Raw genomic sequence first — 72089 nt, forward strand, 5'->3', positions numbered from 1 at the left:
ACCGACTCGATGGACAAGAGTTTGAGTAAGCTCCGGGAGTTGGTGATGGACAGGGAGGCCTGGCGTGCTTCAGTCCATGGGATCACAGAGTTGGACACGACTGAGCTACTGAATTGCACTGAATTGATTCAATCAGAGTAAAGCTCAGGAATGAAGCTGCAACCCAAAAAAGGGGCTATTTCTTTTCCCTGGGACTGAGTCTGGCTCCTGGCCCAGCCAGACATCAATGCAGAGGAATCATATGAGAGATGAAAAATGAGCTCTGATGGCTGAGTACCTGTGTCAGACCTGCCTGTCTGAGTCAATACTCCAAACTGACTGAGAAAGATCAGTTCTTTCCTTTGTACTTTCCACTGCCAAGATTTTATTCATTAATCAACTCTTTAGTGTAAAACATTTCTTTATTACAGCTTTTGTCATTGGAAAGTATGGGTGTTTGCGCAGATCAGTTCAGTCAGTTCAGTCGCTCAGTCGTGCCTGACTCTTTACGACTCCATGGACTGCAGCACATCAGGCTTACCTGTCCATCACCAACTCCCAGAGCTTGCTCCAACTCATGTCCGTTGAGTTGGTGATGTCATCCAACCAGCTCATCCTCTGTCACTTCCTTCTCCTCCTGCCTTCAATCTTTCCCAGCATCAGGGCCTTTTCTAAGGACTCAGTTTCTCACATCAGGTGGTCAAGTATTGGAGCTTCAGCTTCAGCATCTGTCCTTCCAATGAATATTCAGGACTGATTTCCTTTAGGGTTGACTGGTTGTCTCTCCTTGCAGTCCAAGAGACTCTCAAGAGTCTTCTCCAACACCACAGTGCAAAAGCATCAATTATTCAGTGCTCAGCCTTCTATATGGTCCAACTCTCACATCCATACATGACTACTGGAAAAACCATAGCCTTGACTAGACCGACCTTTGTTGACAAAGTAATGTCTCTGCTTTTTAATATGCTGTCTAGGTTGGCCATAACTTTCCTTCCAAGGAGTAAGCATCTTTTAATTTCATGGCTGCAGTCACTATCTGCAGTGATTTTGGAGGCCAAGAAAATAAAGTCTCTCACTGTTTTCATTGTTTCCCCATCTATTTGCCATGAAGTGATGGGACTGGATGCCAGTCTTAGGTTTTTGAATGTTGAGTTTTAAGCCAGCTTTTTCACTCTCCTCTTTTACTTTATTCAAGAGACTTTTCAGTTCCTCTTTGCTTTCTGCCATAAGGGTGGTGTCATCTGCATATCTGGGCTTCCCTGATAGCTCAGTTGGTAAAGAATCTGCCTGCAATGCAGGAGACTTGGGTTCTGTCCCAGGGTTGGGAAGATCCTCTGGAGAAGGGAAAGGCTACCCACTCCAGTATTCTGGCCTGGAGAATTTCATGGACTGTATAGTCCACGGGGTTGCAAAGAGTTGGACACTATTAAGTGAAAGGACACTTTCACTTTCATCTGCATGTCTGAGGTAACTGATATTTCTCCTGGCAATCTTGATTCCAGCTTGTGCTTCATCTAGCCCAGCGTTTTGCATGATGTACTCTGCATAGAAATTAAATAAGCAGGGTGACAATATATAGCCTTATTGTACTCCTTTTACAATTTGGAACCAGTCCATTGTTCTGTGTCTGGTTCTAAGTGTTGCTTCTTGACCTGCATACAGATTTTTCCGGAGGCAGGTAAGGTGGTCTGGTATGTCCATCTCTTTAAGAATTTTCCACAGTTTGTAGTGATCCACATAGTCAAAGGTTTTGGCTTAGTCAATAAAGCAGAAGTAGATGTTTTTCTGGAATTCTCTTGCTTTTTCTATGATCCAGTGGATGTTGGCAATTTGATCTCTGGTTCCTCTGCCTTTTTGAAAGTATGTGTAAATAATTTTTATTCGATGCAGTTTCTCCAGGCTGATTTTGCCTATCTAAAGTCTGTTAAGATTTGATGTTTTCATCAGTTTTTGAAATAAGAGCAAATTTTGTAGTATTCACTTTTAGAAAGTTAATTTTATGTTAATGATTCTTTTTCCCAAACCTAATTTTCCCGGGTAATTTTTTTTTTTTTTGCTGTTACTAACCAGGTATAACTTTTCAGTTTTTAAAATTTGTAACAAATCTTACCATGTGTAGTTTAGATTTTTTATTATATGTTAATTATTTCTAAGAATAATAAGCCTAAGTTGATCAAGCATACGTCATTCATACTTATTGTTTGCAATTAAGAGGGCCAATGAATAGTGCAAATCAGTTTCTCGAGGCATAGTGGGGTCAAGATGAGAAAGTCACACACAGCCTTTCAACTTGAAAGCAGCCTTATCACCACTTCAGAGGCAGGAAAACTGAGTCTTCGAGAGGTAGTCTTTCTGTTCTGGTAACCTAAAACAATAAGACCATCAGTTATTTTACCAGCAAAATGGGTTTATTTCCAAGCAGCAAAGAATTTCTACTTGCAACATGCAAATATGGCAAACTACAAACAAGTCTGGTAAAACAAAAGAAAGAAAACTCTTATAGAGGAGAAGAGGCACTTGGGAGGGGTTATTGTGAACAAAAAGTCCATGGGAAGAAACTAAATTTGAAATACAGTGGCTTTCACTGACTGAATTGTGCTGGTCTCTCATTGACTGAGTTGTTGCCAGGCCAGGAGAAAAAACTTTCTCTTGCTGGCGGTAGTAATGTCACTTCCCATGGGAGATGCAAGGTACCATCTCTTCCTGCTGGGATCTGTATTGACATTGAGTGAGAGCTCCCCCTCTGGCCTCTTGACTCCATTTTAGTGATGTCTCCCTTTATATATCTTCACAGTCCAAAGTCACACATAGTAAATAGCAGAACTGGGATTCAAAGCCAGGTCTCGACATCTTTTATTACTATTATTTTACTGAAGTATAGTTTATTTACAATGTTGTGTTAATTTCTAACACATAGAAAAGTGGTTCAGTTATATACACATGCACACACACATTCTTTTTCATATTCTTTTGCATTATCATGGGATATTGAATATAGTTCCCTGTGCCATACAGGAGATCCCTGTTGTTTATCCATTCTATATAATGGTTTGCATCTGCTAATTCCAAATTCCCAAGCCATCCCTCTCTCAACCCCTCCCCCTTGGCAACCACAAGTTTGTTCTCTATGTGAGTCTATTTCTGATGTGTAGGTAAGTTCACTTGTGTCATTTTAGATTCCACACATAAGCTATGTCATTTGGTATTTGTCTTTCTTTTTCTGATTTACTTCACTTAGTATGATAGTCTCCAGGTCCATCCATGTTGCTGCAAATGGCATTATTTCATTCTTTTTTATGACTGAGTAGTATTCCATTGCATACATGTATCACACCTTCTTTATCCATTCATCTGTTGTTGGACATTTAGGTTGTTTCCATGTCTTCACTATTGTAAATAGTGCTGCTATGAGTATTGAGGTACATGTGTCTTTTTGAATTATATTTTTTGGACATCTGTTATTTTATTTTACAAATGCTGGGCTGGAGGAAGCACAAGCTGGAAACAAGATTTCTGGGAGAAATATCAATAACCTCAGATATGCAGATGACACCACCCTTATGGCAGAAAGTGAGGAAGAACTAAACAGCCTCTTGATGAAAGTGAAAGAGGAGAGTGAAAAAGTTGGCTTAAAGCTCAACATTCAGAAAACTAAGATCATGGCATGTGGTCCTATCACTTCATGGCAGATAGATGGGGAAACAGTGGAAACAGTGGCAGACTTTATTTTTCTGGGCTCCAAAGTCACTGCAGATGGTGACTGCAGCCATGGAATTAAAAGATGCTTACTCCTTGGAAGGAAAGTTATGACCAACCTAGACAGCATATTAAAAAGCAGAGACATTACTTTGCCAACAAAGGTCCGTCTAGTCAAGGCTATGGTTTTTCCAGTAGTCATGTATGGATGTGAGAGTTGGACTGTGAAGAAAGCTGAATGCCGAAGAATTGATGCTTTTGAACTGTGGTGTTGGAGAAGACTCTTTGAGAGTCCCTTGGACTGCAAGGAGATCCATCCAGTCCATCCTAAAGGAGATCAGTCCTGGGTGTTCATTGGAAGGACTGATGTTGAAGCTGAAACTCCAATACTTTGGCCACCTGATGCAAAGAGCTGACTCACTGGAAAAGGCCCTGATGCTGGGAAAGATTGAGGGCAGGAGGAGAAAGGGACGACAGAAGATGAGATGGTTGGGTGGCATCATTGACTCGATGGACATGGGTTTGGGTGGACTCCGGGAGTTGGTGATGGATAGGGAGGTCTGGCGTGCTGCAGTTCATGGGGTCGCAAGGAGTCGGACACAACTGAGCAACTATACTGAACAAATTATGTATTGAGTGCCTACAACTTGCCAGAAATGTTGTAGGGATTGGAGCCACAAGACAGTGGTGAACAAGACAGACTAAAGTCCCTATTCCCGAAGACTTTGTATTTTAAAAGTAACCTAGGTCCTAGCCTGTAATCTATTTTAATTCTCCTAGCAATATATTAGGGCTTTTTTATTCTAAGTGAAGAAACTGAAAAAGATTTCATTGGCTCATGAAAGTCCTGGAGTGTGCTTGTTTCCGGTACTGCGTGACAGAGGAGCTCAAATGCTGTGTACAGGACCAAGTGGTTTTTGTCTAGCCTCTCTTAATTTTACCTCCTTTATATTAACCTCATTCTTAGAAAATCTCTGCACAATTGCCCACTCTTCCCCTGCCAACACCTTGTTTTAATTGCTTAATCAAAATGGAAAATTTTTGTTCAATCCATATCCATCAATTTACTGATTTTGATTTAACTTATGAAAAACATATCAAAGTCATAAATTCAGATGAGTTTGCTTCTAGTCCACCCAAGTTTGAAAAGTGAAGTAGCTCAGTCATGTCCAACTCTGTGTGACCCCCTAGACTGTAGCCCTCCAGGTGCCTCTGTCCATGGAATTTTTCAGGCAAGACTACTGGAGTGAGTTGCCATTTTCTACTCCTGGGATCACCCCACTTCATAGGTACCAGCTAATCTGGAGTCTTAGATCAACCAGGAGGGCAATTAATCAATCAAGCTTGTGCAATGGAGCCCCAATAAAAACTCAGAATTTGGTGGCCTGGGTGAACTTTCTTTGTTGGCAACTTCATGTATTCTGACACCCATCAATGCTGTGTAAGTAACGTGTCTGGACTGCCCAAGGAGAAGACAACAGAAGCTTCATATGTGGTACAACCAGGATGTCCTCCCTGCCCCTCCCCTCCTGTCCCCCCTCCCCCCTTCGCTGATGTTAATCTGTACCCATCCCCTGTGTTAAACCCTAACTGTGAGCATTGCAGTTTTCAGTGAATTCTGTAAGTCCCTCCAGTGAGTTACTGAACTTGTAGTTGGTGTCAGAAGTCAGAGGGGTCTTGGAGACTGTTCCCTCTGACTTTGTTAGCCTAAACTCTGGTGTCTCCCACGACCACTATCTGATGTAGCCACCTCTCTCTCAGCCCTCCTCCAAGTCCATGCCCCATTTTCTTATTTATTTGTCCGCTTCTGTCTTGTCTGTTTCTCACACTAGAACTGCATCCTAAGGCCTGAGTCTCTGCATATTACCACTTCATGCCATTTTAAATTACATTCTTTAGGTTATGTTAATTAGTCATTACGGGCCTTCAGTTCAGTTCAGTCAGCTCAGTCGTGTCCAACTCTTTTCGACCACCAGGCTTCCCTGTCCATCACCAACTCCCAGAGCTTGCTCAAACTCATGTCCGTCGAGTCAGTGATGTCATCCAACCACCTCATCCTTTGTCTTCCCCTTCTCCTTCTGCCTTCAATCTTGCCCAGCGTCAGAGTCTTTTCCAATGAGTCAGTTCTTCACATCAGGTGGCCAAAGTATTGGAGCTTCAACTTCAGCATTAGTCCTTGGAATGAATAATCAGGACTGATTTCCTTTGGGATTGACTAGGCCTTAGTCACACAGAAAAGGATAAGAATCCATAAAAGTGTGTTAGTCACTCACTCCTGTCTGACTCTTTGCAACCTCATGGACTGTAGCTCCTCAGGCTCCTCTGTCCAAGGAATTCTCCAGGCAAGAATAGTGGAGTGTGTTGCCATTCCCTCCTCCAGGGGATCTTCCGACCCAGGGATTGATGCTCTCCTGCAGGGCAGGCAGGAGCCACCGGGGAAACCCCAAGAATCCTTGAAGAGATGGTCTTTGTTCGGAATATGCGTATACAAAGCTGCACCTAACCCATCTCCATACACTTGCTAAATTCGTCACCAAATTTTCCACGAATTTTTAAAGTAAATCAAATGAATGTGAAAGCACAAAACCAAAAGCAGATCAAAAAGAGCAAAAGTCGTATTTCACCGACCAGGATAAGACGCCGCTAGAACACAACTCAGTTGAGCCCCGCCCCTTCGCGGCCAACCCCGCCTCTCTTCAGCAGGCCCCGCCCCTCCCCTTTCGGTCAGGCTCCGCTCCTTCCCCCACCAGATCGCGTCTGTTCCTCTGCCGCGCCTTTTGGGCGGGCCCCTTCCCTCCCCGATAGTCCCCGCCTACCCAAGTCAGGCCCCGCCCCAAGGCGGACCCCGCCCCTTGGGTCGCGGCATTCCCTCAGGAAGGCTCCTGCTGTCTGCGTGGGTCTGGGCGCGGCGCGGGCCGGGCATGCGCAGACCGCGAGGGCGCGGTTGCCGTGGCAGCGCCGGCCGAGGGGAGGGCGACCCGCGGGCTGAGGCGGCGGCGGGTACACTGAGAGCCCGCGGCCGGCCGGAGGCGGCGCCGGCCAGGCCTGAGCGGCGGGGCGCGGCGCCCGGCCCGTGGGGATGCGGGACCGGCTGCCGGACCTGACGGCGGTGAGCCGCGGGCGGGCGAGCTGGAGAGTAGCGGTTCGGGCCGGGAGCCCGGGGGGCGCGGGGATGGGCGGGGGCGGGGAGGTGCGGGGCTGGGCTGGGCATTCAGGGTGCGGGGTCACAGGGTGGGCGGGGAAGGGGCGTCCGGGTTCCGGGGCTCAGGAGGGGCGGGGCGGCCCCTGTGCGGGGTCGGAGGGGGTGCACGGCTTCCCCAGCCCGCAGCACCACCGTCCCACCATCTCCCCGACTCCCCGAAGGCATTCTTCTGCCCTCGCTTCTGCACTGGGCGATGGGAAAGGGAATTGCTTTTGAGCCGGCGTCTCAGGGTCCGGCCGGGCCTCGAACCTCCTTTTCTGAGCTGGGCTCTGCTGCTGCTTCAGGTGACTTCCTTCCCTGGAGGCGTCCATTCCTTCGCCTGGTTTAACTCCTCGCAGAGCACTTATCATGACCAAAAGTTACTTGTTGAATTATGGTCGGTTCCATCCTAGTATGCGTCAGCTCCCTGAGAGCAGGGACAAGTCCCCTTGCTCCCTGTCTGATATCTGAGGTTTCGGGTGGGACCCCGCGCGCAGTAGGAGCTCAGTGGAACGGTGGGAACGGATGCATGTGATGCCAGGTGCCAGTGGGCGCCTTGCAGGGCTGGATGCTGGAAGGGAGCGGTGAGGCAGGTACAGAGGGGCGCGTTTTGTTTCTCCTGTAAATAGTTTGCCTTGTTTGTTTACTCCCAGTAAACCCCGCTGGTGGAGTACATAGGTGCTCAGCAAATTACCAATGACTTTAGTAAGGGAACAGTGTTTTGTTAACCCTTAGGAATTGGAGTCGTGTTTGATGCATTCCACGGACAGTACTGTGAATGAGATGATGACATTGAAACGGTAGTGGATGTTTATAGAATGTAGAAGAGTTGAAACATTTTAGGTGAACAGAATTAATTCTGACTTTTTTCATGAAAAATACAAGTACTAAAGTAGTGTTGAATGTTTATATTTCGTTCCCTAGTACTCTGAACAGCCTCAGAACGGAGCAAGGCCCACTGCACTAAAGCATCCATTGAATGTAGTGAATTAACTCTCTCCTTGGCTTCTAGACTGGATCCAGCCCTGTCCAAAAGGTTTAGGAAGTAGAATAGTCCCTCAGATTATTAACTGTGTTCTGTTGGCCAGATGAGGAATCTTAGTTCAGAGAAGCAATGAATTATTCATTCTTCAGATTATGGAAATTACATGCTTTTACAGTCTTTCCCAGAAAGTTTCTTCGTAGTGATTTTTCTTTCCTTCTCTTTTTATTAATGGTCAGGTATTTTGACGTTTGTGTTCACAGGTTAGCAACATGTTAAATGGCAAATTGCTCTTCTGTTATTGCACTCAATGGTGTATCTTTCTTTGTTAGAAGCTCAGATATTTGCTAAGTGAAGAAATGAAGACTGTATCATGAAAGAATAGACAAATTTATGAATGTTGGAGAACAGTAGAAAATATGTGTTAGTGGAATATGTGAGAAACTTTTCTTGGCTTGTTGAGCAAAAAAAAAAGCAAAAAACAAAAACGAAGAAGGCAGTTCTCTATCACTCTTAATTAAGTGTATGTGTATTTCAGCTCTTATGGCAACAGTGTTGGTAAGAACATGTTTTAATCTAGAATTCTAGAGGAAGAAGTGATCTTTTCTGATCCATTCCCATGTTGCTGTAGATGGAAATTTGAGCAGTTGTAGGGCAAATTAGTGGACGTTTCTATGTCTGCAGTTGTTAAATCTTGGGCAGAAAATTTCTGAACCTCTCAAAACCTCAGTTTTCCTGTGTATAAAATGATGATAATAAGATTTTTTTGTGTACTCTTATGGAAGAAGCGCTGAATCATAAAATTATCTCCTGTGTGTGACACTCTGGGAGAGGGTGGGAGAGAGAATAATGCTTTGTAATTACAAGTGCTATTAATATGTATTAATTTTTAAAATATTTTCAAGCAGTTATAAAAAGCAACCTTCTCCCTGGCATATTAACTTAAAATTGAATCTGACATACTTAAAGTTTAACTTTTAATATTTAGAAACTCATCTGAAGATTATCAGCTATCAAAGCTAATTTTTTTTTTTTTTCAGGAAATGTGTCTTTTCCAGGTAGCTCTTGGAGTAGTAAAATGACCTTTCACAACCATGTTTCTAAGTGGCTGGTGTTTTTTCCTAGGTAAATTTGAATATTCAATTTTACTAGTTAAAATGCCTGTGTTGTCCACATTGACAAAATATTCTTGATGCCTTCTAGAAGTTTGCTTTATTAGCTGTTAGTGATTCCTCCTGAGAAAAAGATTCCCACTGATAACTTCTCAGAAAGGACTTAAAAGTTAGTTTGTCCAATACAGTTTGTCAAATACAGATTTAGCTGCTTCTAAGCAAGAATTCTCTTTTTGAGCAGCCAGTTAGTACATTTGGGTGCAGAAAGTTTGAGTGACTTGCCCAAGATTTCCTAAATTCTAAATCCAGAAGGATGTTTCTGGTTTTTAAAAAAATAAAAGGACCATCCATTCAGTAGATTCTGAGCACTGGATCTCTGTGAGGTTACGTGCTAAGTGCAGAGGGCACAGAAATGAACTGGGTGTGTGCTGTGGATGTGCACAACCGGGTAAGGAAGAGTGAAGAAGCAGAAGGAAATACGTTTAGGAAGGTTTAGGAAGTAAGTCAAAGTGGAATTGCTGTCCTTCGAGATGACCCCAAGTATATTTTGATTACCTTTTAAAAAAAGTTTGTGAATGCAAATGACTGTATTTACGGTAGTTAAAAACAGAAAAATTGCAAATTTCAGCTGTGGGAATTTGCAGAGTAATAGACTTAAACACACATACTTAGATGGTATTCACTAGTAGACATACGAGAAAATTAAATTGTTTAAAGAAAATTATATTGAAATGTAGTTGATTTACAATGTTCTATTTCTGCTGGATAACAAAGTGATTCAGTTATACATATTTTTTTTAAATAATCTTTTCTATTAGGGTTTTCACAGGATATTGAATATAGTTCCCTGTCTATACAGTAGGACTTTGTTTATTGAGAAAATTACTATTTTTAATACTTGGGTTCATGGTGATAAATTGCACGTAAAATTTTTTAAAGGGCAAGAAAGCTGCCCACATATTTTTAAGATTCTGTTTTGGCAGCTCAGATGGGACACAGAGTGCAGATTGTTACGTGGTAAAGGTTCAGGTTCCAACTTAGAAAGTAAAAACATTTTTTTTTTTAAGTATGTCACTGAAGTTTAAAATACTGAGAATTTCATAATACATGTATACTTTAATACATGAATTGTACATAATATTTGAATATGTTTATAGTTGAGGATTTCATAATTTACTGAATCCTGTGTCATTCAACAGACAGTTGGAATCCCACAGTTGGGATCTTTGCAACCCAGATCTGTAGTTTCTCTGTGTGTAGGCAAGATGGGTTGCATTTCCTCCTCCAGGGAATCTTCACGACCCCAGGGATCGAACCCATGTCGCTTGCATCTCCTGCATTGGCAGGCAGATTCTTGACCACTGCGCCTCCTGGGGAGCCCTTGTTATTTCTCTGGGAACCACAATAAATACTGTTTGTATGCAGAATAAAAAAGCAAAGTCTCTACATTTCCACAGGTTAATTACTTCTTGTTTTTAATTTCAAGTCTGTTCATTATGAATATAAGGGATGGAGAACCCAAGAGAGAACCAGCACCTCACTGTGGCAGGTCCCCTGGTCCAGTCTGCTGTTCCCATGTGCCCTCCTCTCTGGGTCCTCGTGAGCTATTCACTTTGTATGTCTCTTGACCCCTCCCTTTTGCTGGCCCCACATTTTCTTTTGGCCTCAGTGCAAGCATCGCTACCAGGAAGTCTTCCCTCTTGTGTCCCCAGAGATCTCCCGTCTCTGCCCATCTGAACACACACGTGGTCCTGTTTTCTGCGCTGTCCCGTAAACTCTGCACCCTTTCCAGGGCAGATGTGTGCAGTCAGATTTGCTCTGAGGCCTCAGGACTCTGCCTGGAGCACCTGCTAGGTGTGGTTTGAGTGTTTGCTTCTGAACACGCCCACGGTTAGTTAGGAAAATGCAGATGACAATGGACTCTGCTGTCTTCAGGCTCTCTGGGTTGCCAGGGACAGAAACCCCTTTGCTAAAACAGAAAAGGGAGATTGATGCAATGGTAGAATGGGGCTTCAGATTCAACAGCGGGATGTGCTGTCAGACCTCATGAGGGGATGGAACCAGGAGCTAGCGAGCAACCAAGACTGCCTCTGTCCTCCAGTCCTGCCCATTGTGCCGCTTCGTGCTGTGTGTGTCTGTGTCTTTGTTTCCTGGCTTCCCTGTCCTTCTGTATGTGCTTTCTCTCCGCTCCATCCCCATCCCCATCTCATCTCTCTGCCCTTCATTCATTCCTTTAGCTGGTCTCAACTGAGTGACTGCCACGTGCCAGGCACTGTTTCAGGCGTAAGTTGCAACAAGACCCTTGAAGTCCTTGCTCCCCTGAAATGTGTCCTGGGGGGAGGGGACAAGGAACAGTTAAGTCAGTGAGCAGTAACTGCTGGGGAAGATATAAAACGGTGAGTGGGTGTGGGTTGGCTGCTTTGTGCTGGGTGATCAGGGGTCTTGATCAGGGATATCTCTGAGCTGAGATGTGATGAGAAGAAGGAGCCAGCTGGGTATAGGCTGGGCAGGGGGCACGGCCAGCCACGGCTCTGCTGTGAAGGACAGAAGGATGATGAGTTTGATAGTGGGGAGTGAAAATGAGAGATGAGGGAAAATCTTTAAACATATCTTTGAGAGGGAAAAACCAGAAGCATTTATGCAGTACAATGTTATTTATGTAAAGTGTAAGGACCTGTAGTATTTATAATATTAATAATGGAGATAAATATGAAGTGAAAATGTAAAACATGAAACAGTAACATTCTACCTAGGGCATAAAACTATAACTGATTATATAAAAATATGGGAAAGAAATACTTATATCTGGCAACATGATTACCAACTGGCCAGCAGTCAGCTTTTGCCTATTTTTATTACAAGTATTCTTTTTTTTTTACCTGAAGTAATGTAATTTTGAAAAATTATCATATTCTAGCAACCATTGGACATATTTCAAGATAATTGTTTCCCCACAATTAGCATTTGCGTGGAAGGCCCTAGTGTACATGTATGTGGAGAATAACATGGAGAAAAATTCAGTATCTTATCCAACTTTGGATTCTTTTAGTTTGCAATAATTCAGCTTCTGAATTATCTCAACAGAGAGCATTCCAGTGACAGATAATTCATCTTTGTTAAATAGTTTCTAAACAGGGAAGCTCCTTACTGTCTTCCTTACAACACTTTTCACAGAGAGAATTGTATTTTAATATAATGCTGTTTTTAAGGGGAATTCTTTTAAAATTTAACAGAAATGGAATGTTGATATTTGGGTGCTTATCTTGTACTTTGACACTTTGGAGATCAAGTTGGAGGCTATTCCCACTGCTGTTAGTGAATGCCATGAATCATTTTGTTATTTACGATAAGTACACTGTTGTAAACAACAGCTGTTGTACAGGGGTTACACCATCTCAGCTGGAAAGGTGGAACATGAGCTTCATGGACGTGGGGGGCGATTATGTAGCTTGAATAGCATAGTTAGGTAGTCATTTTTTGTTTCTTTTTTAATGAATGGAAAAGCTGAGATAGTATTACTGGGTCTGTTTTCTCAAGTCTAATAGTTTTGAGAATTCTAGATAGAACTAAGAAATATAAATAGGAAATAGGCTTTACTCCAATATAAAATAAAAAGTTAAAAAAGAAAAAAAGTCTTCACAACTGATTTTACATGTTTTATCCATTTATGACATAAGAATACCATGCTGTAACGAATAGAAATAAATTTAATAATCTCTCTAATCTGCAAAAATTGTGTTAAAATTGCACACAGTGTCATTGTTTTGCTGATTTTTCTCTAAGGCACTAAAACATAATAGAAAAACCAGTAGCAAAAAAGGAAAAAAGGCAGTAGAGGAAACAGATTCCAGTCATTGGCTCCCTCTTGGTCTGCAGGTAGAGAAATGCACGATTTACCAGCAAGCGAATGACTGAATAAAGATCACGCGTGGTGACACGTGGGTCTCAGCTTCCAGGAAGAGTTGAGTTTTTTGGTGGTCAGTTGTTTATTCACTGCCTCCTGCAAAGAGAGTGGTCCATGTATAATGTAATGGTAAAATGACTGACTTCCCTCAGGGAGAGGGTTACGTTGGACACCGTCTCCCCTGAGCCAGAAATAACTAAGTCTCTGCCCTGGAGCAGGTGGAGTAGGGAGCGTAGGTTCTTGGTTGTGTCACACGTGGCAGACATCCTTGTGTGGGCTTTGCCACGAGATGGTGTAGTGCTGCCGGGCCCGGGGGCGGGGAGCGTGCAGGTGAAGCAGGACAGGCTGTGGATTGACCACTGTGGAAGCCATGCAGTGGATCCATCGAGGGCTCCCTATATTGTTCCTTCTACTTCTGTATGTGTTTTGTCATTTTCACAACAAAATGTAAGACAGACAAAACACTGAGGCCTCTGAGAACCCTGAGTAGCTGTCAGAGGGGTGAGATGGGTGCCCTTCGCCCCAGGAAAGCCACGGTGGGGGCAGATGTGTTGTCAGACTCACTCGTCCTCTGAGCCACAGGGGAATCTCAGCCCTGCTCAGCCACGTTCAAGGTCATTCTCTACCCTTCCCCCATTCTCATTTGATGAATTCACGGGGACTTAATTTAGTTCACTCCAGTGTTCCTGGCCTCCGGAACGTCCCCTGCCCGCATCTGCGAAGAGAAGTCAGCCATAGGGGGACAGTGATATGCAGGGTCATTCAAAGAGGACATGATTGTGAAGGCCAGGGAAGTTGCCCCGGAAGCTCAGAAGGGAGCCTGGGAGCCAGGCTGTGCCTGGAGGACCCACGTGAAATCCCCTCCTCTGGGGGAGGTCCATGGTGTGTGGTCAAGAGTGAGGACTTCTGGAGTCAGATGGATAAGGTGGTCTCAGCTCTGAGCGTCCAGGGCAGCCGCTCACCCCTCCTGCCTTAGCTGCTTCTCGCAGAGTTGGGGGAGCGGGTGTGGAAGGCATTTTAAGTTTCCCGGTGCTCCTGCTATTGGTGAGTCAGCACAGTCGTGGGTTTGTGAGGTCGAACCCTCCTGGTTCCCAGAGAGGCCTGAGGCTGTGAGCATGGTGCTCAGCTGTCCCAGGGTGTTCTCTGTGTGTGAAACGGGGGTGCTCGCAGGCCTCAGGTGGTGCTGGAGGACCAACACAACAGTAAGTCCTCCTGCTGCCCCAGTGCCCTGGCCCATGATGTGATGCCAGTTAGCAGCCCTCTTTCACTCCAAATGACGCGGGAGCCTGGAGAAGAGCTCTACGCTATTGGCGGGTTTGCCTGAACGTCACTTTTGTTGCTGTTAGCCGATTGCTGATGTGCCTTTAAGTGCTCTTTTTCTGGGAATTAAGAGCATGGACCTGAAATGATTTTAAAAGCGTTTATTGGTGTATGCACACCCTGTGAAAATCATGTGCCTTATGAAGCCCTGAGTGGGCAGTTTTCCTGCAGCCCACCTTTGGAGGAGGAAACGGGTGTCATCTTCACTTTATAGACCAGGAGACAGACTAGGAGAAGTTGGTGGGGCCCAGCTGGTAAGCAGGTTAGAAGCCAGACCTGTGACTCCCAAGACGGTATTCTTCTCGCTAGACGAGCCTGTCTGCTTGGGTCCAGATCAGTGTCTTGGTTAGTTGGCATGGTTGGTTAAAGAAAGGGTCGGGTTGGCACACTTCAGTCCTTGGTGTGTGTGTGTGTCCTTGGGCTCTCATGACACAAGACCACAGATGGGGTCACAGAGGTGCTGTCATGTCTGGCCCTGGAGGCCAGAAGCCTGAAGTCAGGATGTTGCAGGGCCATGCTCCCCTGAACCTCGGGGGAGTCCTGCCTTGCTGCTCATGTCTTCCGGGGGTGGTGGCAGTCCTAGGCGCTCCTTGGCTCATAGACCCTTCACTACCGTCTCTGCCTTGCTCGCCACATGACTGCCTCCGCTGTGTCTCTGTCTCTTATAAGGACAGAGTCCTGTGGGGTTAAGGGCCCATCCTGCTCCAGCATGACCTCATCTTAACTAATTATGTCTTCCCAGACCCTTTCTCCAAGCACGCGTCCTGGGGGTTTGCAACATTTATTTTTAGGGGGACAGTTCAACCCATAATACCTGCCCTGTTAGCAGAGCACAAATGAAACATTCTCAGTAGCAGCGCTGCCTAATTGCGGGCATCTTCCTCCACGACTGGAGTCACGTGAGAGCAGGGTGGTTGCTCAAAGTAAGGGCGGGCCTTGCTGGGGAAACCACTCCAGGCAACTGCCCTGGGGAGTCTGTGAACAGAAGCAACGGTGTGGAGAGAGTTCAGTCCACAGTCCTGAGAGGCGCCCTCTGACCCCCGCCTGCAGCTCCGTGAGCTGCTCCCAGAATCCTGTGGAGTGGGGGGGGGGTCTGCTTTTCCCTCTAGACCACCCCACTGTCCAGTGTGTGTGTCACCTGGAGATAAAATACTCTTCACGGCTCTCATAAAAACCCCTTGTCTGAGGGAGCTGTGCCTCTCTATCTTGGAGAAGCACATTTCTTCTCCCTTTGCCCTCTGTAGATTATCTTATCTACACCCAGAAGTGGCCCCAGGGCAAGGGAGGTGCGGAAGCATTCCGCGGGGTGGTGAGAGATTCTTGTTGAAGTTTAGGCCAGAGCGATTTGCCTCAGCGTGGGCCCTGGAAGGTGCAGAGGGAGGCTGCATTGTGTTTTCTTACCACCTTTATTACAGTTGGCAGATTTTTCTTAACTAAATTTAGTGGAATTTTGTTTCCACATTATTCCAAGTTGCAGATCAGTAAAGCTACACTTTTAGTGCTTCAAGATTCTGATTTTCCTGAGGACACAGAATTCCTGAAATCTGGGGCCACCTCAGCTTTCGCAGAGTTAGAGCTGAACTGACCGCCTAGCGTGCCCTCAGGGAGATGGTTTCAAACAGTTCCCTCCTCTATATGCTGTCAGGTGTCTTTCCTTTCTCGTCTCGAATCCACATCTCTCACTGGTAGATGCTCTGTCACATGTCCTTGATAAATTTTGTTTGACTCAGATGCCAGGTTCTAGGGTCTGACATTGTCTCCTCTCCCCTGTACTGTAGACAGAGATTGCTTTCTTCCCAATATAAGACCCATACGTAAAAACGAGTTCCGTTCTGAGAGCATGTTCACACGTCCAGTTTAAACAAGTCCAACAAAGTCAGCTTAGGTACCCAACTAACACAATCGGCTATATAGTACTGTAGCGTGAAGGGAAGTTAAGTAAAAGCCGCTCAGTCAGGTCCGACTCTTGGTGACCCCATGGACTATACAGTCCATGGAATTTTCCAGGCCAGAATACCGGAGTGGGTAGCCATTCCCTTCTCCAGGAGATCTTCGCAACCCAGGGATCGAACCCAGGTCTCCCACATTGCAGGCGGATTCTTTACCAGCTGAGCCACAAGGGAAGCCCATACTGTAGTGTAATAGGTTTATAATACTTTTTACACAAATGGGTTGGTTGAAAGTCACTCAGTCATATCCGACTCTTCGCGAGACAGTGGACTATACAGTCCATGGAATTCTCCAGGCCAGAATATTGGAGTGGGTAGCCTTTCCCTTTCCCAGGGGATCTTCCCAACCCAGGGATCGAACTCCAGTCTCCCGCATTGCAGGCAGATTCTTTACGAACTGAGCCATAAGAGAAGTATTCACACAAATAATACATAAAAAACAAACATAGAAAACTAAACATTTAAAATCTTATGGTACCTTGAGAAGTATAGTAGTACAATACAACAGCTGGTGAACAGGGCTGGCATCGAGTGAACAGGCAAGAAGAGTTACTGACTGGAGCGGGGAGTGGAGGTGGAGGTGGTAGGGCTGAAGGATCGTCAGCAATAGGAGATGGAGGGCAAGCTGCAATTTCGCTCATGCCTGACGTTGATGACACAGATTCTGGTTTCTTGCTGGCTTTTTTTTAACTACCCTCTCGAAAAAACAGGCCAGTGATGTCTGGGTAGTACTTTTTTTTTGTCATCCCAGTTACCAGCTACATCATTGCTGCTTTTGCACGTGCTTCCAGACATCCTGGGCTTGAAATAAAACTGCACTACTATACAGTAAAGTATACAGAAGCACATGTGTAGAGGATGTACACATGTGACAGTGTACACAAGACGTGTGAACTTATGTGATTGGACATGGGAATGCACGTTCATGTCTTTGAAAGCTTGCAACTTGAAGGTTCATGTGTAGGGGACTTATTGCAAAGTCTTTTCACTGTTTCGTTCTTTTGTGTCCCTTGAGGGGTGGGTTAAGGTTACAATGTGGTGAGGTTCTGGATGTTCTAGGGTAGTCTCGAGTCATGGAATGCTCCACTCAGCCAGAGACCTAGCCCTCCAGGCGGTCCTGATGTCCGTCAAGTGTGAGAACACCTGGCCTAGAACATCTCTTCAATGTTATTTTAAACTGATGGACCTGATTTGTAAAGTAGTGTCATCCTGGCCTTTCCCCGTGGTGGGTTGCTTTCTTCCTCAGTGTTCCCTTGTTCATTCGTGAAGTTGTGTCCAACTCTGTAATCCCCTGGACTGCAGCACGTGCGTCACCATCTCCCAGAGTTTGCTCAAACTTGTGTCCGTTGAGTCAGTGATGCCATCCAGACATCTCATCCTCTGTTGTCCCTTCTCCTCCTGCCCCCAATCTTTCCCAACATCAGGGTCTTTTCCAGTGAGTTGGCTCTTCATATCAGGTGGCCAAAGTATTGGAACTTCAGCTTCAGTATCAGTCCTTCCAAAGAATATTCAGGGTTGTTTTCCTTTAGGATTGACTGGTTTGATCTCCTTGTTGTCCAAGGGTCTCTCAAGAATCTCCTCCAGTTCCACAGTTCACTCAGGTCTTCTTCACCGAGTCTTTCTTTAGTAAAATGTTTATTGATTATACAATTGTGGTCATAATTGGAAATTACTTACTTAGGGAAAAATGATCAACACTAGCTAACATATGTGAAAGTTCTTTGGAAATTATTACCTAATCTAGAAAAGTTGGGCACAAAAGTCTGGAAAAGAGGGTTACAGAGGATGAGATGGCTGGAAGACGTCACTGATTCTGTGGACAAGAACTTGGGCAAATTCTGGGAGATGGTAGGGACAGAGAAGCTTGGCATTCTGCAGTCCATGCAGTCACAAAGGGTCGGACATGACTGAGCGACTGAACAACAACTAGAAAAGTTGACTAGTGGTGTCAGTATTTCTGATCTGTATAGACTGTGCAATGTAAGCAGATTCACTTGTGGAAAATAAACCTGGTCTGTGTCACATGGATGCACTCAGTGAGAATGAATGATCGATCCTGTGGCGTGCTCAGTTCTCGAAGATCCAGCCATTGTTTCCCCCTGACGTGGCTGCTTCTCAGGGCTGATTGGCTGTGTGCGCCCGCCCCGACTGTGGCCTGGTGGATGTCACAGCCTTGGTGGGTGGTGGGCTTCTTACACTTTGGTGCTCTTAGTGAGCTGAGATTGTGTAGGTACCCAGCTGCTCTTGTCTTTCAATTCACCGTTGGTGCCTCTGTGAAAACTTTTAAAACCAGAATTTTACATTTCATATTTTTCCGTTTCAGTGTAGGAAAAATGATGATGGGGACACAACTGTTGTTGTTGAAAAGGACCATTTTATGGATGATTTCTTCCATCAGGTAAGAGTCATTTTGTGAGACCCAGTCTGTCATTTTTCTTTAAACATAGTTAAATTAATGTAACTGTGCATTTGTCGTATTTGAAATAATGCCAAAACTAAATATTTTAAAAAGTTGACGTTTGAAAAGTGCTGTAGAATTTTTAGTGCTATTAGCACATTTATTACTGTTGAGCCCTTCTTCCCGGTGACTGACTTGGCGGGGGAGGGCGGGTGAGAATGGTGACTGTGGGTGCTGGGGGCCTCTGAGGAGACTGAAGCCTGCGGGCTGGGGGTGGTCAGCAAGGTGGACCTGCTGCTCACGGGCTCGTGCTGGGAGAAGGTACCTCCTCCAAGCACAGGGTCCCCCGGGGAGGTCCTGCCGCACCCATGGCCAGCAGGGTCCTCCAAACAAAGGGAGACTGGGTCCTAGGAGTGGAAGGCCTGGTGGTGGTGATGTCCCTCAGCTGGCCGTCAGGCGTGCATGGTACACACAGTGAGGCTTTTCTCTCTCTTCTCCTGTGGAATGGCCATGAGTCCTGTATGTCGTATTGTGTATTTTCTAAAATCTTTGATTGAATTTTAAATTCTTCTCCTGAGTTTTCTGTATATCAAAGCATGAGTCTCTAGGTCATTTGGGACTTTACTCATTCCTGAGAGATCTTATCCTTGAGCAAAGATATGATTGTGGCAGCTCTGCTCTGCCTTGGTCAGCCTAGCCTATCTTTGGACTGTAGCCTCTGGGGCCGTGCCCTTGGGTCTTCCCTCGAACCTTTCTGTCTCCCAGACTTCACCCAAGGCCTTCCCCTCTCCCTCTCAACTCCCCAGGGCTGTTTCTAGAATTTAAACATGACAGCATGTTTAAATTCTTAACCCTAAGTCATAGTTGATCAAATTTTGCATAATTTCAAATTTTTGAAATTGAGTCTGAGAACAGATATTTTGACTTTGTTAAGCATTAAGAAAAGACATGACCAGTATAATTTTTTCACAATGGAAACTTCATTTGCAGGACTTGTATTGATTATGCTGAATCTAATCTTAAGAGTTTCAGTTTACTCTTAAATCTGTTGGCAGTCTAAACTGGTCTATCACTACATGGATTTGAAAATATGTAGTATGTTAATTAAAAATGTATTACAAGTTACCAGCTTTTCAGCCAGAATTTATTGAATACGTAGTTCATTGGGTTTCAGATATATTTATGTTAGTTCCTAGTCTTTTCTAATTGGAAAACCATGAAATTAAATCATTATCTATAGGAGCTTACTTTAAGGTACAAAGGGGTTAAGTTACTGGATTTCTGGATTTCACTTTGCAAACAAGACACTTTCATCCTGGTTAGTTTACCTGCCCACTTTGTAAAATCCTTATTTCTCTGATTTTACCCCCTTTACCTAGATGCTTAATTCTTCCATATCAGTTCTCCAGAGAAACCCATATTTTTTATTTTAAGAATCTTCTAGCAGTAAATGTTGTATTTTATAGAAGAATTTTAATCACTGTGTCATTAAGCTGTAGTAACTTAGCACTAATCCATTTTGGCTGCAGGTGTTAGAGATTCACAGAAAAACAGGTGAGTGGTGTGAGGGAGGTCTGAGAGCCAGTGATTCTAACTTAACTTCCAGTTTCATTTGTTAAATAGTTGACTTATTTTGCAGTTAACTTCTGTGAAATGACTTCTTTTTTTTGGCCTGTGCCATACTGTATGTGGGATCTTAGTTCCCCAACCAGGGACTGAACCTGTGTCCACTGTGGTAGAAGCTTGAGGTCTTAACCAATGGACTGCCAGGGACATCCTGAAATGACTTCTGAGACAAATAGAGAAGCCAGTGATGTTTGTTAATACAAGCTCTTTCTTTAGAAAATGACATTTAGATCTTAAGTATCACATAGAATATTGCAAAAGATAGGAATTTTGCCCATGACCAGTGTTGGTTAAAACTAGAATAATGCTGTAATAGGTGGCCAGGAGATCCCCTTTTTATGAGAGTAGTTTGTGGTTGTCTGAGAGAGCCCGTGTGGTGTAATTCATAGATGTAAATAGGCCTGGCGCTGCAGTGAGGATGGCACTTCCCTCCTGGTACTGAGTTGGTGGCCCAGCAGTTTCCTTTTCTTTTTGGGCCACACTGGTGCTTCTGCCACACAGATAATGTTGGTGTGTGTACTGTAGAACTTTCCAAGAGGCAAAGGAGTATCTTTTCTATTTTGTGACAGATGGGTCTCACTGACTTCACTTCAGAAATGGTGCTTTAAAGATGACTAACTGAAATGTAAATCTGTGCACTAAAACCACAAAATCATTTGTGCTTAAGCCTGTGTGGCAAAGTAGCAAAAATTTTAAAAGATTCTGTTGTAATTTTTTGTGTGGTTTTTACCTGATTAATAAGATAAAATTAATAAGTATGTGAAGTTCTGTAGAAATCATGTATAGATGGAAATAACACCCGGGCCTAATGAAATAGCCAGTCACTGCTCTATGAAAGCAAAATTCCATGTCAGACTGTCCTCTAATATGTCACTTTTCAAAATGTGCTGTGGGACTTGGACCCAGTGTCCCTGTGGTTCCTGAGACCCTTCCAAGGAGTTCGTGTGGCTGAAACAATTTTCATAAGAATATGAAGATGTTCACCTCTTTCCTCTCCCTCTGTCGTGAATGGCCGTGGGGGTGGGGGTAGTTTTCAGAGGCCACATCACAACAGATTGAACACAGAAACAGGCATCAGAATCAAGGTGCCTTCCATTAAGCCAGAAGCTAGATTTGCAGAGAAATGTAAATCACTGCTCTTACTGTCACTGATTTTGGGGGAAAATACTGCTTTTTTCCGTAAAAATGTTATTTATGTTAACATGTATTTTTAGTTTCAAATTACCACAAATATAGTAGTTTTAACAGAGCATGCATTTATCGTCTCACAGTTCCAGAGGTCAGAAGTCTGGAACGAGCTGTTTGGGGCACACGTCAGGGTGCTGGCAGGGCCGTTCCTCCTGTAGGCTCTAGGAAATATTTGCGTCCTTGCCGTTCCAGCTTCTGGAGTCGCCTCCATTCTTGGCTCGTGGCCCCTTCCTCTGTCTAAAGCACATCTCTGCTTGTTTCTAAATTTGATCCCGTTGCTTCCGTTTTATAAGGACTCTTGTGGTTACATTGGATATTCAGATAATCCAGGATAATCTCCCATCTCGACCCTTAACTGACCACATCTGCCAAGCGCCTTTTGCCCTGTAAGGTCACGTGCAGAGGATTAAGATGTGGACGTCCACCACAGCATGTCATGGGTTTGTGATGACTGTAGTAAGCGAATTCACACATGTTAAAGGTGTGTCTCTGTGTGGTACTTAGATTGGAAGGAGCTGTAGCCTACATGAGCCAAAGCAGGCATCTTACCTCTCCATGGAGAGGTGCATCCCCGTTGCTCAGAAGTCAGGATGATGAGAGAGGACGCACTTCTACAAAAGGCCTCACCCTACCCCCATCTTCATTTCCTTGTCTTCTCACTTCTCACCTCGAGAGGGGTCCTTTTTTAAGTTTCTTTTTGAGATATCCCAGCGTTTCTTCTTGTAAGTGTTTACCATCTGCCCATTAATCTGTTTGTTTTGGCTTCTTTCATCATTGTTAACATAAATATACATTATTCTGCAACTAGTAGGTATTTTTCCCCCTGTGATTTTAACTTGGTAATATATGTAATATATCCTAGGGATCTTTTTATGCCTTTTGTTATAGTTCTATAATGTAACCTAACAAGCCTCCTTTTGCTGGGCTTTAGGATTTTCCTAATCTTTTTCTTATATATATATATTTTTTTTATATGACCATTTTTTAAGTCTTTATTGAATTTGTTACAATATCATCTCTGTTCTATGTTTCGGTTTTTTGGCTGTGAGGCATGTGGGGTCTTAGCTCCCTGACCAGGGATCCAAACACCTCCTATATTGGAAGGTGGAGTCTTAACCACTGGACTGCCAGGGAAGTCTCCCTAAGGTTTTAAGTATAGAAATTGTGCTTAGTTTCCTGGGGCTACACAAATTTCATGGCTTGAAACAGTGCAGATTTAGCCTCTTCATTTCCAAAGGCCAGAAGTTCACCCTGGTTCCACTGGGATGAACCGTGGTGTCAGCAGGATCGCACGCGCTCCTGGGAGGCTCCCTGGAGAACCTGCTTCTCCATACCTGCCTCTCCAGCTCCCGAGCTGCGTCCCCGTCTCCTCCCTCTCCGCCCCCTCCTTCCAGGCCAGCAGCAAGGCATCTTGCTTCACTGGGTCACGTGGCCTTCTTCTGTAGCCACATCTTCCTCTGTTCCCCCTTACTAGTACACTTGAGATGATGTTGGGGGTCCACCTGGAGGATCCAGGATCACCCGTCTCCCCATCTCAGGATCCTTGGTTTAGGTCACATCTGCAGTTTCTTTTGCCATATAAGGTAACCATCAGAGGTCACAGAGGTTAGGACCTGGACATTTTGGGGGGACAGTATTCATGCTGCCACCCTTGTTAAGAATCCATCTGGACAAATCTTTCTAATGAGTACATTACATTTTGAAGCAAGTGTTGAATAACTTAGATAATCAGAGGCAAAAAAATAATGACTAAGAAGGCTTGGTCTTACCAGCTGTCCATACCTCCCCACATGAGAATGTTATTTCTGGCCTGTCCTACAAAATGAGTTCCCTTCTTAACTGCACAGAGAACTGGTATTCACAGTAGATGCTTCTATAATAGTTGCCACTGTCTGTGGTAATTCTGGGTTGTGATTGTAAAACTTCTTATAGCCAACTAGGTTTTCCTGGAGATTGATACTGCCTTATTTCCCTTTATTTAAAAATTTTTAATTTTTAATTTTTTACTTTTTAAAATATTTTATCACATATATATATAGGAATGTAGATAATTAACAATGTTGTGATTGTTTTAGGTGGACAACAAAGGGACTCAGCCATATGTACACATATATCCATTTCCCTTTATTTTTTTAAGTTGAGTGGGGAAAGGTTATTATTTCTTTATGTGGTACTTATTCACTTGTTTCCCTCTTTTATCCTTCCCTCTTCAGGTGATGAAAAGCAAATCTGAATTTGCCACAGTGGTGATGACTTTTTCTCTCTCCTAGGTCGAGGAGATCAGAAACAGTATAGCGAAAATAGCTCAGTATGTCGAAGAAGTGAAGAAAAACCACAGCATCATTCTTTCTGCACCGAACCCAGAAGGAAGTAAGTTGTTGGTTTTAAAAAGAAGCGTGTCTGTCTGTCTGTCTCTGTCTGTCTTGCTGTCCATAACACAAGCCTCAGCCCGGGAACATGTGCGCTTGCGCTGGGAGCCTGTAAGAAGTGCTGGAGGCTGGCAGCCCACCCTCCCCATTCTCATGTCTGTTCTGGATGAGCCAGCGCTTCAGTGTGGTTTTTGTTACAGCTTCCATGGGATCTTGTGTTCGGCCCAGGTGAGGACAACTGATGCACGACAGCCGTGAGAATGCACGGACGTGACTTTGCAGAACTTTGGGGCCACGTCAGTGGCTGATGGGGTCTTAGAGCCGTGCTATGTTCACAGTTAAGCAGTAGTGATAGAATTTTGTGTTTAGATGAAAGTTAACGAGAGGTTGATCTGGAAAACAGTAGAGCAGGATGGAGCAGTTTTAAAGATGAAGAACAGACCAGGAGGTGGTTTCACGTCTTCAGCAAAGGCTCTGGTGTGGAGTGTGCTGTTCTCAGTGTCCGTGGAGGGCAGCGTGTGAACAGGTGATTTAAAATGAACTGAACGTCAGAGTGTTGGCAGTTTAAAGGGAGTATTTCCTTGAGCTGCAGTGATAAATTTTGAAGACTTTAAAGGTAAGATGGAGCTGGATAAGCCAGAAGACTGCTAATTGGAATCCATATGTCATTTGGGGGAGTAGTTGATACCTTTACCATATTGAGTCTTTTAATCCTTGGAAATGGTTCATCCCTCTGCTTACATCTTCTCTACTTGCTCCCAGTGATGTATGTAGGGCTCTGTGTAGAGGTCTCTACACACCTTTCATGGCAGTCGATGCTTTTGATGTTAATGTGAATAGTATCTGCTGTAAATTTTGTTTTCTACTTGTTTCCATATATAGAAATACAGTAGGTTTTGTATGTTGAGCTTTTATCTCACTCTCTGGCTCAATTAATTATTTTTAATAATTTCTCTGTGGATTCCTTTGGATTTGCTCTGTAGCCAGTCATGTTACCTGTGAATAATGACAGTTGTCCCTCAGTTCTTAGGCTTTTTATTTTCAGTTGACTTCTTTTACTGACCTTCTATATAGCATTGAATGGAAGTGGTGATGCGAACATGTTATTTTCAGTCTCAGAGGAAAGTTGAAAGCAACTTTGTTAGAAGGTTATTTGATGTGGCCTCACTTTTAAAAAATAACTTGATTTTAAATTGAAAAAGAACTCCTTTACTCATTTTGAAGATTTTGTGTGTCTTGTAAAATAATGCTTTGTATGTCTGTAGATGCCCTGTCTTATGATTTAGAAAAATGTTTCCCGGAAGCATGACTCTCACTAGCTACTGTATTAAACGGGAGTTCTGTGCCAGATACATTTGGGACCACTTTCACACCACATCCCCACTTGGATGATTTCAGTGTACTTAGAGCAATAAAGGCCCTGAGAAGTCCTGTGATGAAGAAACCTGCTTAACTTTGCTTAGTGAAGTGTTTCACAAACGCATTTGCCCACGGGACTTTTTATGTAACACCTATTAACATCTTGCTTAATTCTTGGTGAAGTTGAATTTGAATACATGCTTGTGTATTTTTTCTTTTGAGAAATTTATCTCCATAAAGCTTTGCTCCCCAGTAATAGCAGGTACTGCTATTTAGAGCTCTAGTGCTTCACAGTCGTCCCTTCGGGCTCTGAAGAAAACTATTGCTTTTAGTTTCACAACAGAGTGTGAACCGGAGTGTAGGAAGTAGTGTCTCACTGCTTACTTAGTTGATCTGTGTAAGAAGGATGCAGTGACTCCTGCCTCGTGCTGCTGGGCGCTAGGGAGTGCTGCGGAGGGCAGCAGGCTGCTGTCCCCCTGCGTTTTGTCCATGCCGGGGGCAGGGGAGGGTGCAGATGGAGCTCCAGCTCCTCATTGCCTTCCCTGCCCAGGCTCCTGGTGCACACGCAGAAGGGTTCCAGAGCACGTGGCCCCCGGTGGTGCTGCCCCGCCCTGGCCCGTTAGCTCCGGTTTCGGATGCAGGGTTGCCTGGGCGGCCAGGCCATTTCATTAACCTCCGTAACAAGATCCCAGAGGAAGATTTGCTGCAAAGCTGACAGAGGGCCCCTTTAGTTGCACTTGTCTTTACTGACCTTACACTTACGCGTTTTTTTTTGAAAGAAGGTCATTGAAAATGAGTAAGTTTCAGGCTCTCCGAAATATGGATCCAGCTGGCAGAACTCTGAAATAAATGTACATGATTCACCTTTTTGGTTCCTACTGGCGATAGGATTATGACTGACATCACATCAGAGAGGGGTGGGGATTTTACTCATCAGTGACAGGGCTTGTGGCTCCTTTAATCAGGGGTCATAGTCCCTCTCCTCAGCCCATGTTTTAGGTGTGGACCTCCTAAAAAGTCACACCTGTTGCTCCTTATCTTTCCTTTTTTTCCATCCCACTGTCGTTCTCCTGGGTTGGCCTCTCTCTCTCTGAGCAGTTGCATCCTAATTGCATCCCATCTCTCATTCCTTCTCCTCCCCTCTTCTGCTGGAGTGATGCGCTTAGTATGCATTTCAGGCTCTTGAGAACTACATGGCCATCACTGATTACCTGCCTCAGTGTAGAAGGCCTCTGCTCAGGTGAGCTGTGGGTTCAAGCCCCAGTTCCACCATGAATTCACTGTTGACCTTGGACAAATCACTGGTCATCCTGTAGAAATACTGACTGCTGATGTCCTCATTATGTTTCATTGTCATCTTGTTTCCATCCCATCCTGCCTTCTGTTTCAGAGTGAGAGGTATGTGTCTCCCTTTTAAGGGTAAACTATGGTATGTGACCTTGAACCCTCCTCTGGGTTTTCTTTTTCTGCTTCTTGTCAGCCGGAAGGCTGTCCATCCCGCCCCCATCCCCCTTACAACCACGCCTTCCCCACAGCCCTGCCTGACCCTCTAGCGGCTGTATCTTCCTTGAAAGAGGGGTCTCTCACCCTCGTCCCCCATCCTGCCGCGGGCCCCGCCCTGGCCCTTGTGCTCCCTCATCAGCGTCTGACGCTGTTGACCAGCTCCCCTCCCCCACCCCAGCCTCTTCATCTTTTAAAGTTAACCTGCTTTGTGTTACCAAAGCCAGTACTTGCTTGTTGTGCTCATTTTGGAAGAAAGCAGAAAGGAAGAGAAAAAAACACTCATAATTTTGTCCATTGGTATGTATATATTAATGTTTTGGTATATATTTTTCTAGCAAAAACACGTATTAAAAACAAATAATGTTTTAAAAGTATAGAATTTGGATCACACAGTGCTGGTTGTCTTACAGCATGTGCTTTTTTTTTTTTTCAATTATTTTTATTAGTTGGAGGCTAATTACTTCGCAACATTGCAGTGGGTTTTGTCATACATTGACATGAGTCAGCCATGGAGTTACATGTATTCCCCATCACAGCATGCGCTTTTTGCTGATGAATGTACAGTTACATCAGTAACCTCAGCTATGCAGATGACACCACCCTTATGGCAGAAAGTGAAGAGGAACTAAAGAGCCTCTTGATGAAAGTGAAAGAGGAGAGTGAAAAAGTTGGCTTAAAGCTCAACATTCAGAAAACTAAGATCATGGCATCTGGTCCTATCACTTCATGGCAAATAGATGGGGAAACAGTGGAAACAGTGTCAGACTTTATTTTTTCGGGCTCCAAAATCGCTGCAGATGGTGATTGCAGCCATGAAATGAAAATACGCTTACTCCTTAGAAGGAAAGTTATGACCAACCTAGATAGCATATTAAAAAGCAGAGACATCACTTTGCCAACAAAGGTCCGTCTAGTCAAGGCTATGGTTTTTCCAGTGGTCATGTATGGATGTGAGAGTTGGACTGTGAAGAAAGCTGAGCGCCGAAGAACTGATACTTTTGAACTGTGGTGTTGGAGAAGACTCTTGAGAGTCCCTTGGACTGCAAGGAGATCCAACCAGTCCATCCTAAAAGAAATTAACCCTGAATATTCATTGGAGGGACTGATGCTGAAGCCGAAGCTCCAATACTTTGGCCACCTGATGCAAAGAGCTGACTCATTGGAAAAGACCCTGATGCTGGGAGGGATTGGGGGCAGGAGGAGAAAGGGACAACAGAGGATGAGATGGCTGGATGGCATCACCGACTTGATGGACATGAGTTTGAGTGAACTCTGGGAGTTGGTGATAGACAGGGAGGCCTGGCGTGCTGTGGTTCATGGGGTCGCAAAGAGTTGGACACGACTGAGCGACTGAACTGAACTGTACAGTTACAGGCCCACCCACCTTTTTTCTTTTTTTGGCCATACCACATGCAGGATTCCGGCTCCTTGACTGGGATTTGAACCTGCGCCCCTTACATTGGGAGTGCGCAGTATTGATCACTGGACCACCAGGCAAGTCCCTACAGGACCCTTTTCTTAATGGCTGCCTAGCAGTAGCATTTTCAGTTTTTGTGTTTGTGTGGGAGCAGTGTTTTGGGACCAAACACCTTGGGTGAGACGGCAGCCCTTTACTCTTGACAGGTGCCTCCCTTGCAGCGTGTGATGGTCAGTGCAGGGATCTCGCGTCGCTATGCTATCACGGTGGTCTGTGACCTTAGACCTGCTGCTGTATTGAGCAGCAGGGACCGCTGATCACTGGACAGGTGGAGCTCGTTTATGCTTTGAGATGACTTTGTGTGGGTGCTCTCCTTGGGTGTGTCTGAGAGCTGAGGATGTTGCTGATTGAGAGGTTGGGCAGTTAGTGCGGTCTTGAGTGCCCTGACCTGTGAGCCGGCTCTCCTGTCCCCGCTGCTGCTCCGAAATGGGGCCACAGGCTCACCAAGCATTCATTAGGGTTTCATGGTTACACCCGACTCGGCCCGGGCATCCTGACCCACCTGTGTGTCTCTGAGTACTTGGTAGCTTGTCTCCCGGGCCAGCAGTCCTGGAAACATTGTGTTGTGTCAAGGGACTCATCCCATGAAACGTTCTTTTCATTAGTCCGACTCTTGAGACCCATATAGTCCATAGAATTCTCTAAGCAAGAATACTGGAGTGGGTAGCCTTTCCCTTCTCCAGGGGATCTTCCCAACCTAGGGATCGAACCCAGGTCTCCTGCATTGCAGGCGGATTCTTTATCAGCTGAGCCAGAAGGGAAGCCCATTTTTAGTTTGAAACTTTTCAAATCTGTGGGCAAGTTGCAGTTTTGGTGCAGTGAAAACTCATATTTCCTTCACCTAGCTTCACCAGTTGTTACCATTTCACCACATTTGCTTTATCTCTGTGTGTGTATTTGTGTACATGTGAGTGCATATACATACTCACATTGCACATGTGTATACACATACATGTTATTTTTGCTGACTCATTTTAGAGTGAGTTGCACACCTTGTGACCATCTACCCCTAAATACTCCAGCATTTATCTCCTAAGAAGAATGTTTTCTTATAAACAGACAGTATAGTTACCCAATTCAGAGTATTTAATGTGAATAAAATGCTATCTAAGCCACAGTCCACATTCTCAGTCAAGAATTGTCGAGTTGATATCCTTTAGCTGTTTTGCCCTCTTTCCAGGGTCCGTTCTAGACACCAAGGCAGGTAAAGCCCCTGGACACAAATGCCTTTAGAATTGTCCTGTCTCGGTGGTGCATTGAACCTTTTCCCACATGAAGGGTCCCTCTCTTCTCCATTGATGCCCTGTGCCTTCCTGACCACTTGCCAGATATCAGCCAACAGAGCTTGACCAGTTTCTCTGACTAGTGTATGCATGATGTATATTTGCCCATCATTTTATTTTTGTCTTTCTGTATCCTTTTATTTTAGATGTTTCTCTCATCTTTTATTTATCAAATGTAGTTGGGTTTTGTCTTCTTGGCCCCTTTGATCATTTTTTTTGTCTGTCATTAACTCTTGTAGTCTATTTGTTTACTGGAATTATTGATATATTAGGGCTAACATTCATGATCTTGTTGCTTTATATTTTTCTTGCTTGTTCTGTTACTTTTTCTCTCTCTTCATGCTGTCTTTTGGATTGGTTTTTAAGAATTTTACCCTGCCTCGTTAGCTCATTTCTATATTCTGCTTGCTGTTGTTTTATTAGTTGTCCTATAGATTGTGGTATACATTCTTGACTTGTTGGAATCTAATATAAATTTATGTTTTTACTACTTCCAAGTAATAGGAAGACCTTAAGGACCTTTAACACTGTCTCTTCTTATTGCTATTATCATCATTATATATATGTATTGTACTAGATAAAAATAATACATATTTTTATTTTATACAATTAATACGGATTTGGAGCTACCCACATATTTACCTGTACCAATGCTACTCATTATTCTGTATCTTTAAACTTTCATCTGAGATTTTTTCTTCTTTCTAAAAACTACTATTCTTTCTTCTACTAGGGTTATGCCATTGTCTGAAATTGTCCTTACTTGATTTCATTCTTCAAGGATATTTTCAGTGAGCATAGGTGTCCAGTTTGCAAGTTGTTTTCTTTCACCACTTTGAAGATTTTGAAAGTAAATTTTCAATGTCTTTTTTTTTTTTTTTTTAAGTCAGCTATCTAATTAGAGCTTATAGGAGATTTGATTTTTAGCCTTCGGATTTATCAATGCTGTGTTCATGTTTCCAGATATGGTTTTTTTTGTATTTATACTGTATTTATATGGCTTCTTGGATCTGTTGGTTGACATTTTCTGGCAGCTTTGGAAAAATATTGGCTATTTTCTCTTCATAAGTCATCTTTCCTCCCTTTTCTGTCATTTCTTATTTTGAGACTTGAATTATATGAGTTTCAGACCTTTTCACTGTATCTTTTATGCCGCTTGCCCTCTGTTCTCATCATTTTGTCTTGTGTTTTATTTTGAAATCTTTCTGATTTGTCTCCTGACCTCTCTTTAGTGATTACATTTCAGGTCAGGGAATCTCTCTTAACCCATGGAGTTATTTCTGGTTAAAGTATTTTTCAGTCCTAGAATTTCGCTGGGCTCCTTTTTCTCCTGTCCTGTTTCCTGACAAAATCCTCAATCTTTTTTTTACCTCTTTGAACATGCTTATTTTAAGGTCTGTGTCTAATAACTCTGTTAAGACAACTCTGTTGTTTTCCTGGGGTTTATTTTCTCGTCTTGCTGGTTTTTTTTCGGTTGAGCACTGGGCTTTGTATGTGAAGGCTCGGAGCCACAGTGTGAGTCCTAGGATAGTTTTTTCTTTTTTAAGAGATGATTTTTGAACATTTCTGATGGACAGCTGGGGGTGCTAGCATTCTGGACCTGGCTCCCCTTTCTCCCGGGGTGTGACCTTGTGTCAGCTCAGGGTTTACACAGCTGCTCAAAGCCTTGGCTGTCTCAGTGTCAAGCCACTCCATTCGCTGGGCTCACATCTCTGGGTTTCCTTCTCTTGAATCTTCTTTTTCTGCTTTTGTAGGTTTATGATGCCTTTAAGCAGATTTTTAAAAAATGTTTTGTCCAAGTCTTCTGATTGTTCTCAGCAGGAGAACTGATCGGAATGACCTAGTCCACTGGATAAGGACGTTTCTCATCTTTACCTTCTTTTCTGTGAATTGAAATCCTGCCTTTATCAAGTATAACCTCATGGCCTGCTTCTGTAGCTTGAAGGGCTAAGTACAGTAATGCCTCTTTTATTTCTCTAATTAATGCTTGAGCCCCTGTGTGCCTGTGTTAGCAGGAAGGTCCAGTGATTCCGTCCTGAATGGCCCCCCAACCCAGGGGCTTTCTTTTCTAGAGAGGTGAGCCATGCTTTGGAATGCTTGCTCCCCTGACTGTGTGTCCTCAGCAGGGCAGACCCTGCACAGACCCTCCTGCTCCCTCACTCTTCCTCTTGGACACCTTCCTCGACTTTCCTTCCCCACATGCAGTGGTGGGGCCTCTGGGATTGTTCCCCCAGTGCAGGAATCCACACTCCAGCCTGGAGCCAGCTTTGATTAGGATAGCAGGAAAGAAAGCAAACATGTGGCAGACTCCCTGCTCCCCACAAGAATATGGTTAAATTTCTGCTTTCTTTCTTCAGGTCTAGGTGTTGGCAATGGATTCAGGGCACTGTTTCATCAATTGATTGGCATAAACCAGCTGTCCTCAAACTTAGGTGTGCACCAGCATCAGCTGGCGGGCTTAAGTCACATTCCTGTGCCCATCCAGTGCCGGTTCCGATGGGTAGGTCAGGGGCGGGGCCCAGGAACTTGCCTTTCTACCAAACACCCACCTGATACCAAAGCTGCTGGTCCAGGACTCACCCTCTGAGAACCACTGGTGTGATCAGAAGTTTCTCTAAAGAAAAACCCAACAAACTTGAATATTTACCAAGAATATTGTTCCGTTTACATTTGTTGGACATTATTGATGTTGGATATTGTAACTCACATGTCTTTTTTATTTCTGATTAATAGAAATAAAGGAAGAGCTTGAAGATCTGAACAAAGAAATCAAGAAAACTGCTAATAAAATTCGGACTAAGTTGAAGTGTGAGTTAAAGCTTTAATTACGTATAATCATTGATGGTGGGAATGTGGGTATTATTATTTTCTTCTTTATAACTTTTTATTCTTTTACATTTTCAAAAGTTAAGATTGTGACCACTGTAAAATAAATCATTTGTATGAACTTGGAATAGTGAGCCTTGCTTAAGTTCCTCATTATTCTAGAATTCTTAAGCTACCAGCTCTAAGGATCACACATGAGGAGCTAGAGCTAAGGCCTATTAATACTTAAATTTTGGAGTGAGGCACTCATTCATGCTCCACAGGAGTGAGCACTTGCTTATAAACTGTTTACCTCTTATATTGTTATGACATTTGGGGCTAAACTGTAGATACTTGAGAAGGTAGGTAGCCTCCAGCATGAATTGCCAGGTTCTTCTTGAATGGCCTTGTAGCTGGTGAGGTCCTGGGAGCCTTTCCTCCAGTTCAGCTCAGCTGATAGTGCCCATGGCCTCCCTGCGGGACTTAAACAGAGGTGGTGGTTCTTGATGTGGCAGAAAGACACAGTGTGTTTAATTTTTTGCAAAATAACATTCAAATCAAGAACATATCTGATGATCAAAGGGAACCTTTATTATGGAAAATTTCAGACATACATGGGGGGGAGGAGTTGCCACCACAAACCCGGGGTCCACACTTATCAGCCCTGCAGGTCTCAGTGGCCCCCACCCCACCCAGCTGGTTTCACAGTCAGTGGCAGATATCTAGGGCTTCATCAGCATATAGTTTTCAGTGTGTGTTTCTAAAACAAGGATCACCTCCCCCAATACAGCTACAATGCTCTTGTATATATATATCTAAGTCACCTTAGTTGTTATTATTTATTATAAACTGTCTAGTCAGAACTCACACTTTCCCAGTGATCTTTTAGTTTTTCTTCAACAGTTTATTTAAATTGGCTTTCTTGTTTGGACCATACGCTATGATTGGTTGTTATGTCACTTAGGCTTTTTTTTCAGGTCAGGTTCTTCTTCCATCTTTCCCCACTCCCAGCACGTTTCCCTCTTGGTTGGAGAAACCAGGACATTAGTTCATCAGAAGTTGGCCTGTTGCAGAGTTTCACTGATTTCACCCCTTTAATGTCGCTCAACAGCTTTCACTATACTCTGTATTCCCTGTGGATGGACAGTTAAGTTCTCCAAACTGGATCAAATTCAGGTTATCCACTTTGAAATGTGAAGCTGTAACATCTGGTTTTATTTTGTGACATTATCAACAACTGATGCTTACCAAAACCCACACATTTATAAGGAGTTGGAAAGATAAAATACGTTTGAGTTTAGGCTTGAAAACCTTTCATTTTTGTTAAGATTAAAAAGTAACTCCTTCCTCTTTGCTTCTAGCTATTGAACAGAGTTTTGATCAGGATGAGGGTGGAAACCGAACTTCTGTGGAGCTTCGTATCCGAAGAACCCAGGTTTGATGATCAGCCTTTTCTAGTGTGAAGCAATATTGAAGACTAAGAAGTCTTTTTACTTCCTTCTTTAAAATTCAGAATAATTACATCCTTACTGTCACATTAATGCTCACAGCATTTCTGCATAAAGACAGTATTTATAGATTCCCTTTCTAGATGATGAAGGAAAAAAGTCTCTTCAGCCCATCAGCAGAAATCTCTTCTGAAGAGCAGAGAATTATCTGAGTCATTTTAGTGTTCATGATGAAGTCCTCATCTTTTAGAGTCTGATGGTACAGCAAAGTGGAATTTAGCCCACTTAACTCTACTTGACAAATGATGATTATGGATTCAGACTCTGGGGACACCTTGCTTGAGTGCCAGCCTGACCCCAGTCAGCCTCTGACCACTCGCTAATTGACTTCTCGTAATGATGGTTTTCACCCCTTCTGTAGAATGAGGGACATTAATAGTACAGGAGGGTTACTGAAAATCAAATAAGACAACGCAAAGTTCCTATGCATGTAAAGTTCTTAGCATAGATTCTGTTCTACAGTATACAGTAAGCTGTATTCTTATTTCCCATTTGAAGGAGTAAGCACATTAGTTTGAATTTATAGAATGTAATGTTGTTATATGTAAGTGAAAAGCTTTCTCTTTTAGTAGAAGAAATGACCATTATATATTGGTCTATTTTTTTTCTATGTTAAAGCATTCAGTGCTATCTCGAAAGTTTGTGGAAGTCATGACAGAATATAACGAAGCACAGACTCTATTTCGGGAGCGAAGCAAAGGCCGCATACAGCGTCAGCTGGAAATAAGTGAGTCAGTGAGTGTGTTATTTTTGTTAAAAACGTGTTTTTTTTTTTCCTTAAGGTCTGACATGAAAGTATGTACCATCAAAAAAGTAATTTCATCCCTGTTTTTATCAGTACTGTAAAACGTAAAGTCCTTTCGTAGCTTCCTATTCATTGAATCAGCCAACCTGTTACTTACTTACATCCTTCAGCAGATTCTGAGTGAGTGGACTTTAAATTACTTTCTGGTGACTGTTACCTGTAAAGTGTTGATTGGATCTGGAAAGCTTCCAGCTGTCACGTCCTCATGTAATTTTTGTGTCCGCACCCCTTCCTGCCCCATCTTGGGACAGTCTGCATGGTTCTCATGATTCTGCATGTCTGGTGAGCAGACACTTCCTGCCCTTTTGCGCCAGGCTTTCTTCCTAGGATGTTTGTCTGTGCAGCCTTGGAGGATGGAACTCAGGTTTTCCTCTGGGCAGAAGGCTGTTTGCTTGCCGAGCAAAGGTCAGGCAGGCTTGCTTCCTCCCCGCTGTGAAAGATCAGGGTCCCTCAGCTGCAACACAAGCCTCGGGTGGGTGCAGTGTCCACCAGGACTGCTCTGCGTCTCCTGTGGGCCTGGAGAGAAGGGAGCAGCCGTGAACTGGAACCTCGTTCAGTGACATTTTGACTTTGTTGACGTGTAATTGACATACCATGTGAACGGTACTCAAAGTGTACAGTCTAGTGGTCTTTAGTATGTAAATTAGCACAGTCGCTTTCAGACCATTTTAATCCCTCCAAAAGGAAACTCAGCACCCAATGTCAGGCACTTCCCGTTTCTCTCCCCAGAGCCCCAGGCACCCACCAGTTTACTCTTCTGTCTATGAATTTGTCTATTTGGGCATCCATATGAATGGAGTCATACAATATATGGTTTCTTGTGACTGGCCTCTTTCACTTGGCACAGGGTTTTCAAGGTTCAGCCTTGCTACAGCAAACATCAGTATTTCATCTCTTTTTATCGTTGGATCGCGTTCCATTGTGTGGATGGACCATATTAACATTATGTTTATACATCCATCAGGTGATGAACCTTTGGGTGGTTTCTACTTTTTGATAATTATGAATAATACTGCTGTGAATGTTCACATTAAATTATATTTTAATTATTATGATGTTTATTCATTTAATTTTGTCTTTTGTGGCACATTGTGAAAATAGGAATTATCCATTGGGTTTTTCCAAAATCCTGTGAACTTGTTCATAGGAAGCATTAATACATTTAACTCAAGAAAAAATATTAATAACCAAAATACAGAAAGTATTAGAGCCTCTGATTCTAGTTATACAATCTTTATTATTTCCAGTTAACATATGCTAAGTCTAGCTTACCCTCCTTTCCTATAAGCCAGTTAAACTTTTAGGAAAACTGATATGCCAAAAATTTGTATCTTTTTTTTTTTTTTTTTTTTTTTTTTTTTTTTTTTTCCAGTGGGTTTTGTCATACATTGATATGAATCAGCCATGGATTTACATGTATTCCCCATCCCTATCCCCCCTCCCACCTCCCTCTCCACCCGATTCCTCTGGGTCTTCCCAGTGCACCAGGCCGGAGCACTTGTCTCATGCATCCCACCTGGGCTGGTGATCTGTTTCACCATAGATAGTATACATGCTGTTCTTTTGAAATATCCCACCCTCACATTCTCCCACAAAGTTCAAAAGTCTGTTCTGTATTTCTGTGTCTCTTTTTCTGTTTTGCATATAGGGTTATCGTTATCACCTTTCTAAATTCCATATATATGTGTTAGTATGCTGTAATTCTTTATCTTTCTGGCTTACTTCACTCTGTATAATGGGCTCCAGTTTCATCCATCTCATTAGACTGGTTCAAATGAATTCTTTTTAATGGCTGAGTAATATTCCATGGTGTATATGTACCACAGCTTCCTTATCCATTCATCTGCTGATAGGCATCTAGGTTGCTTCCATGTCCTGGCTATTATAAACAGTGCTGCGATGAACATTGGGGTGCACGTGTCTCTTTCAGATCTGGTTTCCTCAGTGTGTATGCCCAGAAGTGGGATTGCTGGGTCATATGGCAGTTCTATTTCCAGTTTTTTAAGAAATCTCCACACTGTTCTCCATAGCGGCTGTACTAGTTTGCATTCCCACCAACAGTGTAAGAGGGTTCCCTTTTCTCCACACCCTTTCCAGCATTTATTGCTTGTAGACTTTTGGATAGCAGCCATCCTGACTGGCGTGCAAAAATTTGTATCTTATCATTTCCTTTTTATAGTTGTTTCTCATCCATACTAAATTTGGATTTTTATTAGTCATTCCAGTTACAAGGTTTTTCATGAATATTTTCCTGTTCTTCCTACTTCTTAAGGGCTTATGTTAATTTCTGTCATCATTAATACTTGCCAAAAAATATATTGGAAAAGATAGAAAAACACTGGTTCAAACGTTAGCAACTCAGATTTTACCTGCTAACTTATGGATGCAAAGGTAATTTAAAATTACTGCTGCATACTGAGTGGAGTTTTTCCTTGTTGATATTTTAGCTGGAAAAACTACCACCGATGATGAGCTGGAAGAGATGCTGGAAAGTGGGAATCCCTCCATCTTCACGTCAGATGTGAGTGCCGGGAGGCTGTGTGGCCCGCATGTTTGTATTTATACAGATTTTTTTTTCTTTAACCTCTAGAACGATCTTAAGTTCATCAGTATTTCTCCTCTGTTTTTGTTTTTCAAAGATTATATCAGATTCACAAATTACTAGACAGGCTCTCAATGAAATCGAGTCCCGTCATAAAGACATCATGAAGCTGGAGACGAGCATCCGTGAGCTACATGAGATGTTCATGGACATGGCCATGTTCGTCGAGACTCAGGTAATCACATGCATCTTTGCTTCTCTGAAACAGAGAGCTATGGTTTGTAAAATCTGATATTTGACTCCAGTCTATCGGGAAAGCCATTATTCTGGATCCAGTCTTGTAATTCAAAAACTGATTATACTGTTACTGCCATGTAAGGCTCAAATGCTCGAAGCACCTTAAATCTTCAACAATAGGGGACTGATTTAAGATATGGTGTGTCCATAGCATAGGCTCTTAAGCAACCATAAGTAGACAACATAAACTTTGTTCATGGAAGATTTTGAATGAAATATCCAAATGTATGTGCTGGAATTTAAGGTGACACAAGAGGGCAATATTAAACCTTATATGTATGTGTGTATGTGTGTATATATATATGGGGCTTCCCTGTTGGCTCAGATGGTAAACAGTCTGCCTGCAATGCAGGAGACTCAGATTTGCTCCCTGGGTCAGGAAGATCTCCTGGAGAAGGGAATGGCTATCCACTCCAGTGTTCTTGCCTGGAGAATTCCACTCAGATTTGCTCCCTGGGTCAGGAAGATCTTCTGGAGAAGGGAATGGCTATCCACTGCAGTGTTCTTGCCTGGAGAATTCCATGAACAGAGGAGCCTGGTGGGCTGCAGTCCATGGGGTTGCAAAGAGTGACACACAACTGAGCAACTTAACACTTTCACTTCACTTCATATGTGTATATACACCTCTATGTATAAATGTAAATATATATGCAGCATACACCCTTATACTCCTATATATATGTGTATGTGGCATAAAGTCAGCTACCTGAAACAGTCCTCACAGAAGGAAAGAGATATGCCAAGCAGTATAGCAACAGTGGGACTATGGGAATGTTAGTTTTCTCCTCTAAAATATATTTTCAAGTTTTCTACAAGGAGCAGATATTAGAGTAATAATTTGGAGAAATATATAAAAGAATAGCACCAGAGGGGATAGACTGTGACATAAATAGAAGCTTATACTTACTATAGTGTTCAGTACCACAAGCAGAAGGTGGCAGGTATGAGGAGACCCCTATGAGGGACTGGGGAAGTTAATGCAGTTTTTTAAGAAGATGAAATTTACTCAAGAGGGAGGGGATACACACAGAAACACACATATAAAATTGTGACTGATTATTACATTGTTGTGCGGCAGAAACCAAGGCAACTTTGTCAAGCAGTTTTCCTCCAATTAAAAGCAGAAAAAAAGAACACACACATACACAAAAAAAGAACATAAAATTCAGTGTAAAATAAAGCTGGTAGTTCCAGTTAGGTGTGTGGGGGTGCTTGCCCTTCCTCTTGTGATGGTGAATAATGTCCTTCGAGACTTTTCAAGTGTGAGGCTCACACTTGGTCACTCATGTGTCGATGGGCCATTGAGTCCAGCTGACTGCCCTGTGAAGGCAAAGCCTTCATACCTGAGCATCTTAGGATTCACATCACGGCATGTCCTCCCTCCCACGGAGGCTGGAATCAGGATCTGTTGTGGCAGGAACGGTCCTCTGATGGGCCTGTTGGCCGGGTTCCTGGGTTATATAAGGAGCACTGGGAAGTCCATCTGGGTACCAGATTCATCCTCCATATCGCCACCAACCTTTTGAAGATTTAGCTTGAGGAACTTTGCCATAAAAACGTGTGCGGAGCTGAGGTGCTATGAATTTGCAGATGGGGTGGGGATGGGGCAGGTTCACTCCTTTCTGATTTGGGGGCGCCACTGCCACTCACAGTGCCAAAAGGGAGAACTGGGAGTCTGGCTGCTGCCAGCTTTTGTTTTCAGAAGGGAAACCAGGGAGACAATTAGACCAATCTGAGGACTTTTGTCATTACTAAAGATTTTAGAGTACCTTGGACTTTTAGTTAGGATTGTTCTGTGCCAGATGTGTTAATCTCTACTAGAAAAATTGATATATCAATGTCTTCTTCTTAGCTTCGTTGCATTGTTTCCTTTCAGAAGTCTGTTAGTATTGCATTGTATTGACTCATCTAATTCAAAATACGTTTAGTCAAAACTGACTAGTGTGTTGAAATGCGTGAATGAGTAAGTTGACTCTGCGTCACTCTCCAATGCTTTACTATTCACTGCTGCAGATTATATGTCTGCTGGTGGACAGAAAACCAGGTAATGTGCTCTGCTCCCCTGACGCCTCACTGTGTTCACCTCACTTTACATTTTTTTGCTCATTAATCTAGTCAATTTAATGGGAGACATAAACTATTCCTAGTTTACTGGTATTTTAAAGAAATGACAAATACTGTCTACCCATTAGAAAAGAAGTCATTCTTTGTAAGTCATATGTGCATAATAGTAAATGTTAGCTTAGCCTAAAGCCAGCTGCCTCTCATTGACTGTGCCCATTTTAAAAATGTTCCTATATTAAAGCATATCTCAAAGCCTACTTGATATGCCTTTAATTGTCAGCATTGTTGCCCATCCCTTTTAGTTCTTTTTACAGTGTAAGTTGGATTTTGATTACTTTCCATGTTGGCACATTTATAATGGTCTCATCTTTTTGTAAATGTGAAAAATATTTCATTGTCCATTCCATGCACATTACGTTCCTGTGGAAACTTTACTCCTGCTCTCTGACTGTTTTAAGGGGCACAGTTAAGTCATTTGAAAGTGTCCTCTAAGTTTGAAACTTTTCATTTTAAGGGTGAAATGATCAACAACATAGAAAAAAATGTTATGAATGCCGCAGACTATGTAGAACATGCTAAAGAAGAAACGAAGAAAGCTATTAAATATCAAAGCAAAGCAAGAAGGGTGAGTTTGGTCTTTCAGAATGAAAATACATTTTCCTCTCGATTTGGTTTCACATGGTCATACAGTGATGCAAGCCTTCTTAAATGTATTTCAGGAAATAAACACTTCTTATATTAATTTTGCATTTGAAAACTGAAGTAATTCTTTTTGCTGAAATGTTTGAAGTTATGTTGACAGTGAACCCTGTCAGTTCTAAGTAATGATAACCCTTACTAGGGTTGCCAAAGTTGGCCCCACCTCCCTTTCCTCGGTTGAATGTTTTTCAATTCCAGAGTTCTCTGTTTCTTGGGTCATTATTTGGAGGGACATATAAAACTCATGGGACTGGAAATTCTCCTAAAAATCATTGGTTACACACTTTATGCAGTGAACACTTTATTTGCTAGGTTATTTGCTAATCCTTTGGATTGGAGGAAAGAGAATTGCTTGAGACCATGGACCTCAGATGTTATGTAGCACTCACAATGAAGCTTTGTAAAGGAGTTTTAATATCTTCATAGTGAAAGCTTTCTAAGGAAACAGCAAAACTACAACTCAGTTCTGATTCAGGGACGGGAAAACTGTATCTCCTTGTGTGACCTCGCCCATCACATCTTGGTTTCTTTCTCCCCAGTGTAGAGAAGAGCAATCCAAGGCACCAAACCCCTGCTTTCAGTGCTTGTCACCCTCCCTCCTGCTGCTAGATGCCTTTCTCAGTGCCTGTCAGGGGAGATTTCCATGCAGTGTCACCAAGGCCTTGTAAAGAGGGAGTTTCAGAATGTTCAGGAAAAATGAAGAGTCAGATTCACCCGTGACAGTGGTCCATAGATGTTCTCAAATATGAGGCACATCAGGGCTTTCGTGTCAGCCTGCAAAGCATCTCACCCTGCTTTCTCTTGGGAATATCTGTGTATTAATTATCTTTGAGATGTAAGACATGGTTTCTTACATTATTCTGTGTTACCAGATTTTGAAATATTGAGCCTTAAACTAAAGTGAGGTGGTGAGATCCAGGTGTGAAGTACTCTGGTTTAGGCACAAAATGGACTTAACACTTTAAAGCAGTCACTAAAAAAGGACAGGTCCCATCCTTTCTCCGTGACCTGAACAGCAGGTCAGACCAGTGAACATTTCCATGAGACGTTCTCATCTCATCCTGATCCGGCAGAGATGGCCTCGCTCTAACAGGTGGCTGGGTCAGTGCTTTACCTGGAGTGGCCACTGGTCAGAACCTGAGGCTCATTTCGAAATTCATCACAACTTCTCCAACTCAAGGCCTGACATCTGAAACCAGCCACAGCTTGTTCATCTCTCACCCTGCTATTGGGTGTGTGGTCCTCGAGATGTTGGCCGTCTTCTCTCGTGGCGTCCTGGTTCCATTCCCAGGGCAGCCCAGTTAGCCCTTGAGAGACCGGATGATGCCAGTGGAATGATCTGTTTTATTCGGTGTGGCAGTTAAGTGAAGGACTTACCTGCCAACAGGAAACAAACAAGAAGAAAAGTGTAGGGCTTATTAAACAGATCACTGATTTCCTAATTCACTGACCTAGCCACACAGCTGTCTATACATGAAAAAAAAATCAGCTGTATGTCTCAGTTCATCAGAAATTTATCAGAAGGATGTGGTCATGCAGCTTTCTCATTGATAAAAGGTAATATTTCAAGTTCTATAATGGTGCATCTCCAAATAGTCTGACCTCATTAAATTAAAAATCCCTCTTTTGGACAACTGAAAATTGTCGAACAGTTAATCATTGTCCCATAGTTTAGATTTTAAAACACATTCCGATGGATTATTTGATTTTTAAATGAATGGTATCTTCTAATACGGCAATAAGGAATTAACCATGATATAATCAGCTTGCTTTTCTTTGACAGAAAAAGTGGATAATTGTGGCTGTGTCACTGGTTCTGTTGGCTGTGATTGCTCTAATTATTGGTTTATCAGTTGGCAAGTGATGATGTGGATAACGGCAGCATGCATGTCTCTGCCAGCACGGCAGTAAGTAACTAATCAACTAATCTGCTTACTTACTCGCCCAATTAGCTAATAGTGGTGCTCGCCCAATTCAGAAATACTGGAAAGTAACAAAAGCCTGCCAGGGGAGTGTTTGCCTGACTTCTGAATTCAGGTCTCTAGTCATCGTGTGCTGAGAATAAGCATTGACTGGGTTGCCATCCATTTCTAAAGCAGGGTTGTCTTCCTGCTGTTTTCTGAAACCCGTGGATTTGTTTAGATGTGATAGTAGGGGTGGCAGCAGCTCCTGACTCTTCAGGCTTTTGTTTCTGACCAGAAAGACGTTTCCTCCTTATTGGAGCCCCTCATTAGTGGAATAACCTTAGTAATGAGGATTAATTCTCAATGAAAAAACTAACATTTAATATTTAATTTGTCTCTTAAGTTTTAATTCTTAGAATAAGTGCAACAACCGAACATGCTTTGTGAGCTATTTATTTGCTCACCATTTTACTATGAAATTAGAGGGAATGGGACAAAAGCTGTGAAGAATACTCAGTGGAACCAAGAGACTTCGTCTCACTTGTTTCCACTGGCATCATCGAGTTTGTTTTAAATGTGTCCACATTAAAATGAAAACTTGTACTGAGTAGCATGCCTGTTAATTCTTAATTTAAAGGGTTTGGAATACAAAAGATACTCAAAAGATATTATTTATTTAAAGCACCTTTATTTCTATTCACTATGAGGGTCACCTTTCACCAAACTTTGGTAGATTTTGTGCTTTTCGTCTCTTTTTATGCATTTGGAATCATCCTTTCACCTCTCAAGCTAGCATGCTTCCTGGTGTCTCAAATTTGGACATACTAGTTATTTATTTTAAAATGTTTGTTTGGCATAATCATTGGAATTAAAATTGTATCTAGATTGTGACAAGTAGTCCTTGATGAATTAGTTATTTTATTATGAAAGCAGCTGCTGGCTTGATAAACACTTGGCACTTTATTAAAGAAGAGGTGTTTCTTAGTGTGAGGATCTGTGCGCTGAGCACGCAGTTAGCAGGTGAGGATCCTGACATTCACGGAAGCATGGGCTTGCACTCGGAAGCTCCAGGATGTTGAGTTTGCTAGCGAGCCATTTTTTTCAGGAGGCGGAAGGAGCTCTGAGCACTCTCTTCATCAGGCAGGACGTTTATGTGTCTCTCTATGCTTTCCTGTTGCCTCTGCTGAACTAATGATACATGTGATTTTCCTTCACTAATAATAATGTCTTTAAAAACTATTTTTAGAATTCTTTATGAACTGTGTATAAACTCTGCATTTTCTTAGCTTTTCCTAGTGGCCGTTATATGGTTAGTTGGATTTCTGCTAAAGATAAACATAATTTGAGATCAAATGCTGTGAAGATGCTGTTGAATGAGGGCAGGCTCCTCCCAGCATGGTTGTGGGGGAGCCCCAGGCTTGCTCTATGCCCTGGTCCTGGGGGGCTGCTGTATCTTCATGCCTTTAAGCACATGTGAACACAAAACACATCAGAGTGCATACCAACAATTTTTTTTTAATATAAATGCAGTGGTTGGTGTCTTTAATTATACTTTTGAACAACTAATTTATTCTTTCAGCAAGTGGTTCAGCACAGCCTTCTCTGGGCCTGTGGGCACCGTGTGGAGGGAATCCTGGTCCCTGTAACTGTGCAGCAAGGGCCGGATGCCCGGCTTTCTAACTGAGGACATGGCTGAGAGGGCACGTGGCTGTGATCTAGGTGTAGTAGGTGGCAGCTTGACTCGGGGTGTGCATGGGCCACCAAGGAGAAGTCCAGGCATTTGACTGGAGCTGTGAGCAGGATGTTGGACGAGAATGGTCGTTCCATCTGTGGTATTGAGGGTGCAGGAACCCAGCCATGGTGTGGGATTCAGGAGGCATTTCCAAAAGCCAGATGTGCAGGCACACACCCATGCATGGTACCCAGAGACCTGGCAGACGCCTGGATGGCAGCAAGATGCAGAGCCGCCTGGTGGCTGAGGTTAACAGGGGCATATGGAGCAGGTTCTGGAGCTGAAGGGTGGTGCTGCTGGGAAGGAAGGAGTGATGGACCAGAGGAAAAAGGTGTGTCTGGAAAGATGCTGAGAGAGGCTCGCAGGGAGACACACAAAGAGATGTCAGTATGGTTAGGACCAAGGCCTCGGCTTTCCAGGAAATGTGCATATATTAATAAGTGACATGAAATGTGAGGGTGTGATGTCCTGCAGGCAGTGGTCCCTAGGTTCTGAGTAATTGACAGGAGAGTTTCCTGAGGGGCCTGGCCATGCTTGTCTTCATAACTCATGCAGTGATTGATGGCGTTCTCAGCACTGACTAGTTTCAGCAGCTGTGATTTCTCAGGTGAAAGTGTGCCATGTGTTTGGTAACCGTAATTTAAAATGATGCATCTCTGCTGTTTACCAAGAGAACTCGAGGTCAGACAGTGTGATATGCCTTTCATCTTTGTGAATTCCTCACCTTCTCCCATAGATGGTATTCCTAGAGAGACTAGATTTCTCAAGCCAGAGAATGTTTAGCTTTTCAGCTGTGCAAGGATGCTTGTTAATTGGAAGCAAAAAGTTAAATGTTGCATTGCCTTCCTCTGGGCTGAGGATGCGATAGAAGACTGAGTTAATGGTGTGTTGATTTTTTACATGCATCTTACCTCAATGTAAAAAAAAAAGGATAAATAAGATTTTTTTTTCAGCAAATGAGAAATAAATCCATTTAAAGTTATAAGAAGATGTATAACGCATCCAAGAAACAATAGTTGGGATTTTACTGTGATCGATAGAGAGTGTTCGTCAAGAACCCACATAGTGCCAAGTAGACATTGTGTTTACCTCCAGGAGTCACTGGTTATTGTTTTAATAGTATGTATTTTAAATTACTAAATTCATTTAATTTAATGTATATGTGTCTGTAATTCATGCTTTGCCTCTGGAACATCCCTTCCCCACTCCTCCCTTTCCTATGACCTGTAGGGGCTCTTTCTTGATGATGGATTTTAAACCATCTCAAATTCCAAGAGAATTTTGTTAGGAAATGACATTAGTGATTTCTTTCCTTTGCTATCTTGCAAATTAATAAATGTTTTTCTTTATCTTGCAGAAAATGATGTTCATTATTATCTGTGTAGTTATTTTGCTTGTGATCCTTGGAATTATCCTAGCAGCAACATTGTCATAGCAACTGTATCCCAAGAGCCATTTGTCCTTGGAGTCAGACCACATCTGCAGCAAATAAGCATCCTCCCATTTCATGAATGAATCCTAGACATTGTGACATGTGGCATTGAGTTCTGATATTTTATTAGTGAATTCAAGGAGAGAACACAACAGAATGTATTGTTCGGTGGAAAAAACAGAATGGATGTGATGCGTTAACCCAGACATCCTTGGACTCTAAATAACACAGCACAAACATTTAACAATGTGAGACTTGTTTCAATGGCCTTAAAATAAGGAATTATTGAAATTTTCAATTTTTTTTATATTTCAGTGTTAAAAATATGTATGTGAAGTAGAATTAGGAATATCTTATGTTATGAAGCTGTTAGATTTCAGGTCTAAGACTTTCCTCCCTCTCCCAGCTAACACGCTCACTATGAGATGTTTTTGTACTATGTTTCACTCATGTTTGTTTATGTTTGCAAAAATTATTTTTATTATCACAGAGCTGTTTTGTAAGATATCTATAAGTTTAAATGTTTATAAATTAATTGTTTAATATATTAACATCTTCATTTACTCCAATTTTATATCTTAACTATTGCCTTTTAAAAGAAATAGGAAAAAAACTTCATGACATTAGAGCCATCTTTGCACAGTTGTTTACAAAGTTTGCCATCGGCATAGAAAACATTGGTTGCAAAGTACCCCAAAAAGCCTTTCTAGTTCCTTCTGTATTGATTTATAAGGTTCAAATCTACCCAATACCCTCCAGGAAAAGCTCGATTATCGTACTCAGCTTCCTTTCTACCTGTTCGATTACCCGAGATAATAAATTAGTTACTGCACTGTAAAGACAATGGTCTCTGCTTTCATTCATTACAAAAGAATGTTTGTGTTTCCCTGTTCACACTAATAAAGTCTGAATTTAAGATGGTGATAAAATCAAATTTTAAACTAAAGGGGATTATTCCCAGACATTAAGTCACTCTTTTAAACTGTTGTACAGATCACCTGAATGTTCTTGTTACGTATCTACTATTCTGCTGAACTTTAAAAGTTAATTCTCAAAGTTTACAGGAATCCATAATTAACATTTGTATTACTTCTTAATTTTTTAAAATTAGAATATGCTTTATATTTAGACTGTAAAATGTACAAAATCTTATTAGCCAATGGGCATCTATATGATAGCAAGTAGTCAAAACTTTAAATGAATATGTGAAGGATATTCAAAATATAGTTATCTCTTGTTACTTCTGTATGTGATTGTGTAAGCTCGTGACTGTAACTTGACATTGTCTGGCTTGAAAACTAATACATAGACACGCCTGATTGCAAGCTGTAAGTGTGAATTACAGAACCGTTTAGAAGCTGTGCTCCCTCTTGAATACAGTTACGAATTCCATGCATTCATGCTTTATACATCTGACTGCTTAACTCAGAATCAAGTCTATATGTGTGCATTTTATTTTCTTGCTGGTCATCACTGTGTAGTCAGGATTCCTATAGGAATCTTCTGGCTCCAACATATATGCTTCTTAAACATATATGGGATGGACTCCCTGGTTGGTGCTTATGTTGATGGTATGACTTGTGCTAAAGGATTTAATTATCCAGAGATCATGCTTGTGTTAGTGTAACTTTTGTACATCTGTCGACCGTATGATTATGTGCACGTGTAGAGACACTTCATGCTCCCCATGTGTCCCACTGTCGCTTCAAGTGAAGTCTTTCTAGCCCCCACTCCTCATAGCAATTCTTACTGTATCATTTTAAGACATTCTTCCTGGATTTGAAACACTTACTGAATCTGTGTTTTATAGTTGAAGTTAAAGAACTGCTTTTTGATTTCTCCTTAAGATGTGTAAGTCATTTACCAGGTAACCCATTTTGTATGTCTAAGCCTCATGTACTTATTTGACATTGGATTTTTAAAAATACATATACAGGTTCACTTGCTACTTTTTAAATCATTTCTTGAAATTTCATGTTTACATTAAAAAAAAAAAAACCTCAAAAGAACCCAAAAAAGAAATATTTTACTTTCTGCCTTGTTCATTTCTAGAAGGATTTGGGGGGAGATATTTTATTGCATATCCATAAATAAATTGTTACAAGAATATTACCTGGGGCTGTTATTATGTGTAATGATACAATGTAAGTTAATAATTTTAGGTGTTTTTGGTAAGTTTTTGATTATTTGTTGTTATCAACTTCTGTGGTTTGGCTGTCAGGTATTAAGAAACCCACCTCGGTTCTTGCTGTTGACAACAAATGCTAATTTAGGGAATTTGGCTTTGCATGCTTCTGCCAATTTGACATGTTCGCATCGACAGTTATCAACAGGGCACTCCCCTCCACTTTCTTATTAACTGGAATTTCCCTAATCCGTAATCCTTACTGAATTCTAATCATGTTGAAAAGTGGTGTTCAAAATCTGGCATGTAAACGAAAGAAAAATGAGCTAGTTCTGGAGAACATCAGTTCATGAAGGCTGGACACCCCCCCCACCCCCACTCGTGTGTTACCTCTAGCCTCCTTTTCCTCTGTTTCTTCCCCAGTGACTTTCCTTTCAAGCTGCAGTCTTGACATGCACACTCAGTAATTTAGTCCCTTGGTTTATATTTTTTAAAGACTATGAAGTTTATCGCCTGAGTTTTTTAGGTTCACACCCTGGGGAGTTTCCCAGCTGGAAAGGTTCCCAAGGGCTAGGGAGGCCGAGGAGGAGGCAGCCCCCCAACTTCCCTCGGAGGTTTGTCTGGGGTGCTGTGGGGCACGATCACCACCCACCTGCCCGCTGCACCTTCGAGTGGAGAGAGAGGTCTTCCTGAGGTTCAGACACCCACGCTGCTCCAAGGTCTCCACACCTGCTCTGTTGAGGGGCGTCCTTGAAACGGTCCCCACAGTGGACATTGGGGTGCTGGGGGGCGGGCAGAGCAGACATTGAAGAACAGGGCTAGGTTGCCAGGCCTCCAATGCCCAGAGGCCACCTGTGGGTCAGTGAGCAGTCACGTCCTTTCCAGGACCTCTTCCAATGGTTTTTGTTAATTTCTTCAATAAATCTAAGCTCACATCCTTTCATGAGTTTAAATGGTGGGTCCCCCAGGTCAGGGGGCTTGGGTTGGAAGAGCCTGGGTCACAGGAGAGACCCTGGGGGGCTCAGGGGTCAGGGTTGCCCAGGGATTTGGTGGTCCTGGTTGTGGGTTGGGGCCTGGTTCAGGGGCTCCAAGGAGGTCAGGGGGGCCTGGGTAAGGGTAGTGGGGAAGGCCAGGAGTCAGTCCGTATCTTCTCATGGCTATGACTCGTGTGCTTGGCAAGGACCCCCTGTGATAGCTGAGGCCTCCCCAGCCATGTGCCCCCCCGCCCCCCCCTTTCTAGGTTACTGTTTCAGTGAACACAGCAACACACCCCGCCACCCACCTCCCCCTCCTCCCCCTCCCCTACACGAAGGAGAGCATCAGTGAGAAGAATCGACTCCAGAGGGAAACAAGTCCAGAACCAGCCTCTGGAGGGCAGCTGAGCAAAGCCTGGGGCTTTGCTTGGTTTTAAAGTGTGAAACCGACACGGTATGCACAGGATACAGGACACAGTCTTGACCTCATCCAACCCTGGTTCCCGCCTTTGTTAAGACAGGATCCAGTGTTCGGTGTGGATGAGACAGCACATTTTGGGGTTTCAGTGCATCAGGAGCTCTGTAGAGGCGTCCCATGTCCTCGCCGCAGCCGGGGTGAAGATGTGCCTGTGTTTCCAGAGAGAGTACCGTGTGGACAGCGAGCCATTTTGTTTTCTTTTGTGGCAACATCCAGTTGTCATCTTCTGACTCTCATCCCCTGAATGAGCAGATTCCTAAACCAGGAAGATGGTTACAGGTCCGGTTGTGAGAAAGGGGTAAGTTCCAGAAGAGGTGGCATGATCGAGGGCAGGGCCATGTGTTAGTAGGTTCAGCCTGCAAGCCTGGGACTTATGTTGACTGCAAAAATAAAGAAAAGCACACAACCTGAAAGTTGAGAATGATGTTTTATTTGGTGGCTTTACCAAGGATGTAAGCTGGGTACAGCCTTTTAGATCGCTCTGAGGGACTGCTCCAAAGAGGTCGGGGAGCAGCCAGGATGTATATTGAGTTTTCGCTAAAAAACAAACATGTAGTCCAACACCGAAAGGTTAATGCTAATTACAAAACCAGACATCTCAATGATTTTAGTGATTTTCTAGGGATGGGAAGATGAAAGAGTCAGGGTTCATTGAAATTGTTCCTTTGATATGCACCTTAACTATCTAGGGCCAGTATCCTACTTTTCTCCATCTGATTCCCCTCAGGCTGAGTGGCTGATGACTTGACTGGACAGCATTCGCTGTTTATTAGAGTAGCAGGCAATATATATTTTACTTGAAGCATAGTTGATTTATGATGTTCCATTAGTTTCTGCTGTATAGCAAAGTGACTTAGTCTATGCACATATATACATTTTAAAAAGAATATTCTTTAACATTATGGTTTATCACAGGATATTGACTGTAGTTCCCTAGGCTGTCCAGCAGGACCTTGTTGTTTATCCATCTTATGTATACTAGTTGGCATCTGCTAACCCCACCCTTGCAGTCCGTCCTTCCCCAAACCCTCCGCCTTGGCCACCACAAGTCTGTTCTCTGTGTCTGTGAGTCTGTCTCTGTTTTGTGGATTGTTTGTGTCATATTTTAGATTCCACATATAAGTGATGTCATATGGTATTTGTCTGACTTACTTTGTAAGATAATCTCTAGTTGCATCCATGTTGCTGCAAATGACAGTATTTCATTCTTTTTGAGGGCTGAGTAATCTTCCATTGTATACGTGTACCACATCTTTATCCACTCTTCTGTCGATGAATACCTAGGTTGTTTCAGCATCTTGGCTGTTGCTATGAACAGAGGGGTGCATGTGTCTTTTTTAATTAAAGTTTTCTCTGGATATATGCCCAGGAGTGGGATTGCAGAATCACATGGTAATTCCATTTTTAGTTTTTTGAGGAAGCTGCATACTGTTCTCCATAGTGGCTGCACCAACAGTGTAGGAGGGTTTCCTTTTCTCCACACCCCATCCAGCATTTTTCATGTGTAGACTTTAATGATGGCCATTTTGACTGGTGTGAGGTGATACTTCACTGTGGTTTTGATTTGCATTTCTCTAATAATTAGTGACATTGAGCATCTTTTCATGTGCCTATTGGCCATCTGTATGTCTTCCTTGGAGAAATTGTCTGTGAGTAGGGATGTTTTATCAGAAAGCTGTCTGATAAAAACTGGAGATCCCTGGATAAATAGAAGTGCTTGCCACAGGACGCAGGAAGCTGGGAGTGGCTCTGAGGCTTTGGTTGAAGGGCAGCTACTAAGAAGTTTCTCTCCTCAGTGGGGAGGCCAGTGTTCCACAGTGAACAGCTTCCTGTGGCCACAGCTGCTTTGTTCAAAACACGGTGACACGCTTCATGTACACCCACTTGACGCCTGGCAGAAGCCCTTATTCCGGCAATCGGATTGCAAAGCAGAGTCGTGAGCAGAGTATTTTGGGCAACAGCTCAGAAGAGGTAACATCAGCCATGCAGACATCCTCTTTTTGGGGAGAGGTCTCCTGCAGATCTAACCTCACTGCAGAATTTCCCTGTCCAGTTCCTGGGACCGTGATGTGTGGAATTGGGATGATCCCTCCAGCCGTGGGCATCTCCGGGGCTGTTCAGACTGGGCACTTTTCATGAACAGACACAATCTGCCAAAAAGTGAGTACTTGCAGCCGTCATCCCACCCACAGGGGAGAATTTTACTCTGCCCGCTTCCTCCACCTCTCTAAGAGGATGTGTCTTCCTGTTGGTTTGTCATTTTTTCATGATGCAGAACAGAGTCAGGGCAATGGGTGGAGAGAAAGGAAGAGACAGGAAGAGAGGGGAGGGGCTTGTGTGCTGAGCTGATTCTAGCACATTCCATGGGAGGGAAAACTAGGGTGAAATTGGTGAAGAAACAGGATAGAAAACAGACAGAAAAAGACGCAGAGGCTGCAGTAGTTGAACAGGAGAGTAAACCAAGAAAGAGGGACTGAAAATTTCTGGAAGCTGGGTGCTAGGAAGGCTGCAAAAATCTCGACTCCCTCACCGATGCCGAATAGAAATACGGAGACAGCATTTGGAGGAAATAGAAGAGGGTGGCTTTATTCTTTTTGCCAGGCCAAGGGGAAGAACACAGCAGGCTAGCGCCTCAAGAACTGTGCCCCCCTTTATATCCTCATGAAGCTTTTTCTTTCTTTTTTTTTCTTTTTCAAGATTTCAAAACCACCACAGCTGGCATCGGGCAACTCAGTAGCCGGTTCTGGTATCCCTGAAGTTATCAGCCTGTGACTTTCTTTCTGAAATGCAGAATGCTACAAGAGAGGGTAGGGGGAGAAGGATGTCAGGTGCAGTGTGTAATCTAAATGGAGTCAGAGTAACTAGCTTTATGATGGACAAGTCCAGCTACAAGCGTGTGTTAGTCGTAGTAACAGCTAAGGAATAACCAAGATTGTGTAACTCTTCCAGGACTGTTTGGCTGGTATGTGCCAAAGGCTGTTCACTCAGTTCTGTTTTTGCTATAACAGAAAGGATATTTTCCAGGGGAGGTGGGCTGGGGTGGGGAGTCAATGAGAGGTTTCTAAGTGTGGAGAATTGGATTCAGAGGGAAAGAAGATGCTCACAGGAATAGCCACAATGTCTCCAAATCTGAAATTCTTCCAGAATAAACAGTAGATTTAACAAGTAATTTAACAAGATTGTTGTGATTTATGAATGAGATGCCTGAAATCTTTTTCTAGAAGCACGACTAAAGATTGAAATTCCTTTTTATTCTGCCTGGTTCATGAGGAGCATCTTCCACAAGGGCCCTGGCACCCACGTAGGTTACAATAGGCTAGGCTAAGTCACTTCAGTCATGTCCAACTCTTTGTGACCCTGTGGACCAAAGCCTGCCAGGCTCCTCTGTCCATGGGGTTCTTCAGGCAATGATACTGGAGTGGGTTGCCATGCCCTCCTCCAGGGGATCTTCCCAATCCAGGGATTGAACCTGCATCTCTGACGTCTCCTGAATTGGCAGGTGGGTTCTTTACCGCTAGTGCCACCTGGGAAGCCCTAGGTTACACTGCTGCTGCTGCTGCTGCTGCTGCTAAGTCGCTTCAGTCGTGTTTGACTCTGCGATCCCATAGACGGTAGCACACCAGGCTCCTCTGTCCCTGGGATTCTCCAGGCAAGAATACTGGAGTGGGTTGCCATTTCCTTCTCTGAGGTTACACTAGGAGCTCTTAATTCTCTGAATTTGCAGAACAGTTAATGCATTTCTTATTCTTTCTATGACTTGCCACACTTGACTTTATATTTGCATTGTGGAAGAAAGAATGAACTGATTTAAGGATAAACCCCAAGGCCTTGGGACACATGCAGGGGGACTGGGGTGTGGGGCCGTGGAGTATACATCCGTCTCCTCACTGCAGCACAGCCTACTCATCTTTTTACCCCTGTGATACCTGGGGGAGGTGCCCCAAGGCGTCAGCAGAGCCATGATAATTATCTAGGCAGAGCCATGATAATTATCCTTCTCCCTGCTACAGAGGGCATTGATAATCTATTGATAATCTGTGACCATTGCTTGTAAGCAAGATTCACCAAAGTGTTTGTGACCTTCCAAGGGATGGTTTATTTATTTGCAAAGAAGAAAGGGGCAATGAGGGGCAGGCAGTGCCTTCTAATCCCATCCCCTCACCCTGCTAGGACCCTCATTTGTTTAAAATCCTGCTTGCTTGCTCTTTTGATGCATTTCTCTCTCTCTCTCTTTTTGCTTCGTTTATTTATTTGGCTGTACCAGGTCTTAGCTGTGGCGTTCGGACTCTTAGTTGTGTCATGTGGGATCTAGTTCCCTGATCAGGGATCAAACCCAGGCCTCCTGCATTGGGAGCTTGGAGTCCTAGCCACTGGACCAACAGGAAGTCCCTCTTTTGATATATTTCTGATTAATTAAGGTTGATGCATCTGTAGGAAAGGAAGAGTTCAGAGAAATAAACCTCAGTGTAACATGTGGTCCTCATTTGCGTAAAATCAAAGGTAAATGTTTTTGAGCTAATCAGATAAATTTGACTATGGAGTGCCTGTGAGATGATGATTAATTTTGTTGGATGTGACACGGACATGGTATTATGTTAATTAGAAGTCTGTGTCAGTTTTAGAAAAGCAAATGAACCTGTTGACACAGCAGAAACAGATTCGTGGGCCAGAGAACAGACTTGGGGTTGCCAAGGGACTGGGAGGAGGGAAGGACTGGGTGTTCGGGGCTAGCAGGTGCAGACTGTTACATATAGGATGGATCAACAGCAAGGTCCTACTGTATAGTACAGGGAAGTATATTCAATGTCTGGGGATGAATCCTAATGGAAAAGAATATGGAAAAAGTATATATATATATATATATGTATATATTACTGAATCAGTTTGCTTTAGAGTAGAAATTAACACAACATTGTAAATCAATTATACTTCAATAAAAAAGACAGCGAACAAAAAAAGAGCACAGGGAACGTCCTCTTCTCCACCTCCTCAAAGGACTGACAGCCTGAGCATCAATGCCTGGGCAGTATCTTGTCTTGCAAGACATCAAAGGGGGAGGGAAACCCTCAGGCTTGTGAAATGAAATTATCTCCTACCACATCAATAAATAAGAAATGTCACAACCATCAGCGATTTCTGGCCTCCAGATGTGAACGGGGGCCCCCCAGACTGTGATCCAGGAGATGCTTCCACCCCTCACAGTGATTGCTGAGGAGCTGGTGAACAAGCAGCCTTGCAAGAAGCAAGGTGAACAAGGAAACATGATTGGCCCCAGATAGCTGAGGTGCATAGGAAAGGAGTGAATTCAGTGAGCAACCTTGCAAGAAGCAAGGTGAACAAGGAAACATGATTGGCCCCAGATAGCTGAGGTGCATAGGAAAGGAGTGAATTCAGTGAGCAACCTTGCAAGAAGCAAGGTGAACAAGGAAACATGATTGGCCCCAGATAGCTGAGGTGCATAGGAAAGGAGTGAATTCAGTGAGCCCAGAGGCTTTCATCTTCCCATACATAGAATGCTAAATTCCTCAACTTGATACCTGATCTTTGACGTTCAGACTGCCTGCTCCCCTTGTTGCAAACTTGTATGTAGCCTCCTGCCTCCTTGAAGCAGTTTTCTCAGAGCTACTGAGATGCTGTCTCTCGGACTTGGAGTCCTAAACATTCCCACCAAATAAAATAACTCTCTACTTTCAGGTTGTGACTCTATTTTTTAGTCGACAGGCCTCTCTTAACCTCTTGGTGTCTTGTAATTTCTCTCCCATTGAGTTCTAAAAAACAAAAAATTCCAAGTATGATTGTTCTCAGTTTGGGAGGAATTCCTGGTTTGGGCACATGTAGATATCACAATCATGCCTGTGAGTAGATGGGCTTTCTGAGTAAATGCATTGATGTGGGCTCAGCTCAGGGAACTGGCCCAGGGCACCCTGAAACACAGCATCTGAGTCTTATCGCTCTCCTCCCCAGTTCCATGAAAGCCCACTCAGGAGGGGTCAGAATTAAGTGTTGGCTCCCCAGGGCTGAATGAGGGGGCACTGGACAATATTTCCTGTGAGAGAGAAAAGTACCCTTGCCTTTACAACATTGTGTTAGTCTCTGGCGAACCACAAAATAATTCAGGTATACATAGATGTGTATGTATATATTCTTTTTCATATTCTTTTCCATTAGAGTTTCCTATAACACATAGTTCCCTATACTATACAGTAAGATCCTTGGTTATCTATTTTATATATAGTAGTGTCTATCAGCTAAACCTGAACTAATTTATCCCTCCTGCCAAGTCCCTTTTGATAACTATAATTTTTTTCTTATGTCTGTGAATCTGTTTCTTTTTCATAAATGAATAAATGTGTGTCATTTATTTAGATTCTGAATATAAATGATATCAGATGATATTTGTCTTGTCTGAAATACTTAGTATGATTCTTTGTAGGTCCACCCATGTTGCTGCATTATTTCATCCTTTTTATGTCTGAGTAATATTCCATCATATATATATATATATACACTTCATCTTCTTTATCCATTCCTCTTTTGATGGACACTTAGGTTACTTCCATATCTTGGCTATTGTGAATAGTGCTGCTATGAATATAAGGTTGCATGTATCTTTTCAAATTAAGAGTTCTCTCTGGATTTATGCCCAGGAGTGGGATTACTGGTGAAAACCCAACCTCTTTTCTTTACATATAGTGTATACATATTGCATGTGTATGTATATGTATAGGTACACATTTATGTGTATGGTATATGTTTGTGTATGTATATGTATACATGTGTATTTATGTGTATGTATATGCATATATATATGTTTATATTTATGTATATGCTTATGTGTATGTACATATATATTTTCTTGTCACAATAGGAACTGGTTTAAAATTTCTTGGTCTTTGAATCTTCCCACATATTTGTAGCTACATGTGACACCCAACATTTTCCCCTGTCCTGAGTCTTTCTGGGGGCAGCACCCGGGTCTGTCTCACCATGATTGGAGGTCTGGAAGTGACCTTACCTCCTCCCAGATCTTTCCCAGGCACCTTGAAATCCCTCACAGTCTCTCTGGGAATCACCTTTCAGAGGCCACGTCTCCTGTCTTCACGCTGGGTTAGGGATACACACGGGCCCTGAAGACCCCGGGAGAGAGCTGTACCCCACCGAGGGCAGTGGGGCCCAGTTCAGGCCAGTGGATGGACGCAGACCCTACTTCGAGGAGTCCGCACACACTCACTGCTGCCTGCAGGGCCACCGTCCTGGCCTTCATGGTGCGAGTCCCTTTTGCTCCTCTCTGTGGCCATTGTCATGTCACCAATCCCCATTACCCAGCACCCAGCGCTGTGCTGGGAACAAAACATGTGCTGCCTGATGGCAACGAGCCCACTGCCCGATGTGCAGCGGTCAAAACATGAGCCCCAAGTTTTGCGGCAAAGAAGGGGTTTGTTTGCAAGGCAGTGAAGTGAGGGGACAAGAGAATGAGTCTCAGATCCTCCTCCCTGAAGGTTAGGGACTGGAGCATTTAAGGAATGAAGAATAAAGCAGCTGGGTGGTACCAGGTGTGGGGAGTGTGGGGAAAGGTGATCGAAAAGACGGGCATCATTGTGGTTCTGTGCAGGTAAAGATAAGCTACATTCAAAAACAGATGTGCCTAGCACCATCAGGCTGCCCAGGTGCCTTAGTGGTAAAGGATCAGCTTGCCAAGCAGGAGACATGGGTTTGATCTCTAGGTCGGGAAGATCCCCTGGAGGAGGAAATGGCAACCCACCACAGTATTCTTGCCTAGAGAATCCCATGAACAGAAGACCCTGGCAGGCTACAGTCCATGGGGTCACAAAGAATGACATGACTGAGCAACTGAACAACATAGCACAATCTGAGGGCAGAGTTTTCAGCCCTCGATGTCAAAAGGTCACCAAGCGACACTCACACACGCCCAGTTGGAGGGTGGTTGGTTCCAGCCCGTCTTAACCAGATTCAGCTCGAAATTGGACACAGCTGACTCCAAATTCCTGGGGCACCATTCAAGGCAGCATCTTACTGTTCAGACTACGTGATGTTTGGAGGAGATGCATGACCTTGATCGGTGAAGGCAAGTAAAGTGGATTTGATGAATCATTACCCCTGGTTTGCAAGCCCAGAGAGAGGAAGGCTGTCGGCAGAGACAATGTGCATCCCTTCCGGGACTGAAATGACCGAGGGGGCCTCTCGCTGGTGGTGCTCAGCCAGCAGTACTTCCAACCCTGGCTCTGAACGCAGGGCTGTAGCCCTGGGCAAGGTGGACAGAGCTCCTGCCCTTGATCTGGGGATCCCGAGAGGGAGGCTGACCATGGGCAACACACTTTCAGAGCAGGACAGAGGCTGTGGGGAAATGGAAACCTGGTGCTGGGAGAGAGAGTGGCCAGGTGTGGTGAAGGTCAAAGCCATGGCCACAGGTGCCAGGGCAGGGCTGTCTGCGGGCATGGCTCACCCCTCTCGGTCATCACAGGGCCCCGAGCTGAGCTCCCTGTGTGATACAGAAGCTTCCCACTAGCTGTCTGTTTTACACATGGTCGTGTGTGTGTGCTCAGTCGCTTCGGTTGTGTCTGACTCTTCTAGATCCTATGGACTGTAGCCCACCAGGCTCCTCTGTCCATGGAATTTCTCATGAAAGAATACTGGAGTGGGTTGCTATTTGCTTCTCCAGGAGATTTTCCTGACTCAGGGATTGAACCCATATCTCCTGCCTAGCAGGTGGATTCTTTACCACTGAGCCATCTGGAAAGCCCCATACATACATTAATATACGATATTTGTTTTTCTCTTTCTGTCTTACTTCATTCTGTATGACAGTCTCTAGGTCCATCCACATCTCTACAAATGACCCAGGTTTGTTCCTTTTTAATGACTGAGTAATATTCCATTGTATATATGTACCACATCTTCTTTATCCATTCATCTGTCTGCTGGTTTCTTACAGGGCATGCTGAGTATTGGCCGTGATAGGGGGATGGCAGACAGCCCCAGGCTTGGGTGCAGGTCCCCTGTCCCTTAAGAAAGGAAGGGAAGCCCATCATTGCCTCTGGGAGAGCCTGGGAGCTGAGTGAATTTGCTGAGGGTCCTGGTGCTGGGTTGCTGTCAGCACCATAGCTTGTCCCACATTTTAGTGATGTCACATAGCCCAAGGGACTGGTCCCTGCCTGGGGTCTTGGAATTGTCAGGAGTCCTTTTCAGAATACTAAAAAACCTATCAGAAATGATATATTTACCTAAGATAAACAGAAATGATTCACTTACTTATTCTTTTAATCAAAGGATCGATATTTATGGGGCTCAAAATTTATAGGTATGATTGTTCTTTTTCATCTCAATTTTCATTATTGCTCATTTCTAACAGGTTAGTATCTTCAATTTTGACTTTATAACACAGCTATTAAGAGAGGTGTTTTTTTTTTAATATGCAAGGGGAGAGGTTTGCTTGTTTAAAGAAAACTGAGGTCTCACAAGGGATGTAAAAGGACTTTTAAATAAATGAAGATAGACATCATAATTCCGGGTGGAAAGACTCAATATTTCAAGAGTAAACTTTCCTCCCAATTATTTTTTTATTTTTTTTCCTCCCAATTATTTTTGAAAATGTTGCCCAGTATAGCTCAAATTCATCTAGGAAAATTAAAAATTACATTTCTGCCAAAAAAGAAATATAAGGAAGGACTTCCCATAAATAATGTTGAAGGGTGTTGTGACAAAGTAATAAAATAGATACTGTATTGGTGGCAGGATCGATGAGACCCATGGTGGAGAATAGGGAGCTGCTAAGAAATCAATCTGAATGGAACTTTCCAGCAAAGAGTGTTAGCAGAACTTGATAACCTGTTCCTCTCCAACTCCATGCCAGCCCCAGAATCCCCTAGAGTGGACCTTCCTTAGACTGACCCATCCATGAATCACAGCTAATGATATTAATAATAGTCCCTTCCTTGAGGAGTGGGGACTGATTTTGAAAATATGAATCCTTTTGAAGGGTGCAGATAGTAAGGATCCAACAAGTGTTCTCTTTTCCACTGTACTTTGAGTTCCTCTCCCTCTTGCACAAACTTTTTAAAAAATAATTTTCTTTAATTCTTAATTTATTTTTAAAAAATTATTTATTTATTTTTGACTGCATGAGGGTTTTTTTTTCTCTAGTTGCGGCAAGCAGGGGCTACTCTCTAGTTGCAGTGCATGGGTTTCTCATTGCCGAGGCTTCTCTTGTTGCAGAGCACAGGCTCTAGGGCTCAAGGGCTCAGCAGTTGTGGTATATGGAGTTAGTTGCTGCGCAGCATATGGGATCTTCCAGGCCCAGGGATCGAACCTGTGTCCCCTGCATTGGCAGGTGGATTCTTATCCACCTGGCCCAGGGAGGTCCCACATGTTGAGGGGCAGCTAAGCCTGTGTGCCACAACTACTGAAGCCTGTGCTCTAGAGCCCATGCTCTGCAACAAGAGAAGTCACCCCAATGAGAAGCCCGCACACCAAAAGTAGAGAGTAAGCCCTGACCACTGCAACTAGAGAAAGCCCATGTACAGTAACAAGAGATCCAGTACAACCAAAAATAAATGAATGAATAGATAAAGTTTTTTAAAAAAGAGAAACTCCCAGGAATGCATGCACTGTCCAGGTCGTGGGTCACTTTCCCATCTCTGTGCCTGCTAAGCTGGCTAGAGAGATGGGATGGTGATGCCATCTGGGCATCCTGGTGCCCAGAGCTGGGGAAACCCCCCAAAATGCACACAGCATATTGTGGGTGCCTCCTCCCTCAAATCCGAGTGCCATTAGTAGAAAAGGGGAGATGCATGCTCAGAAGGAAAAATCAGGAGGGCTTCACTAGTAGAACCTCAAAAGCCAGCAGCCTCCTGGGTGAGACCTGTGTGATCACCGGAGGCCCCACACCCAGGAGGCCCCGCACTAGGGGTTCAACACGCTGCAGTCTCTTTGTCTGTCCTGGGGCAGCCGTGACAAAGCATTGCAGGCTGGGCGGCTTAACTAGCAGGAATGAGTCATCTCACAGTGCAGGTGCCGCATGACTGGCTCCTTCCGGGCCACGAGGGAGACTGTTCTCTCCTCGGCCTGCAGATGGCCCATTCCCTCCCCACCCCCGTGTTCCCCATGTCTTCATGCATTTCCTTCCTGCACCCTGTCTGTGTCTGAATTCCCCCCTTTTCATACGGACAGCAGTCATGTTGGGTTAGGGGCTCACCCTACTCCAGATTGACCTCATCTTAACTAATTCCATCCACAAGGACCCTATTTGCAAATAATATCTGATTTTGGGGGCCCTGGGTTTTAGGGCTTTGACATATGAAATCTAGGGGGACAACCTAGCTCATAGCACTTGCCGTCTTATAATTCATAATCATTTTGTCCTTGAGTGGGTGTCTTGTGGGGTCTGATGGGACAATGGAGTGAGTGCTGCGGGCTTGCTGTGTCCTCAGGTGGTCCCTCCGCCTCCCTGGATGGGTTCTCAGGTGGCCACGCCTCACCCTCAACACCCTGCACACCTGTGCGTTGGTCGCTCAGTCGTGTCCGACTCTTTGCGACCCCATAGACTGTAGCCCGCCAGGCTCCTCTATCTGTGGAATTCTCCAGGCAAGAATGCAGGAGTGGGTAGCCACTCCCTTCTCCAGGGGATCTTCCCGACCCAGGGATCGAACCCAGGTCTCCCGCACTGCAAGCGGATTCTGTAACGACTGAGCTACCGGGGAAGCCCCTGCACACCTGGCCCCTCCCTACCGACCCCCACTCTGTGATGCCCAGCCTGCTGCCCTGTGTCCCCCCGGGGGCTGGGCCGGGCACGGGGTGTCAGGGTTAGGTGCACACACACTGCAGGGCCTCAGGGGGGCCTGGCAGTGGCTGATGGGTGAGTGGGAGGGTGAAACCTCGCCTGCCCCCTGTCCGGGTACCAAGTGCATCCCAACACTGGAGGATGCCAACATTGAAGGGGTCACCATCCAGAGTAGGCTGGGTCAGTGGGTCCATGGAAAGGGGGACTGAGTTTCCCGTACCTGGCCAGGTCTAGAGGCTGGTGGAGAGTGGGCTGCGTGCTGAATCACAGGATAGGACCTCCCAAACCTGTGCAGACCTGTTCTCACCGTGAGAGTATTTTCATGTCCCAGGAAGCATGACATTAAATAGCAAATAAAGATGCCTTGATCAACAACAAGGTCCTACTGTACAGCACAGAGAACTATATTCAATATCCGGTGATAAATCATAATGGAAAAGAATATAAAAAAGAATGTGTATATGTTGTATAACTGACTCACTTTGTTGGACGGCAGTAATTAGTACACCATTGTATAGCAATGTATGTGCTCAGTTGCTCAGCCATGTCTGTTTGCGACCCCATGGACTGTAGCCCACTAGGCTCTTCTGTCCATGGAATTTTCCAGGCAAGAGTACTGGAACAGGTTGCCAGTTCCTCCTCCAGGGGATCTTCCTGACCAGGGATTGAACTCACATCTCCTACATCTGCATTGGCAGGTGGGTTCTTTACCACTAGTGCCACCTGGGAAGCCTTATATCCTTTATTCAGATTCATTGACTATATTTTGACTCCATTTCTTTATCATTTTATCTATCTATCTATCAGGGATCACCTGCAGCTCCAGTATTGTCAAGCCTTAATTAAAAAATAATAATCATGAATTAAAAGACTAAAAAATAAGACACCATGATGGGTTGAGAGGGATACCACACAGGTGGGGCAGTGTTATAATTTAAGAGCCTTTTCCTGTTCCCCACTTCCATTTCACACTTAGCCCCACACTTCATAGAGAAGCCAGAGGGAGGAGCTGAGGTGTCCACATGACAGGTTGTGGGGAGCGACTGAACAGAGAAGCAACATGCAGAAGCTGACAAGGAGCCTGGGTCCTTCTGGGGGGACCACGTTGCCCTCTTCCAGACAATGCCGCTGACCTCAGTGATGGCTCTCCCCTTCGAGGTCTCTGTGTAGGATTTGTAAAAGCAGAGACTGGAACCTCTCCTCTGCGACTGCGGAGGGTCTTGCCAAAGATGAAGGCGTGGGCTTGGGAGGAAAGGACAGGTACAGATGTGTTTACAAGGAGGCACTAGGCAGAACCAGGGGACCAGCTGGGTATCGGGGATGAAGGACCAGGTGTCTCCATTGAGGGAGATGCTGGGATGGGGTCCTGGCTAGGGTGGAGCCGAAAACCCTCCTGGGGATGTATTTTCATTTGAACAGGGAGTTGCCTCGCTTTCTCTCAAAGAAACAAGTCTTGAACAATACACTTCCAGACGACATCACCTGCTTCTTTCACTACCTTCTTGGTTGATGAATAAGCTTGATTGAGTTCAGCTGAATGATTAGTTTCCATAAATTCTGAGACGCGTTTCATTCCATCATTGTCACTTCAATGATGGTATCTTTCCTTGACTCTGCTTTCTTCCCTGGGCCTTAGTCTCCCCATGGGTAAGAAGGATGTTGGGTTAGCCAGTGCCTGCAGAGTCGGGGAAAATTCTAGGGTGCTGACACTGTACCCATGGAGGACATGGAGCTGACCCTCTGTGGGGGCGGGGAGTCCATTCCAGGAGGACATGTCACACTCCACGTTTGTTGCTTATCTCAAAAGCTGAAGGTATTGAAGCTTCATGACAACACCTGCAGATCAACTTTTTTGACCAACAGTTACCCTTGGGAAACCTGTTCAAACCATCAATGACCTGGGAGCAGGCCCATCATGCTGTCCTGGGAAATAACAAGAGGAACTTCTCTTCCAGGGATGTTGAATAGCCACAGCTCACGTGGTCTTAAAGATGCACTTAGGCAGAGAAAGACTAATATCATACGATGCTGCTTATATGTGAACTTTTAAAAAAATGGCACAAATGAACTAAATTTACCAGAGTCACAGATGTAGAAAACAAAACTTATGGTTACTGGAGGGAAAGAAGGAGGGATAAATTGGAATATTGAAATCGACATATACGCACTACTATATATAAAATAGATAACTAGTGAGAAACTGCGGTATAGCACAAGCTTCTGGGTCTTCCTGGGTTTTCGCTGCGATTTGCTCTCGTGGTCTGCAGAGCCTTGAATGAGCAGCAGAGGGCGCTCTGTCACAATCCCTGAGTCCAGGCTCTTGGCCCAGCTGTGGAATGTGGCTTCTTTTTCTCCTTGGCAACTGTCTTCTTAAAAACCCTGGGTCAATAGAATCTGTGTCAATCAAATCCCATTTCTCGCTGACCTGTGCGACCCTTTAAGAGCTGTTTATCATCGCTTGTGAAGGCAGGCCCCTTCCGACTTCAGGCCTCCAAAGCTCGCAGTACATGAATAATCCGCAGACAATGGTTACCTGTAGGACGGCACCGTGGAAAACATCCCCGCCGCGACCGCTTTTGTAAACTGGAGCCTATTCAGGCCTGTGAAGGATCCCAAGACAGCAGGGGACTCTTTGGTCAATAGGTGGAATAAAATGCTGGGCCAGGGCTTTCATAATCGCGGCCTCCTGAGAAGGCAACGGGAGGGAGTTTCCCACAATGCTTAGTGGCTTCTCGTAATCCTATTGGAAATGGGGAGGGGGGCCACGGGGAAAGGGATACCTAGGTGACCAAAGCAGGAGCCAGTGATTTAGTGATGAGTTTGTCCGCAGGCCCTGAGGGGGTCTGAGCCCCTGCTGAACTCCCAACATTCAAGCCACACAAACAAACCACCTGTGCCCTCTGGACTCACTCTGCCTTGGCCGCTGTCTTGTTAATAATTCTCCCTCGGGGAAGCTGAGGTCAGCCAGGTGGTGAAAGAGTGTGATCTGGATTCTTCAGTGGTATCATGTCCTGAGAGACTGGACCCAGTGCTTACAGTGCTAATGTGTGATGGGGTTATGTTATTCTTGTGGACTGTGGGGAAGTGGTCTGGGGAAGCAGCATCACAGACCATGCTGGCGCTGGGATGCCCCTCAGCCCACGGAAATAAAATAACTCCAGCACGTGAGCTGCGGGAGAGGGTTGGAGTGGGGCTGGATGGGGGAGAACTTGAGGCTCTTTTTAAAAACGTAACTACACTTGGTTTACAATATCTTGTCAGTTTCCGGTGTACAGCCAAGTGATTCACTTATACACACATACCCGGTGGCTCAGCTGGTAAAAAATGTGCCTGCAAGGCGGGAGACCCTAGTTCAATCCCTGGGTTGGGAAGTTCCCCTTGGAGAAGGGAAAGGCTACCCACTTCAGTATTCTGGCCTGGAGAATTCCATGGACTGTGTAGTCCATGGGATTGCAAAGAGTCAGACATGACTGAGCGACTTTCACTTCACTTCACCTACATACATACATGTGTGTGTGCTTACTAAATCACTTTAGTTGTGTCTGACTCTTTGCAATCCTATAGACTGTAGACCGCCAGACTCCTCTGTCCATGGGATTTTCCAGGCAGGAATACTGGACACTGGGTTGCCGTGGCCCTCCTCCAGGGGATGTTCCCGACCCAGGAATCGAAACTGCATCCCGTGCAGTTCCGGCATTGCAGGTGAATTCTTTACCACTGAGCCAATGCCACTGCTGCTGCTGCTAAGTCACTTCTGTATATCTTCTCTTTTAGGTTCTTCCCCATCATAGGTTATTACAAGATATTGCATATGCTTCCTTTGTTGTTTATCTCAGGCTTCCCTAGTGGTTCAGACAGTAAAGAATCTTCTTGCAATGCAGGAGACCCGAGTTCAATCCCTGGATTGGGAAGATCCCCTATTTTATATATAGTAGTATGTATCTGCTAATCCCAAACCCCTAATTTATTCCTCCTCCCCTTTTCCATTCAGTAACCACAAGTCTGTTCTCTGTGTCCATGAGACTGTTTTTGTTTTATAAATAGGTTGATTTGTATAATTTTTTAGATTCCACATTTAAATGATATATTTGTCTTTCTCTTTCTGATTGACTTCACTGAGTATGATAATCTCTATGCCCATCCATGTTCCTGAAAATGCCAGTATTTCATTTTTTTATGACTGAGTAGTATTCCATTGTGTATGTATGTATATATATATACATAAAACTTGAGATTCTTGATGTTAACTGTGCCTCTGGGTTTGAATGGTTGAACTTGAGTTACCACCCAGGTGTGTGGGGGAGGGCTGTGGATGGCTGTCAGAGTCAGGGTGGCCCTCACTGAAGGAGTGGGTGCTGGAGGTGTGAAGGGAGGTGCCAGGGAGGGAGGGGTGACTGAAGCCCCAGAACTGTTAGTCTTGCTTGAGGAAGCAAATGTGCAAAGGGGAAGAGTTGCAGGCAAGACCCCATAATGCCGACACTCAGAACTTAGACAAGAAAGACAGATCAAGATAAAGAGACTCAGAAATCTGCTTGGTCAGAGAGTGAAAAAATGAAATAATGTCAAAAAAGCAGTCTCCCTATCAACAACTTTTAAAACATTTTTTTCAAACATAGAAATGTGAAAAAGTTGTGCCATCAGCATAGGTCTACCCACCATCCAGATTCTAAAATTAGCATTTTGCTGTATTTGCTTTAACATAATTTTATGCATTATACTGTCCATCTATGAATTAATCTTATTATTTTAAAATTAGAAGCAGCTTTTCAAACTCTAAAAGACCATACAATTGAAAGTTACCCATTCATGTTAGTCTCCTAAAGTCTTTTCTATTCTGTTGAATAAAGTGAAAGTGTTAGTAGCTCAGTTGTGTCTGACTCTTTGGGACCCCATGGACTGTAGCCTGCAAGGCTCCTCTGTTCATGGAATTTCCCAGGCAAGAATACTGGAGTGGGGTGCCATTTCCTTTTCCAGGGGATCTTCCTGACGAGGAATCAAACCTGGATCTCTGCATTGCAGGTGGATTCTTTGCCATCTGAGCTACCAGGGAAACACCCATTTGGGTAAAATGTGAAATGTAGATCAAATCTTCCTAATGGTAAATGTCATAGTGAGCAAAGTTGCTCACAATTAAATAACATTGTTTCAAGAGAGCTGCTATGAGCTCAGGGTAATGAAGCCCGGTCCAAGTGAACAAACTACTGAGAGGTGAACCCTTCCCCCATCGATATTTACACTGTCCTGTATATAAGCCGCTGTCCTCCAGGCTTTCCACATATGGGCTCAGTCCAAGCTCACACAAGCCAGGAGGTGTCCCAGTGTACAATCTGATTTTCACTGTATAATCAAGGAAATTGAGAAACAGAAAAATTAGGTGACTGGCCCAGGGTCAAACAGCTGGTTTGTGGCTGAGCAGCACTCACCGACCCCCCTCCACTCCCAACCCTAGCAAAATTAAAGCAGAGTTACCATTGATTTACATACCAGGTTGGCTATGATTTTTTTTTTTAATTTTTTTATTAGTTGGAGGCTAATTACTTCACAACATTTCAGTGGGTTTTGTCATACATTGATATGAATCAGCCATAGATTTACACTTATTCCCCATCCCGATCCCTCCTCCCCCCTCCCTCTCCACCCGATTCCTCTGGGTCTTCCCAGTGCACCAGGCCCACGCACTTGTCTCATGCATCCCACCTGGGCTGGTGATCTGTTTCACCATAGATAGTATACATGCTGTTCTTTTGAAACATCCCACCCTCACCTTCTCCCACAGAGTTCAAAAGTCTGTTCTGTATTTCTGTGTCTCTTTTTCTGTTTTGCATATAGGGTTATCGTTACCATCTTTCTAAATTCCATATATATGTGTTAGTATGCTGTAATGTTCTTTATCTTTCTGGCTTACTTCACTCTGTATAATGGGCTCCAGTTTCATCCATCTCATTAGGACTGGTTCAAATGAATTCTTTTTGATGGCTGAGTAATATTCCATGGTGTATATGTACCACAGCTTCCTTATCCATTCATCTGCTGATGGGCATCTAGGTTGCTTCCATGTCCTGGCTATTATAAACAGTGCTGCGATGAACATTGGGGTGCACGTGTCTCTTTCAGATCTGGTTTCCTCAGTGTGTATGCCCAGAAGTGGGATTGCTGGGTCATATGGCAGTTCTATTTCCAGTTTTTTAAGGAATCTCCACACTGTTTTCCATAGTGGCTGTACTAGTTTGCATTCCCACCAACAGTGTAAGAGGGTAGACTTTTGGATAGCAGCCATCCTGACTGGTGTGTAATGGTACCTCATTGTGGTTTTGATTTGCATTTCTCTAATAATGAGTGATGTTGAGCACCTTTTCATGTGTTTGTTAGCCATCTGTATGTCTTCTTTGGAGAAATGTCTGTTTAGTTCTCTGGCCCATTTTTTGATTGGGTCATTTATTTTTCTGGAATTGAGCTGCAGGAGTTGCTTGTATATTTTTGAGATTAATCCTTTGTCTGTTTCTTCATTTGCTATTATTTTCTCCCAATCTGAGGGCTGTCTTTTCACCTTGCTTATAGTTTCCTTTGTAGTGCAAAAGCTTTTAAGTTTCATTAGGTCCCATTTGTTTAGTTTTGCTTTTATTTCCAATATTCTGGGAGGTGGGTCATAGAGGATCTTGCTGTGATTTATGTCGGTGAGTGTTTTGCCTATGTTCTCCTCTAGGAGTTTTATAGTTTCTGGTCTTACATTTAGATCTTTAATCCATTTTGAGTTTATTTTTGTGTATGGTGTTAGAAAGTGTTCTAGTTTCATTCTTTTACAAGTGGTTGACCAGTTTTCCCAGCACCACTTGTTAAAGAGGTTGTCTTTTTTCCATTGTATATCCTTGCCTCCTTTGTCAAAGATAAGGTGTCCATAGGTTCGTGGATTTATCTCTGGGCTTTCTATTCTGTTCCATTGGTCTATATTTCTGTCTTTGTGCCAGTACCACACTGTCTTGATGACTGTGGCTTTGTAGTAGAGTCTGAAGTCAGGCAGGTTGATTCCTCCAGTTCCATTCTTCTTTTTCAAGATTACTTTGGCTATTCGAGGTTTTTTGTATTTCCATACAAATTGTGAAATTCTTTGGTCTAGTTCTGTGAAAAATACCGTTGGTAGCTTGATAGGGAGTGCATTGAATCTATAGATTGCTTTGGGTAGAATAGCCATTTTGACAATATTGATTCTTCCAATCCATGAACACGGTATGTTTCTCCATCTGTTTGTGTCCTCTTTGATTTCTTTCATCAGTGTTTTATAGTTTTCTATGTACAGGTCTTTTGTTTCTTTAGGTAGATATACTCCTAAGTATGGCTATGATTTTTAACAAACGATACTGCCAAATGTTGGTGGGGATGTAGGGAAAGAGGTGCTGCTCGTGGGAACGCAAATTGGTACTTCCTAGAAGGCAATTGGGCTTACCCTGGTGTCTCAGACAGTAAATCCTCCTGCAGTGCAAGAGACATAAAAGATATGGGTTCGATCCCTGGTTTTAGAAGATCCCCTGGAGAAGGGAATGGCAACCCACTCCAGTATTCTTGCTGCCTGGAGAATCCCATGGACAGAGGAGCTTGGCAGTCTACAGTCCATAGGGTCACAAAAGAGTAATACACGACTGGCGACTAAGCATAACGTACACACACACACAGAAGGCAATTAGACAAAGGGAATCCAAGGCCATAAAAAAGCCTACAGTTGGTGGGTCTAGGTGTTTTGTTCCCAGGAATAAATTGCTGTGAAAGCATGAAAGATGAGCAAGCAGCTTTATATCCAAGAAAATCATGCAGAATTAAGTGAAATACCAAATAATGGGAAGCAGATATTACATCAGTTACAGACTGTTATAACGATGACAGTGTTCAGACACCATGAATTAAGGGAAAGTGTGAATTAAGTAGAACCAACCAGGTTACCTGATAGAATCTAGGAAAAACAGAATAAAGTAACAATAATCTTCCCCTACTGTAACATGTATAGAGAAGATACATACAGTAAATATAATATACATAAAATACACATAATAGAACAATATCATAAGATAAACTGGAAAGGTTGGTACCAAAAATATGAACGATGTTTATTTCAAAGTGGGGCTTTATGGGTGGGAGAGGCTTGTTTATAGTTGAGACTTGTCTTTGGGCTATTTTTGTATTTTCTACAAATGTCAAACACGAATGTGTGAAAGTGAAAGTCGCCCAGTTGTGTCTGCCTCTTTGCGACCCCATGGACTGTAGTCCACCAGACTCTTCTGTCCAAGGAATTCTCCAGACAAGAATACTGGAGTGGGTCCCATGCCCTTCACCAGGGGATCTTCCCAACCCAGGGATTGAACCCATGTCTCCCACATTGCAGGCAGATTCTTTACTATCTGAGCCACCAGCGAAGCTCAAGCACAAATGTATCACCTTAGGAATCAGAACGTCATCCCTGCATTCCCACAATCAATATAAAAGAGAAGGTCAACAGCTCAAAACCTCTTCTTGTTTTTGAGTGCAAGGAAATTCTGGGATGAAGGGGGAAGAGAACCAGTAGGTGGCGCCAGAGGGTAGCTAGTGTCTCAAGCTGCAGCAAGCGCTGGTAGGGCCAGCCTGACCCCGGGACGTCTCGGGTCCTTGGAGAACTCAGGTGCCATCAAGTCTGTCTGCAGTTTTGGGGTCTGTAGGACTCAGCTCCCTTTGGCTGAAATGGGGGGGGGGGGATTCCCAGCTAGACAAAGACGAACGACTACCGTCCAGTGCACCCAGGTGCACCTAAGTCTTGGGTAACCTCCTGCCCTTAAAAACCAGCTGGGATTGACTTGGACACATTGCTGTGTTCAAAATAGATAACCAACAAGGACCTACTATATAACACAGGGAACTCTGTGTCAATATTCGGTAATAATCTAAGTCGGAAAAGATTTTGAGAAGAATAGATACACGTATATGTGTATAACTGAATCACTGTGTGTGTGCTCACATGCGTGCTCTGTCATGTCCAACTCTTTGCAAATCCATGGACTGTAGCCTGCAAGGCTCCTCTGTCCATGGGATTTCCCAGGCAAGAATACTGGAGTGGGTTGCCATTTCCTCCTCCAGGACATTTTCCCACCCCAAGGACTGAACCTGCATCTCCTGTAGCTCCTACATTGGCAGGCGGATTCTTTACCACTGAGCCACTGGGGAATTACTTTGTTGTACACCTGAAAGTAACACAACATTGTTAGTCATTTATACTCCTATATAAAATAAAAATTAAAAGAAAAATTCAGCATTCAGCCTCTCAAAAGGCCTTTTCAAACTTAACAGCTCATGATGTTGCTATTAGATGCAACTTGTTCATGAACAGGCATCACTAATGAACCAATGCTGGACTTTAAAAAAGCAAACTTGCTCATCTCTCTGTTTCAAAATTAGAAAATAAAAATAAAGAGAAATTGAGAACCACAAGAAACTCACAATTAAAAAAAAAAATGACTCATTTCAGGCATGTGATAACAGTGAGAAAGGGACCTGCAAGACCCAAAGAAGTTGTTGTTGGAAAGAACCACAGGAGAAAGGGTCGCTAAAAATTTTGTGCAGATTTATTGTGTTGCCCAAAAAGTTCGCTCGAGTTTTTCTATGATGTCCTATGGAAAAATTTGAATGAAAATTTTGGCCAACCCAATATTTACCAAGGGGAGAAAAGAAAAACCCGGGAAAATAAAATTGGATCTTATTGGTCTGGAGCCTGACCTGCAAGAGGAAATGTGAAGACTGGTAGTAGCTATAATAACAACGACAGGACAGGTATCATCTACACTGTATACAACTTGGAATAGTCAGTTGAAGACACTAGGAACTGGGACACAGAGCCCAGAGACTGATGGGTTGGGCCCTTCAGAGGAAATAGAATAAACTTTTCCCCCATTAATGGGAGTAGAGAAATCTATTTCAGCTAAAGTCTTACTGTTCATTGAATACCTTTGAAATGATAAAGATGATGATATAGTGATTCTACTTAGCAACTGTATTCACTGTGCCAAGAGCTTTCTGTACTTACTGTGTGTAACTCACTGACGTCCTCACGGGCGGAGTATCACAGATGTGGAAACTACGACTTCAAGAGACAGACCACCTCCTACCCTGCTGGAGGGAATGTAAAATTGCTGCAGCCACTATGGAGATCTGGATGGGCTTTCCAGGTGGCTTGGTGGTAAAGAATCCGCCTGCCAATGCAGGAAGTGTGGGTTTGATCCTGGGTCAGGAAGATCCCCTGGAGAAGGAAATGGCAACCCACTCCAATATTCTTGCCTGGCAAATCCCATGGAGAGAGAAGCCTGATGGGCTACAGTCCATGGGGTCGCAAAGAGTCAGACACAACTGAGCATGCAGCACTCAAACGCCTGGGTGTTTCTTAAAAAACTAAAAATAGAGTTACCATATGATACAGCAATTTATTTCTGGGCATATATCCAGAGAAAACCATAATTCACAAAGATACATGCACCTCAGTGTTCACAGAAGCACTGTTTACAATAGCCAAGACATGAAAGCAACCTAAATGTCCACCAACAGATGAATGGCTAATGAAGTGGTACATATACACAATGGAATACTACTCAGCCATAAAAAAGAGTGAAATAAATGCCATCTGCAGCAACATGCACGGACCTGGAGGTTGTACTAAGTGAAGTAAATCAGGTTGAGAAAGAAAAGTGTTATATGATATCATTTATATATATCTTTAAAAAATGACGCAAATAAACTTACTTATAAAACAGAAACAGATACACAGACTTCAGAAACAAATTTATGATTACCAAAGGGGAAAGGTGAAGGGGGAGGGATAAATTAGGAGTTTGGGATTAACATATACACAGTACTATGCAAAGAGTTGGACACGACTGAGCGACTGAACTGAACTGAACTGAACTGATACATAAAACAGATAATCCACAAGAACCTACTACATAGCACCAGAAACTCTGCTTAATATTCTGTAATATCCTATAGAGAACATGAATCTGAAAGAGAATGGATATATGTTATGTATAATTGAGTCACTTTGCCATATACTTGAAACTAACGCAACATTGTAAAACAACACTATATTCCAATATAAAACAAAAATTAAACTAAAAAAGGAGGTGAAACAACTTTTTCAAAATTATCCAAAACTGAATGTTATCACGCACTTCACACAAGCCATGTAGAATCAGGATGGTTTCGTTTATGCTGCTGTAACAAATCAATTGCAAAAATCTCAATGACTTAAAAATACAAGTTTGATCCTGAATCATGCTTTTGCCTATCACAAGTCACCAGAGGGCTCTGCTCATTTCAGTTCTGAGGGACCTCAGTGAAGGGAGATCCATTCCAACACATGCTTCCATAATTGTGGAGATAGGAACAGAGAAAATGGTAAATGATTGTGATACTTAAAGTGTTTTACCTGGAGGTGACATATACATCAAACTGCTCCCAATGCACTGGCCAAAGCAAGACATGTGGCCTTGTTTGGGTCAGTAGAGGGGATATACATATATATTCCTTTCAAGGAAGGGAGCCAGTCATTGTGAAGAATATGCTTTATTTCATTTAATTCTTACAGCATTATGTGTT

General features: G+C 43.5%; 1 protein-coding gene across 3 annotated transcripts; it reads left to right on the forward strand.

The window, feature by feature from the left end:
• Nucleotides 1-6574: 6574 nt before the first annotated feature.
• Nucleotides 6575-47223, forward strand: STX2 (syntaxin 2). Of its 3 annotated transcripts, none has more exons than XM_043488910.1 (11): nt 6575-6784; nt 18447-18521; nt 23606-23705; nt 32060-32134; nt 33493-33566; nt 34258-34366; nt 36892-36965; nt 37084-37221; nt 39862-39972; nt 41830-41953; nt 45040-47223. In XM_043488910.1, the coding sequence occupies exons 1-10, from the start codon at nt 6755-6757 to the stop codon at nt 41908-41910; spliced, it is 867 nt and encodes a 288-aa protein (XP_043344845.1). In that variant the 5' UTR covers nt 6575-6754; the 3' UTR covers nt 41911-41953; nt 45040-47223. The 3 variants fall into 3 exon arrangements, with proteins under 3 accessions (XP_043344845.1, XP_043344854.1, XP_043344857.1); XM_043488922.1 differs by lacking the exon at nt 6575-6784 and adding an exon at nt 8905-8963; XM_043488919.1 differs by lacking the exon at nt 41830-41953 and having other exon boundaries at nt 6580-6784.
• The last annotated feature ends 24866 nt before the right edge of the window (nt 47224-72089 follow it).

Source organism: Cervus canadensis, chromosome 1, assembly GCF_019320065.1.
Source record: "Cervus canadensis isolate Bull #8, Minnesota chromosome 1, ASM1932006v1, whole genome shotgun sequence".
In the NCBI taxonomy this organism is placed as follows: Eukaryota; Metazoa; Chordata; class Mammalia; order Artiodactyla; family Cervidae; genus Cervus; species Cervus canadensis.

What these genes read in the sequence shown, in the direction of transcription:
- STX2 (XM_043488910.1), top strand. Translation starts at nt 6,755, where the DNA reads ATGCGGGACCGGCTGCCGGACCTGACGGCG. An exon ending in TGGATGATTTCTTCCATCAG is followed by an intron (nt 18,522 to 23,605) that starts GTAAGAGTCATT and finishes TCTCTCTCCTAG; the next exon opens with GTCGAGGAGATCAGAAACAG. An exon ending in CCATGTTCGTCGAGACTCAG is followed by an intron (nt 37,222 to 39,861) that starts GTAATCACATGC and finishes TTTCATTTTAAG; the next exon opens with GGTGAAATGATCAACAACAT.